The 70,585-nt window shown below is 52.6% G+C and overlaps 9 non-coding genes across 9 annotated transcripts; 3 read left to right on the plus strand and 6 right to left on the minus strand.

The window, feature by feature from the left end:
- Window positions 1-15,283: 15,283 nt before the first annotated feature.
- Window positions 15,284-15,377, minus strand: TRNAI-UAU. The gene is made up of 2 exons: window positions 15,340-15,377; window positions 15,284-15,319 (listed from the first exon to the last, which is right to left on the minus strand). It is a non-coding gene; the product is annotated as a tRNA-Ile (tRNA).
- A 2,956-nt stretch (window positions 15,378-18,333) lies between these two features.
- Window positions 18,334-18,415, minus strand: TRNAS-UGA. Its single transcript has one exon. It is a non-coding gene; the product is annotated as a tRNA-Ser (tRNA).
- Window positions 18,416-25,947: 7,532 nt separating this feature from the next.
- Window positions 25,948-26,030, plus strand: TRNAN-GUU. The gene has a single exon. It is a non-coding gene; the product is annotated as a tRNA-Asn (tRNA).
- A 12,488-nt stretch (window positions 26,031-38,518) lies between these two features.
- On the minus strand, window positions 38,519-38,590 carry TRNAK-UUU. The gene has a single exon. It is a non-coding gene; the product is annotated as a tRNA-Lys (tRNA).
- Window positions 38,591-53,270: 14,680 nt separating this feature from the next.
- TRNAK-CUU lies at window positions 53,271-53,343 on the minus strand. The gene has a single exon. It is a non-coding gene; the product is annotated as a tRNA-Lys (tRNA).
- A 2,671-nt stretch (window positions 53,344-56,014) lies between these two features.
- TRNAK-CUU lies at window positions 56,015-56,087 on the minus strand. Its single transcript has one exon. It is a non-coding gene; the product is annotated as a tRNA-Lys (tRNA).
- A 1,950-nt stretch (window positions 56,088-58,037) lies between these two features.
- On the plus strand, window positions 58,038-58,119 carry TRNAS-UGA. The gene has a single exon. It is a non-coding gene; the product is annotated as a tRNA-Ser (tRNA).
- Window positions 58,120-59,044: 925 nt separating this feature from the next.
- TRNAF-GAA lies at window positions 59,045-59,117 on the minus strand. Its single transcript has one exon. It is a non-coding gene; the product is annotated as a tRNA-Phe (tRNA).
- Window positions 59,118-60,260: 1,143 nt separating this feature from the next.
- Window positions 60,261-60,333, plus strand: TRNAR-CCU. Its single transcript has one exon. It is a non-coding gene; the product is annotated as a tRNA-Arg (tRNA).
- Window positions 60,334-70,585: the final 10,252 nt, after the last annotated feature.

Raw genomic sequence — 70,585 nt, forward strand, 5'->3', positions numbered from 1 at the left:
CAGCCAGGAATGCAGCTATAAGTCAACCCAAAGGGTGGAAGGCATCTCTAGCTGGACTCTCAGGTTCAATAGCATGGGGCCATCTGGAACAAAGATCTCCCTTGAGCGGGCATTAGTAACCCAGCAGGAGGGAAAAGAGAGACTTTTGTGCAATTGGGATGCTGAGCAGTAGGGCCTCCAGGGCTTCGTAGCAATACGACATAGCTCCAGCAGATCCTGCCAAGCTCTGAACTGGGACTGTGAGAGTCAGAGTCCCGAGGGCTGACCATCACCCCACAGGACCAGCTGGCTGTGGGCTTTCTGCAGAACACCTGTGACCACTAGTATTCACATGGCAGACTTGTCCCCTGCGCTCCTTGGTTCTCTCCAGCTGCTCCCTCCCTCGAGACCCTGTCTCCTCCCCCATCTCTAGTTCTCGTCTCTGCTCTCACCCCACCCCTTTGTTTTCTCAGGGACCTAGCCCCACATTGCTGTGTTGTCCACTATCCCGTTCAACCTTCCAAATCGTCTGGCCCAGGAGCACATTCCCAGGTGGTTCTCCCCTAGGCAGAGAGCAGTGATGTCTGGTGTGTCCTCATGGGAAACCAGCTCCCAGAAACAGAGCCAGGAGCTGGTCCCAGCGCATCCCCCATCCGCTGTGAGGAGAGAAAATCACCCCCAGCCCAAGGCCCAGCTGCAAAGCGCTTGCTGAATTACAGGCTGTCTTGGAAGCCCACTGCACTGTGCTGGGCCCACAAATCCATCTCCCCAGCCACAGGGGGACTTCAGTGCCATCGAACTCAGAGCCGTGGGGAAGGGAGCAGACGGGGTTAAACCCTGTGGTGCTTATGGCCCACCACAGGCATTGGCCTCCCCTCAGGCAGGGGACTCACAGGCCCTGGATCCCCTGCACCCTGTAGCCTGGATCTCTGACACCCCCAGACGCAGCTGGGGAGCTGCTGTTGCAGCCCCTCTGGGGAAGCAGTGGGAGCCACACTCGCCAGTGGCAATAGTTCAGAGGTGGCCACAGACTCTGTGACTCAGGCAGATGGGGGCTTGGCTCTGCATCGCCCCTGGCAGGAAGAACAGAGGCTGAGGCGGGCACAAGAAAGGGCCAAGGTGACAAACAGGAACGGGAGATTTTCTTCTTGTTGCACTTCATCAAAATCTCATCCCTGGAAAGCTCCAGCAGGGGAGAAGCTCAGCCCACCAACCCCTCAATGAGCTACATAGATACAGGCCATCCTTACCCAGACGCAAACTACGCAGCTGTGTAGGGCACCAGGAAATCTGAGGCACCAAATTGCCCCAAATTTCCTGGTGCCCTACGCAGCTGCGTACTGCTCCAGAGGCCAGCCCGATCCCCCGGCTGGCTGAGCCGGCCAGGAAAGCTGCCCCTGCCTCTGCTCCGCCTCTTCCCCACAGCCCCCATCCCTGGTCTGCCCCCACCCCCCTCTTCCCACCCCTGCTCCACCCCATCCCACCCCCACTCCGCCCCTTCCCCTGAGTTACATCCCGGTGGACGGCAGGAGGGATCAGGTGCACCCGGCACTCACCGGGCAGTGGGAAGTGGAACGACCTGGCCCCAGCCTGCTCTGCTCCACCAGCTCCCAGCCGCGCCGCTGGTGAGTGCTGGGGGGTGTTTCTCCCCCACCCCCCAACTTCCAAGGCTGGGAGCAGAGTGCAGCAGGCTGGGGCCGGATCACTCCACTTCCCGCCGCCCCGTGAGTGTGGGGTCGGGCCTGCCCTGCAATTACCAGGCGACGGGAAGTGGAGTGACCTGGCCCCAGCCTGCTCCGCTCTGCCAGCTCGGGCTGGGGGACGGGGGTGCCGTGTAGGGCACCAAAATGTCTCGGGACAACCCTGAATAGATCATTTTCCCACAGGGACCAATGGCTGTTAGAATAGAGAGATTCAGGCTGCCTGTACAGGCCTAGACTTTGTTGCCAGCACAGAATGCTTGAGGCAGCAACAGTGGTTCGTTGCCCGGTGTGCTTCGCTTCCAATAAACACACCAAGGTGGAGAATGCAGAAAAAGTTTATTTGAGCCCAAATAAGGTGCAAGGGAGACATAGCAATCTCAAATCCTGCACACAGATGCAAGCTGTGTTTTCCTTCTTATACATGATTTTAGTTAGACATTTTTGTTACCGCCCACTATTCTCCTCCCTCCTTTACTCCCCTCCTATATAGTAGACATATTGTATAGCTAGCAATTACACCAAGCAAATTAAATCATTCTTGACAGCAAACAATGTATCTGTTAGTAACTTTTCAAGGCTGTCAGCTTGGTTTACTTTCGGATTTATTACTTTGCTCCCCCCCCCCCTCTCCCTAAGCCAGATACAAACAGGCTTTCAGTGTTGCACTGATAAGGAGCAGTTACACATTCCATCCTTAATCCTGGCTCGCAAGGTCAATCAGGGTTCAACATGGAAACGTTTGGACAAGCTTAACATCAACCCTGATTCATTCAGGCCTGGTACAGAAAGGCTTTATTAACACTGTGGTTTTCCACCCTCCTGAGTTACCTAGGGTTATGCTTAATGACACCAAGAATTCCCCCCTTTGAGAATACTCAACAAACTTTTGGCTGAGTTTTCTCATACTTTGAAGACAAAAAACAATTAAGCTCTAGGGAGCTGGGGTTATTAATGAGGGGGTATTCAGTTCCACATTCATCCTCCCCATGGACCCGGTAGGATTCGGTATGTGGAAGCCCACACCCACCCTAACCGGTCCACATGCTTGGAAGGAGCACTGTGAACGTCCACACTTCCATCCAGAAAGTGTCCAAGTATGTCATCATGACCACAGATCAGATGGCTCCTGATGCGTCTGTAAGGGCAGTGGGCCAAGTCTGGTGCGCAAGATCCATCTAAATATACCAGATCCCACTGCAATACCTTCCCAGTCTCAGTGATTTTTAATACCATCTCTGTCAGCAACTTCTGGGTCATAGAACTAAGGGTGGAAATGGCATGTAACTCACCAACTCCAGCCTGTACTTGGGATAGCTGAGCTTTAAAAATAAGGCTAGTGGCCTTTTCTAGTTGGCCCAATTTCTTATCATGTTCTCAGCTTTTAAGAATATTTCAAATGGCTGCTGTATTATTGGTCCTAGTCCACAGGGATCTGGTCAATTCCCTCTTCTTGCAGAGGAAACAACCCAGGCTTTCTGTCGTACTAATCTAATGGCAGCCCCTTGTGAGCAATACATGCTGAAGGATTTATCCAAACCACAGGGCGCAACCTGTAGAAAAAAACCCCAAAATCCAATCAATACCACATTCCCAAACAGGGGTCCCACAAATTTCTTCCTGCTAGTGTATAATTCTTTGTTTCTTCACCAGGGTCAGTTCTTAATGCCCTTTTTGGTCAGGAAATCCTGGATTCTGACACTTCACAACGCTGTTGGTGGTTAGCAGGACTTAATAAGGGTCTTTCCAGCATGGAGCCAAAGCAGTCTTTCGCTGGTGGAGCTTTACATTAATCCAGTTTCCTGGTTCCAAGGAGTGGCAGGGCTTCTAGGGTCTTTGTGTAGTGCATCTTTACCTGTGAAAAAAAGAAACCTAACACATTTCATTAGTGCCTGTCAGCGATTTGCAGACTCTACAGCTGTGTGGGCACATTTAAGCCCCCCTTGTCTTGGTTATTAGCTAAGTCTTAGCTGAGAGCAGTGTCCTTGAGTGGGACTATCCTTAAACTGAGCCCTATCCTTAAACTGAGCATGTTAGCTATTTTTCCTCAGTTAACTCGTCCTTCTTCCTTTTTCTCTTTTTGGCTTCTTTTAACCTACAAAGGAAACTTAGTCTTCACTTATACATCTTTTTCTAACAATGAACACATATACATTGCCTTTATACAGTACATTAGTCTTATTATTTAAAGTTTGTCACATATATCCTTTTACTAAAATAACTTTTGTCAGAGCTTTAGGACAACAAGCTAGGACAAGCACACCCACTTTGACGAGTTTATTTCATACAACCTCTAGTCCAATAGTTTCCCACCATCCCCAGCCCTCTGACTAGAAATCTGAGATAGCCAGAAGGATTCCATGTACAATATGGGGAGTGGGTTAACTTTTCATGTCCTTGCTTACAAAAACTATTGGTATGCAAGTTTTACTAACAATTTTCAATTAAAAGATTTGGCCAATAAAGTTTCTCTTTCTCTTACTTAAGGAAATGTATTAGACTTTAGTACGTATATCATATTTTTCCCAATTTATCCAAACACTTTGTATTCCAAGTTGAACAAAACAAGTATCTGTATTCCAAACCAGACCATCCCATAAAATATTAAACAAAACAATTCTGGCCACGAGACAAACACCACAAGACAGAACATAAAACACAAAACATAATTTTTACTGTGCCATCAAAGGCATGGTATGTTGAATGCTGTTCAGCTAGCATCAGTTTTCTCTGATTATCTGAAAGACAAAAACAGGGATCTACCCTTTCTGGGCAGTCAATTATCACTGAAAATATACAAGTACCTTCATTGATTTCAGGCAAAACAGGGGAATTACCCCATATTTTCATATATATGTTTTATAGGCAGCTTAGGTCTCAGTGACTTCTACTTTATCAGTTAGCTAACTTGCATCAATACAGATGCTTCCTGACTTGCTTTTTACTTTTAACTCCTGCTTTTAAACACTGAAAGAAAACATCACCACTTATAGTGCCTTTAGAACCTAATAAGATTTCAATTACATAGCACTATATACATTCTTTAGATAATTCAACTAAATGGGTCATAACCAAATGATTGCAATCTAATAATTTCTTTGCCTGAATTTATTTACAAACATTTCGAAAACACCAAGAATTTTTCTCTTTAGCATTTTTACAAAGTTCAACTGCTGTTCCCTCCAGCAACTACGGAGTTAACTATTCACTCTGCCTTAAATCACTCGCTTGTTCTCCAACAACCACTTTTCTCAACTTAGGCCTTGTCTACACTACAAGACTATTTCGAATCAACTTAGTTCGAATTTGTGGATTCGACCTTATGAAGTCGAATTTGTGTATCCATACTAAATACACTAATTCGAATTTCTGAGTCCACATTCACGGGGCCAGCGTCGACTTTGGAAGCGGTGCACTGTGGGAAGCTATCCCACAGTTCCCGCAGTCCCCGCTGCCCATTGGAATGCTGGGTAGAGCCCCCAATGCCTGCTGGGGGGAGAAATGTGTCGAGGGTGGTTTTGGGTAAGTGTCGTCATTGAACCGTCAATCACAACCTCCCTCCCTCCCTCCTTGAAAGCGCCTGCGGGCAATCTGTTCGTGCACTTTTCTGGTCAGTGACAGCGCGGACGCCACAGCACTGCAAGCATGGAGCCCGCTGCGATCATCGCCGTTTTCTCCTCCTCGCACTTTATCGTTCACCTCTTCCACAGTCAGCTGATGAGAAATTGGGCTACTTTTCAATGGTGCTGCAAGCACTGGGGGACCATAGGGGACGTTTTGCAAACATCAACGTCGGGTGGCCGGGCAAGGTTCATGATGCGTGTGTTTTCAGGAACTGTGGGCAGCTCAGACGCCTGCAGGAAGGTAGTTTCTTCCCGGACCACGAAATAACTGTTGTGGATGTGCAGATGCCTATAGTCATCCTCGGGGACCCAGCCTGCCCGCTAATGCACTTGCTCATGAAGCCCTATACAGGCGCCTGGGACAGCGACAAGGAACTCTTCAAATACCAGCGAGCAGCGAGCAGCGTGACCTGTGACTGTTCAGTTTCTTTACAGAGAAGCTGAACCTGCCCCTGTTTCTTTACCCAGTTACTGTTGACTCTCCTCTTCGGTTACATACCCTGTTCACCCCGTTTCCCCCACTTCCAACACACGTGTAAAAATAAAATACATGTCCCATTGTTACTTAAGAAAGGTTTCTTTATTCATGACTTTGCGTTAAAGGGTTGAAACTGGGAGGCAGACTGTGCTGGGTAGGGTGTGCGGTGATGTAAAGACCGCCTCTAAACTCAAGGAATGACAGGCTCCTGCTCCTATAGCGGTCCGCAGTGCCGGAAGGCTTCTTTCAACGGAGCCTGCCATCCCTCTTTATGGAATTCTGTGTGCGGGCGGATATGTGACCTTGTGGTGGAGGAGGACGGATACAGATTCCTCAGCTGCGTGACTCAGCGGTCCAGGACAAGGACCGCTGTATAAGATCTGTAACCGCCCTCCCCCGCTGCAAAGTCACATCTCCCCCGCCCACACAGATCCTGGAAACCACCTCCCATAACGACCAGGGTGCCTACTGACTGCACCGTGTGTGTGACCCGCTGCTGATCCTGCCCCCGTGTCTGTACCCTGGGAAAGGTGACTGTCCTATGCAATTAACCACTATTAATTAAGTAGACAGTTAGGGGATGGGACTGGGATTGGGACTACTGTGAGTCTGGAAGTGAAGGACTTCGGCAAATGTAGGGTATGAGAGCTTTTGGGTACTTGAGCACTGTGCTGTGGTGCAGTGACAGTATTCACGTCCCCGGCCGCCCCGCCTCCTGATTATTTTCGGTGAGGGGGGTATGGGACTTTGTGTCGGGGGGGTGCGGTTGCAGATACACTGCAGGGGGGCTCTGTCCTCCTGCGGTCCTGCAGAACATCCACAAGGCGCCTGAGCGTGTCCGTTTGCTCCCTCACTAGTCCAAGCATTGTTTCAGTCGCCTACTTGTCTTCCTCACGCCACCTCTCCTCCCGTTCGCTGTGTGAGCGCTGGCACAGAGAGACGGTCTCCCTCCACTGGCTCTGCTGGTCCGCCTCTGCTAGGTAGCAGCCCATACGTTCCTCGAACATCTTGTCCCTTGTCTTTTTCTTTCACCGCCTAATCTTTGCCAGCCTCTGCGAGGGGGATGCTGTGGCAGGTCTGGAGACAGTGGAAGCTGTGAGATGGGAAACAGGGAGTGAATTCCTTGCAAATATTATTTTTTGCGAACAATTAACTGAGTCTAGGCTGTCTGTGTGAATTCTGGGTTGAGACCCCTGTCCCTGCTAGGGCACAAATCATTTTCGCGGTGGATTCTGGGTAAATGTCGCCAGTCATTCCTTCCTCCGGGAAAGCAACGGCAGACAATCATTTTGAGCACGTTTTCCATGAATTGCCCTGGCATACGCCATAGCGTGGCAACCATGGAGCCTGTTTTGGATTTTGTGTATGTCACCGTATGTGTACTAGATGCCGCTGACAGAGGCGGGCCAGCAGCGCTGCACAGCAGCATGCTTTTGCTTTTGCATGACAGCAGCGATGGTTACCAGGCATACTGCACCGTCTACCATACCATGAATTGGTAAGAAGACAGTAATAAGATGGTCATGGTTACCTGTCCTTTTGCACTGCACCATTTGGTGCTGTCATAAGTGCTCCTGGCCAATCAGCCAGGGGCGCAAAAGCCAAAATTGGGAATGACTCCCTGAGTCAATCCCTCCTTTTTGGTATCTAAAAATAGAATCAGTCCTGCCTAGAATATGGGCAAGTGTACTAGAGAACCACTGTATCATAGAACCAGAGAGCACAGCTGCTCTGTGTCCGATCCTGCATAAATTATGAGCTGTATGCTATTCACAGGGGGTGCTCCTGCAACAACACCACCTGTTCATTCCGTTCTTACCCCAGCCTTCCTGGGCTACCATACCATTGTCCCCCCACTTGTGTGATGAAGTAATAAAGAATGCAGGAATAAGACACAGTGACTTGTTTGTGAGAAATGAGTGGAAGGAAGCCTCCAGCTGCAATGATAGTCCAGGCAGGACATTAAGGAGTGTGGATGAAGGAGCCCATCATCCCTCTGCTAGTCCAGGGGCAATTGAATCTTTTATTTACAATGAAGGGTGGGGGCTGATGGAGCTCAGCCCCCTGTTGCAATGATGAGGACGGTTACCAGCCATATTGCACCATCTGCCATGAAAAATTAGGGACAGGTGCCCTTGATTGACCTTACTGATGCTAGTCGGCATGGTTACCAGCCCTTTTGCACTGCCCCATGTGCCAATAGGCTGACGATGATGACGGGTATCAATCGTATTGTACCGTCAGCCACCCATGGCGTGTGGGGGGGAGCAAGGATATTGGTGTTGAGTGCTGCAGCATCGCATCTATCTGCAGCATTCAGTAAAGATACGGTGACATGTAAACGAGTCAACAGAGGATTGATTTCCCTTTAACTTCTCGGGTTCGGGGGGGGGGTGCGTAAATTGCAGAGCTGTGCCCTGAACCAACGCGGACACGGTGTTTTACCATAGAAGCATTTGGAGCTCATCCAAGAATGCAAATGATTTTCGGAGACAGCAGGAACTGTGGGTGTTATATCCTAGGGGCAGCCGGTGTAGGAAGCAATCACTTGAGGCCAGAGAGCAGACAGCTAACCAAAACCTCCATTTTATTTACAGACACAGAGAGCTCACTCAGCCGGTTGAAACTGGCTGAGCTATCCCTTAATAGTCTAACTCAGTTGCCATAGTAACAAAACCCATGACAACCAAATACACAACAGTGGGATACCTTGCGTCCTCATTCCCCCCTCCCTCCATGAGCGTCCATTTGATTCTTTGGCTTTCCGTTACGCTCGTCACGCAGCTGCGTGCTGAGTCTGTGCTATGCCGTCTGTCCGTGGATTTATTAAAAATACTTTGGACCAGGCGCACCATAACAGTAATTCCACTACTTAGATGCATGAGTCTCCTAGCGAGATCACCGTGAGGACGGGCACTGAAGGAGATAGAGAGCGCATGCTCCGTGAAATCTATCACGAACCACGGACCGATGCAGCCGTGCTCGGGGAGGCAATGCTCCCTGAATACCGCATGAAAGCCTCGCGCGGAAAAGGGTGCTATCACGGAGCACCCAATAAGGCAGCTCTCCCCAGGAACCTCCTGCTGATGCTTATCGATTAACGGAAGGAGAGCTTCATGGAGATCTCCCAGGAGGATTTCTGTTCTATCACCATATATAGAGAGACCTCCTTCTCACACACTTCAGATTCCTGTTATATTAAGAATAAAAGTTAACATGGTTAAAGCACTTACCGACTGCTCCTTCCCCTGATTCAGGATCCGGGTTCATGGCCAGGGAGGGTTGGTAGGGGATCTCCGTGACGGTGATGAATAGATCCTGGCTGTCGGGGAAACCAGCGTTGTAAGCGCTCTCGCCTGCCTCGTCCCTCGTCCTCCACAAACACTTCCTCATCTTCCCCGTCCGTGAACATCGTCGAGGAACTGTCCGTCGACACTGTCCCATCATCAGAGTCCACGGTCACTGGTGGGGCAGTGGTGGCAGGCTCCGTAGCGTCCGTTTGCCGCTTTGATTTTTTGGTAGCCTTGTCTGGGGTCCTTGGTTTTCACGCGGCGATGCGTTGCATGACGGCTGTATCCTCTGTCTGGATCATGGCTTTGGAGACCTTCTCGTAGGTCTTTGCATTCCGTTTGTTGGAGCGCAGCTCCGAAAGCACAGACTCCTCGCCCCACACACCGATCAGATCCAAGAGTTCCCAGTCAGTCTATGCCGGGTCCCTCTTTCTATTCAGAGATTACATGAACTCCTCTGCTGGAGAGCTCTGCATTGCTGCCGGTGCTGCTGAGCTCGCCCCGATGTCCAACCACGAAATGAGATTCTAACTGTCCAGAAAGGAAAAGGAATTCAAATTTTCCCAGGTCGTTTCCTGTGTGGCTGCTCAGAGCATCGAAGCTCGGACTGCTGTCCAGAGCGTCAACAGAGTGGTGCACTGTGGGATAGCTCCCGGAGCTACTAAGTTCGATTTGCATCCACACCTAGCCTAATTCGAGCTAGCCATGTCGAATTTAGCGTTACTCCACCTGTCGGGGTGGAGTACCAAATTCGAACTAAAGAGCCCTCTAGTTCGAATTAAATGGCTTCCTGGTGTGGACGGTTGAGCGGTTAGTTCGAATTAACGTTGCTAAATTCGAATTAAAGTCCTAGTGTAGACCAGGCCTTAAATCACCATTCCAAGCATCCTCCTGGGTATTTGAAATCACCATGTTTATACCTATTTACTCCTTTCTTCCACTAGACCCTCAAAAGTTTCCAACCTGTTTTCCAATCTCTCCGTCTGTGGCCTGCCCGCCTGGGCCCGATCCTTCTTTTCTAGCTGAACCGTTCCTTCCATAGACACACCATTTGCTCCACTACCAGTTTTAACTAGGAAGGTTGGCTTTTCAACTAGCCCCCACCCTTCTGGTCTTTTCCCTAAAACATTTTAACTCACAAGACTACCCGAGTCCTCCCTTGTGAGGCTTGCCACCTGGGCAAAACGCATGGCCCACTGGTGTTTAATTATTTAATTTCCTCTTGTAGCAAACACACTGCTGTTAGGCGTATGCTGAGCACAAATAGTTAAATTTTGGCAAGTCCCTGAAGGACTGGTACTTGCTTAGCCAGGGCTTCCTTTTCTAACTGGAAATCCTGTCTCAAGGCCTGCAACTTGCCCTGGGCGTAGATTTGAGTTGCTGTCTGGGTCATGATCTATGCTCTTAATTACTCAATTCTAGTTATCAAGTACATATTTGTTCCTTTTCTCCAACTACTCTATTGCCCAGTCCTGCTGCAACTGGAGGTAGAACCCCTTTCTAGTTCTCAGACTTACTGCAGCTGAGAGTAGGCTCACCTTTAATCATGTTCCTCAACATATAACACCAACAGTACCAAACAAAAGAAACACAAAATAAGAAAGGTAAAACAGATAGATGGTGTAAATTCTATAGGGCTCCCCCATTCTCAATTACTCACCAAACTGTGACAAATCTGTTACCAATTTATCTACTGCAGGACGTTAGGGGAAGGATAAAACACACCATAGAACCAAATTTTAAAGCTTCATTAAAAACAATAAAACAACAATGGAGAGTATTGGGAACGCTCCCACATCTCTCAAAAAATATAAATGCCCCAAGCCTTAAGCCACTTTAATACTCACACATATCCAGACTGGCCACGTCTGTATATAACATTCAGAGAAGGGAATAGGTGGACGGGAGATTATCCTGTATACAGCTTGTCCAGAATTTCCAACATGCTTCCACTCTTGGGAGGGCTGTTCTTTTACACCCTGGAATCTCCTGCAATTTCTCTTTCAGAGATTCCAGTTCAGGTCACCAAGCCATATCAGCTCTGGGATTGCAAAGACTGTTAAATCTCACAGAACAGTTAAGCTTTGCAAATGCAATCTCAGTTCTATAACTTATATTACCTTCAGTTTACCTCTGTCTATATTTTCCCACGGCCAGCTGGGGCCAAAAGCAGTTTTTCTTTATACTTAGCATAGTCTGCGTTGATTCTTGACCTTATACGCAGAGCAGCTTTCTCTTTATCTCTGGGCTTAGCCGAGTTTCAAATTAACCCATTCCTAGACAAATTGCTCACACCATGTCAGAGGCTTTTCTTTGGTGATTAAAAGCTCCTCTGAGATATATGATCTTATCTAGATTGAAGGTACCTTCTAATGGGCATTGTTTAGATGGATTTTCACACATGTAAAGATTCCAATTCTCTAAATACCTGCAGGTTTTAGGACCATAATGTACGTTCATATAATATGCTGGGGTACCCTTAGGGGGTGAGGTGGAATGTTTAGACTGTCCCTTACCCATTTTCCACTTACACACACACAAAGGGCACCCTGTCTGTGCTAGCAGCTCATAAACTAAGGATCTCTCCCTACAGGGCACTCACACAGGAGAGACTAACAAGAATGACCATGACTCTCCTACACCTCCCTTCAGCAAAGAGCGTCGGCTAGTCTCTGGGAGACAGCGCCGCTTACTCTGATTGCATCCAGTGAGATGATCAGACTATCAGTAGCTCACACAGAAACGAAGGGGGGAGGGAAGATGGGTTCACACACTCCTAGACCCAGGTAGCTTCCTCGCCGGACGATGCCAGGCAGAGTCAGCCCACCGTGGGTCGGATCTCCTAAAGATCCACTAGTTACCGGGCTTGCGTTAGAATAGTCCTGATCATGAGTTTTCACTTCACAGGGTATTCTGGGCGTCTTCCGGTAACAATCAATCACACTGGTATACACGCACACCAAGGCCATTATTCCCTATTACCACGATGCATCTTATCTTGCTGCACAATCAATAAATTCAAATGGCGTGAGCCCAACAGAGACAGACATCCCCACGGGCAGTTCTCCTCCCAGTGCAGCTCTGGGGCATATGATGGGGGATTTTTACAAGAGCTCTCTATACAAACAGCTTTAGAAGCTACCTGTTCGCTGACAAAACAGAAGTAATTGAAGGATCATGTTATAATTAAGTGATCCATCCGGTGGCCACCTTTCCTGGCTCTCTAGTTGATATTGAGGCCAGTCAACTGTACAGAACCTCTTTAGTTTACTCTTAGTCATTGGATCCAAACCAAACACTTTCCAATTTGCTAGAATGCATTCTGGGGCATACACCGTGCCCTGCCTGTACTCTATCCCTGTCCCATACCTATGGGAAGACACTGGGCGTCCCCAGGTCTTAACAGGCAAACAAAAGGTTAACAGCACTAGACTGTTCCTACCTTATCCACAGGACCGGTTCCTCACCGTCGCCCGCAGCTGCTTCTCCACTATCTGAGTGCGTTGCACCGTTGTGCCTTCCAAGGTCGGTCTGACGCGTCTCTGCCGAGGCCCCCGGTAAAAGCACCAGTGCGCGCTGGGTGTTGGCTGTGACTGTCGTCCACCAGCCATTGGAGGAGTCCGGGCAAGGCACAATTTTGCCTCGAGCCCACTCAGGGACGCCAAAACTGTTGCCAGCACAGAATGCTTGAGGCAGCAACAGTGGTTCATTGCCCGGTGTGCTTCGTTCCAATAAACACACCAAGGTGGAGAATGCAGAAAAAGTTTATTTGAGCCCAAATAAGGTGCAAGGGAGACATAGCAATCTCAAATCCTGCACACAGATGCAAGCTGTGTTTTCCTTCTTATACATGATTTTAGTTAGACATTTTTGTTACCGCCCACTATTCTCCTCCCTCCTTTACTCCCCTCCTATATAGTAGACATATTGTATAGCTAGCAATTACACCAAGCAAATTAAATCATTCTTGACAGCAAACAATGTATCTGTTAGTAACTTTTCAAGGCTGTCAGCTTGGTTTACTTTCGGATTTATTACTTTGCTCCCCCCCCCCCTCTCCCTAAGCCAGATACAAACAGGCTTTCAGTGTTGCACTGATAAGGAGCAGTTCCATCCTTAATCCTGGCTCGCAAGGTCAATCAGGGTTCAACATGGAAACGTTTGGACAAGCTTAACATCAACCCTGATTCATTCAGGCCTGGTACAGAAAGGCTTTATTAACACTGTGGTTTTCCACCCTCCTGAGTTACCTAGGGTTATGCTTAATGACACCAACAACTTTAAGAACGTAGGTGTATTTTTATCACTTAGCTAGTGACAGGGGTATAAAACAAAGACCCAAAATCCCAGTCTGCCTGTGTCTGGGCCTTCTCTCCCTCGGAGAGTCTGAGGCCTGGTTCCTAGGTGAAGGCCTTTGGCTAAGCAGCAGGGGCAGCCATGAGCTGGGAAGCGAAGGGTCCCACCCTCACCTCCCAAACCCGTCACACTGAACTAAGGTGGGGTTGGGCTGTTGGGAAGACGATCCTGTCCCCATAGTGCCCATCACCAGCAGATAAAGAAACAGATCTTAAGGGAGCATCTGGTCTGGCACGAAATCCCTTCTCAATGGTTGTGGTTGTGAAACCCTCATTTCTGTAGGGTTTATCTTTCTGGCCCCCACTTTTCTATTGTCAATCTGTCTGGTTCTCTAATTGTTTCTGGCTGCTGCCGAGTTAATTTTGCTGGGTGTAAGTTAATTAGGGGAGTGGGATGTAATTGATTAGAGAATTCTGTTACAATAGGTTAGAATTGGTTAGTTACAATGATTGGTTAAGGTCTAGCTGAGACTATTACTGTGTAAACTGGGGTCAGACAGGAAGTGGAAGAGGAAATTGGAATCATGCTAACGGGGGGGGCGGATGGGACTAGGGAACGGGGAACAGGGACACAGCCAAAGCTCTGCAGTGTCAGAGCTGGGAAGGGGGACATGGGGTGAACACTCTGCAGTGTCAGAGTTCATAGACTCATACACTTTAAGGACAGAAGGGACCATTATAATCGTCTAGTCTGACCTCCTATACAACGCAGGCCACAGACTGTCACCCACCCACTCCTGTAACAAACCCCTGACCTATGTCTGAGCTATTGAAGTCCTCAACTCGACGTTTAAAGACTTCAGGGTGCAGAAAATCCTCGAGCAAGTGACCCGTGCCCCACGCTGCAGAGGAAGGCGAAAACCCCCCAGGGTCTCTGCCAATCTGCCCTGGAGGAAAAATCCTTCCTGACCCCAAATGTGGTGATCAGCTAAACCCTGAGCATGTGGGCAAGACTCACCAGCCAGCACCCAGGGAAGAATTGTCTGTAGGGACGTGGGGTAAACACTCTGCAGTGTCAGAGCTCATAGACTCATCGACTTTAAGGTCAGAAGGGACCATTATGATCGTCCAGTCCGACCTCCTGCACAACGCAGGCCACAGACTCTCACCCACCCACTCCTGTAACAAACCCCTGGCCTATGTCTGAGCTAGCGAAGTCCTCAACTCGTTGTTTAAAGACTGCAAGGTGCAGAGAATCCTCCAGCAAGTGACCCGTGCCCCACGCTGCAGAGGAAGGTGAAACCCCCCCAGGGTCTCTGGCAACCTGCCCTGGAGGAAAATTCCTTCCCGGCCCCAAATATGGCGACCAGCTAAACCCTGAGCATGTGGGCAGGACTCACCCGCCAGCACCCAGGACAGAATTGTCTGTAGGGATGTGGGGTAAACGCTCTGCGGTGTCAGAGCTGGGAAGGGGGACACTGGGGAACAGACTCTGTCATTCTATAGAGATAAGCCCGACTGGTGTGAAGGGCTTCGGAATCTGCTTGCTTGGAAACTAACCCCAGTAAACATCCCTTTGTCTGCGCTTCTGACTTCTGGTCTTTTGCTGCTTGCTGTCTGCGTGACAAGAGCCAGGGAAGCGGGCGGGGGAAGGGAAAGCCCTCTGACAATGGCTCCTTGCTCCTCTCCCTCCAGGCTCAGGGGCCAAGGATGGGCAGGACTCCAGGCTCTGCTTGAGGGGTCCTGGCACAGGGGCTGGGGGAGAAAGGATGGTAGATTCTCACCTGCGCTCTGGAGAGGAGGTAATAATTGAAGGGGGCATTTTTGACTCCTCCCCTCCTCAGTGGCCCAGGGCTGGAATTCTACCTTCCACAGGGCCAAACAAGTGGGTGAAAGCCACTTGGTTAATGAAAACCAGTGCTGCAGGTGAGGTTTGAACTCACAACCTCAGCATAGCTCCTCTCAGCACTGCCCTATAAGTACTGTGCGCTAACCAATTGCACCACTGGAGCACCTGTTAACTGTGATTCTCCCGGACCCCTAGGTTGATACAGGCGAGGAGTGACCTCAAAACATTCTCCATGGAGTTGAGAGCAGGTAGCGATAAGTGTTGGTACTTGGTGGGGTGGATTCTTCTTAAGGGTTCCAGGCCCCATTTGACCCTTTTGTTCTTCCCTGTGTAATAACAGAGCCAGTTAAGACTCAATGGAGAGTCTTGCTGCAGACCAACAGGTCTGAAATCACTGATAACCAGCTCTAAGCATTAGTCCTGCTTTGGGACAGTGTATCTCATGCAAGAAACTGCCCAGTCTGCGCTAGCAGTGAGGCTCCCTCACTAACAGCTGAAATCAGGGAGAGCTGTGTGAAGTGCAGGGCCCCAGGGGGGCCTGAACAGGAGGGAACAACACCCCAGGGCTTTTAAACATGGGAGGGCTCTGCCTTGCCACTTTGTAATGACCGTAAGGGCGACTGAGGAGGGGAGGGGACGGAGAGCAGTGAGCGGGAGGCGGGGTCTTGGGGAAAGAGGCAGTGTTGGAGCGGGGCCTTGGGGAGAGGGGTGGTACAGGGGCGTGGCCTTGAGTGGAAGGGGTGGAGCTACTGTCTGGGCTCTGGTGGCCGCTACCTTTAGGCAGGGCCACCCTGGGGGGGCAAGTGGGGCAATTTGCCCCAGGCCCTGGGTCCCACAGGGGCCGCGCAAGCCCTGGCTGAGAATCCCTTCCCTGGCTAGAGGCGCCTTTTTAATTTTTACTCACCCGGCAGCAGTCCAGGTCTTCGGATGCACTTCAGCGGCGGGTCCTTCAGTGCTGCCGAAGACGCGGAGCGAGTGAAGGACCCGCCGCCACTGAAGACTCGGACGCCGCCCAGTGAGTACAAGAGCTGCAGCAGATGGCGCCTTTTTTATGTCCGCTCCCCCGCTTTGCCCCAGGCCCCCGAATCCTCTGGGCGGCCCTGCTTTTAGGGAGCCTGTTCCGCTCCTGGTGGGACCACAAGACGTCCCAGAGCACAGAGGGTGGCCAGCAGAGCGGTGACAGGGGGAACGGCAAGTGGCTGGCAATGTGGCCAGCCAGCGGAGGGAGAAAGGGGCTTTCCCCCCAGGAGGTGAGAGGTGAACTCTGGGTTTTCACTGACCCAGGACAGCAGCTGGGGATGAGGTGCAGTGAAGGGAGGGGCACATCCACAGAGCTTCTGGTGTCTGGATTTAAGAGCCCGAGGCAAAAGGCCACGGCTCAGCACAGAAGCCCATGCTATCTTTGCCTACTGCGGAGCTGAAGATAAGGGATTCACCTTGGGTGCAGACACCATTGTGCTCCCAGAAAACAAGCCACCCCTGCGCAAAGAGGGATGAAAGGACCTGCCAAAGCCTGGGATTGAACCAGGAACATTACATTTTCAGGCTAACACTCTCCTAACTGAGCTACTTTGGAAGCTGTTTAGCAGTCTTGTGGCCTGCTGCTTCTCTGTCTGGATGGTTTTGTCAGCTATGGCACACAAAAAGGACGTCATTGTGAGCGGCCCATGAAGACAAGACTCGCTTTTGCCTGCCTTGCTCAGCTTGACTTGCTGCCTCACCCTGTTCCTGCCTTAGTGCCCGGGTTGACCTGGTGGCGGAAGGGGACTGGGGGCCAGTGGCGCGGGGAGGAGGTTGAGCTGGACCCTGAGCTAGACTAGACCCTGGCGGTGAGAGTCTGGCCACCACTTGCCGCCCCACCCTGTTGTCCTGGCTTCCCCCACTGGGCGTCATGTCGGGAGGTTCGTGGGGCTTCTGCCTCCCCTCCCCGATTTTCACACCGCAGAGGAGTGCGAACAGGAAAACGAACGGCTGCTCCACACCCCCACCGGAGGAACCCGACGCCCTTAGCTGTGGGGAGTAAGAAGTGGCTGTTGGCTGACAAGGCCTGTCCCCGAGGAGCTGGAACAGCAGCTGCCGCCTCCCCCTCGGCTCCAGGCCCTGGGAAATGCTCATTGCCTGGCTGCATGGGCGGCTGCTGCTCCGTGCTCTGGAGAGCGTCTGTATTGCTCTGTCAACCCCCCGTCTTCACTGAGCCAGTCTGGTAAGGTCCCAAGTGCCCCCTCCGGCCTGGCAGCTGAGAGTCTGTGCAGACATCAGCCCCCCTGCCAGCCCCACAGGCAGCAGCAGTGCCAGCCCCCCAGCACCACAGGGGCACTCAATGCACTTCCTATGGGGAAATGGCTCCATGGCGTCCAGCTGCTAGAGTGAGAGCCAGGAGAGAGCAGTGTCTGGCTCACCGTGGGGGAGAGAAGAGACCTGGTGAGTGCGGATCTCCCTCAGCCTCCCCCGCAAGGCTGGTCAGTTGTATTGTCACTGTGACAGCGTTTCCCTGCAGAGCCGGCCCTAAAGGGGTGCAGGGCCCAGGACAAATCCCCTCCTTTCCACCCCAGGCCCTGCCCCCACTCCCCACCTTCCATCAAGCCCCCACCCCTGTCCCATCTCTTCCCGGCTTGCACCTTCCTGCCCCATTCCTCTCCCTCCCCCACCTCCTGCTGTCCCTGCTCCTCCCCCTCCCACCCCCCACTGAACAGCTGATCACTGGCAGGTGGGAGGTGCTGAAGGGGAAGAGGAGGAGCTTGTCAGCAAGGCCTGTAGTTGAAGGCCGGGGCGGGGGGGAGATCTGGCTGCCAGTGGGTGCTGAGCACCTATTTTTCCTCTGTTGGTTCTGCAGCCCCCCCCTAGCTCCCATGGAGTCGCTGACTCGGCTCCTTTCACACCCTAGAGAGAGGAGCAGAACCAGGGCTATGGCTGATCTATGGGGCACCAGGTGAGTGGCAGAGGCTTCAGGTGCTGAGAGTTTGCCTGACCCCTCAGGGACACAGTGTGAGGGGGTGTCCCAGGGATCTCTATGAAAGGAGCAGAACAGGATTTCCTTGGGGTGGGGAGAGAATTGAGAGTGTCTCAGGGGGTTGTACAGAGGTGTTGCCCAGGTGAGGGACTGGCTAAAACACAGGCCTCGTTGTGAGCAGGATTCAAACCTGCGCTGGGGAACCCTATTGGATTTCAACTCCAACACCTTAACCACTCGGCCATCACAGCTGTGAGCACAAAACTGCCCCAGCGCCAGAGAAACTGGTAAAGAATCCCAATGTCCAGGCGTGAAGTCATCTAAGCTACAGAATTCCCACCGCAAACCTGGCTCCCAAAGCACAGGGGGGATTGGGGGTTTGTTCTCTTTGCTTACTCATGTGCAGTAGCTCATGCTCCAATACGTCTGTTAGTCTATAAGGTGCCACAGGACTCTTTGCTGCTTTTACAGATCCAGACTAACACGGCTACGCCTCTGATACTCCTAGTGACACTCTCCGATGGATCCCCATCCTCCACTCACCGTGAGGTAGGTAGGAGCAGATCACTATTATCCCTACTTGAAAGAGGGAGAAGCTAAGGCTGAGAAAGGAGAATTGACTTGTCTTAGGTCACACAGCCAGCCAGTGGCAGAGTTGGGAATAGGACCCAAGAGCCCTGATTTTCAAACTGACCATCGGATCTTGAATTTCAGACGTTGAATGACCTGAGTAAAGTGTTCTCAGATGAGCTCCAGACCAACAACAGTGCACAGGAATTATTCAGCAAGTATTTGAGGAGAACTGCAATGTTAGAGAGAATCATGAACTGCTCAGAGACCATTAATGCAGCGAAACACCAAAATTTGTCAAACATATCACAGGTTCTGACTTATTTACTTGGGCTTAAAAGAGAACAACAAGCACCTGAGTCTCCTCCCTGTCAATAACCCCCTGCTCAGCCAATGAGGGTAGAGACTGAGGATGGGAGGCTGAGGGTTCTCACCAGAGAGCCCAAAGGATGGCCCAGGTCACCGGTGGGATCACTGCCCGAGCACTATTTCAGCCCCACATTTTTGGGTGGACCTCCCACAGTGGGAGCTGCAGAGCACTCCCCCGCAACACACACACACACACACACATACACTGCTCCTGGTGTTGGGAGGGGAACAGGTGAAAGGACAAAAGAAGCAAGAGACAAAGAGAAAGGAGGAAGGGATGGATGGAGGAAAAGGTGAAACAAAAAGGACAAACCCTAATGACCCCAGTGGTTCTAAGGGACAAAATCCCAGGTGCGGAATAAAATTCTGCCTCTTAAGCTAGTGTTTTCCATGCCTAAAATTCAACTGTCACCAGATGGATCAGACTGAACAGGTTTCAAACCTTGAGGAGGCTCTTACCTTCTAAACAGGGACGGTTGTTTTCTAGTAAAATCAGGAAAAGAGAAGGAGAAAACTCAAAAGAGGTTCCTCCTGGTGCTACGTATGTGAACCCGAATACTCTCTCAGGCCTTGTCTACACTACAAGACTATTTCGAATCAACTTAGTTCGAATTTGTGGATTCGACCTTATGAAGTCGAATTTGTGTATCCATACTAAATACACTAATTCGAATTTCTGAGTCCACATTCACGGGGCCAGCGTCGACTTTGGAAGCGGTGCACTGTGGGAAGCTATCCCACAGTTCCCGCAGTCCCCGCTGCCCATTGGAATGCTGGGTAGAGCCCCCAATGCCTGCTGGGGGGAGAAATGTGTCGAGGGTGGTTTTGGGTAAGTGTCGTCATTGAACCGTCAATCACAACCTCCCTCCCTCCCTCCTTGAAAGCGCCTGCGGGCAATCTGTTCGTGCACTTTTCTGGTCAGTGACAGCGCGGACGCCACAGCACTGCAAGCATGGAGCCCGCTGCGATCATCGCCGTTTTCTCCTCCTCGCACTTTATCGTTCACCTCTTCCACAGTCAGCTGATGAGAAATTGGGCTACTTTTCAATGGTGCTGCAAGCACTGGGGGACCATAGGGGACGTTTTACAAACATCAACGTCGGGTGGCCGGGCAAGGTTCATGATGCGTGTGTTTTCAGGAACTGTGGGCTGCTCAGACGCCTGCAGGAAGGTAGTTTCTTCCCGGACCACGAAATAACTGTTGTGGATGTGCAGATGCTTATAGTCATCCTCGGGGACCCAGCCTGCCCGCTAATGCACTTGCTCATGAAGCCCTATACAGGCGCCTGGGACAGCGACAAGGAACTCTTCAAATACCAGCGAGCAGCGAGCAGCGTGACCTGTGACTGTTCAGTTTCTTTACAGAGAAGCTGAACCTGCCCCTGTTTCTTTACCCAGTTACTGTTGACTCTCCTATTCGGTTACATACCCCGTTCACCCCGTTACCCCCACTTCCAGCACACGTGTAAAAATAAAATACATGTCCCATTATTACTTAACAAAGGTTTCTTTATTCATGACTTTTCATGAAAGGGTTGAAACTGGGACGCAGACTGTGCTGGGTAGGGTGTGCGGTGATGTAAAGACCGCCTCTAAACTCAAGAAATGACAGGCTCCTGCTCCTAGAGCGGTCCGCAGTGCCGGAATGCTTCTTTCAACGGAGCCTGCCATCCCTCTTTATGGAATTCTGTGTGCGGGCGGATATGTGACCTTGTGGTGGAGGAGGACGGATACAGATTCCTCAGCTGCGTGACTCAGCGGTCCAGGACAAGGACCGCTGTATAAGATCTGTAACCGCCCTCCCCGCTGCAAAGTCACATCTCCCCCGCCCACACAGATCCTGGAAACCACCTCCCATAACGACCAGGGTGCCTACTGACTGCACCGTGTGTGTGACCCGCTGCTGATCCTGCCCCCGTGTCTGTACCCTGGGAAAGGTGACTGTCCTATGCAATTAACCACCCCCTTCCCCACGCCCCCCATTCAAACACAGTCTTCTTTGAAAAAACATAACGGAAACAGTAATTAACAGCAAAGCATTTTTATTAATTAAGTAGACAGTTAGGGGATGGGACTGGGATTGGGACTACTGTGAGTCTGGAAGTGAAGGACTTCGGCAAATGCAGGGTATGAGAGCTTTTGGGTACTTGAGCACTGTGCTGTGGTGCAGTGACAGTATTCACGTCCCCGGCCGCCCCTCCTCCTGATTATTTTCGGTGAGGGGGGTATGGGACTTTGTGGCAGGGGAGTGCGGTTGCAAACACACTGCAGGGTGTCTCTGTCCTCCTGCAGTCCTGCAGAACATCCACAAGGCGCCTGAGCGTGTCCGTTTGCTCCCTCACTAGTCCAAGCAGCGTTTCAGTCGCCTGCTTGTCTTCCTCACGCCACCTCTCCTCCCGTTCGCTGTGTGAGCGCTGGCACAGAGAGACGGTCTCCCTCCACTGGCTCTGCTGGTCCGCCTCTGCTAGGTAGCAGCCCATACGTTCCTCGAACATCTTGTCCCTTGTCTTTTTCTTTCGCCGCCTAATCTTTGCCAGCCTCTGCGAGGGGGATGCTGTGGCAGGTCTGGAGACAGTGGAAGCTGTGAGATGGGAAACAGGGAGTGAATTCCTTGCAAAGATACATTTTTGCGAACAATTAACTGAGTCTAGGCTGTCTCTGTGAATTCTGGGTTGAGACCCCTGTGCCTGCTGGGGCAGAAATCATTTTCGTGGTGGATTCTGGGTAAATGTCGCCAGTCATTCCTTCCTCCGGGAAAGCAACGGCAGACAATCATTTCAAGCCCGTTTTCCCAGAATTGCCCTGGCATACGCCATAGCATGGCAACCATGGACACTGTTTTGCCTTTTGTGTATGTCACCGTATGTGTACTAGATGCCGCTGACAGAGGCGGGCCAGCAGCGCTACACAGCAGCATGCTTTTGCTTTTGCATGACAGCAAAGATGGTTACCAGCCATATTGTACCATCTACCATACCATAAATTGGTAATAAGATGGGCATGGTTACCTGTCCTTTTGCACTGCCCCATTTGGTGCTGTCATAAATGCCCCTGGCCGAGCAGCCAGGGGCGCAAAAGCAAAAATTGGGAATGACTCCCTGAATCAATCCCTCCTTTTTGGTATCTAAAAATAGAATCAGTCCTGCCTAGGTTATGGGCAAGTGTACTAGAGAACCACTGTATCATAGAACCAGAGAGCACAGCTGCTGTGTGTCCGATCCTGCATAAATTATGAGCTGTATGCTATTCACAGGGGGTGCTCCTGCAACAACACCACCTGTTCATTCCGTTCTTACCCCAGCCTTCCTGGGCTACCATATCATTGTCCCAACACTTGTGTGATGAAGTAATAAAGAATGCAGGAATAAGACACAGTGACTTGTTTGTGAGAAATGAGTAGAAGGAAGCCTCCAGCTGCAATGATAGCCCAGGCAGGACATTAAGGACTGTGGATGAAGGAGCCCATCATCCCTCTGTTAGTCCAGGGGCAATTGAATCTTTTATTTACAATGAAGGGTGGGGGCTGATGGAGCTCAGCCCCCTGTTGCAATGATGAGGACGGTTACCAGCCATATTGCACCATCTGCCATGAAAAATTAGGGACAGGTGCCCTTGATTGACCTTACTGATACTAGTCAGCATGGTTACCAGCCCTTTTGCACTGCCCCATGTGCTAATAGGCTGATGAAGAGGACGGATACCCATCTTTTTGTACCATCAGGCATCCATAGCGTGGGGGGAGCAAGGATGTTGGTGTTGAGTGTTGCACCATCGCGTCTATCTGCAGCATTCAGTAAAGATAGGGTGACATGTAAAAGAGTCAACAGAGGATTGCTTTCACTTCTGGTGGTGGGTGGGGTGTGTGCGCAAATTGCCGAACTATGCCCTGAACCACCGCAGACACTGTGTTTGACCCTAGAAGCATTTGGAGCTCATCCAAGAATGCAAATGATTTTCGGAGACAGCAGGAACTGTGGGATACCTTGCGTCCTCATTCCCCCCTCCCTCCATGAGCGTCCATTTGATTCTTTGGCTTTCCGTTATGCTCGTCACGCAGCTGCGTGCTGAGTCTCTGCTATGCCGTCTGTCCGTGGATTTATTAAAAATACTTTGGACCAGGCGCACCATAACAGTAATTCCACTACTTAGATGCATGAGTCTCCTAGCGAGATCACCGTGAGGACGGGCACTGAAGGAGATAGAGAGCGCATGCTGCGTGAAATCTATCACGAACCACGGACCGATGCAGCCGTGCTCGGGGAGGCAATGCTCCCTGAATACCGCATGAAAGCCTCGCGCGGAAAAGGGTGCTATCACGGAGCACCCAATAAGGCAGCTCTCCCCAGGAACCTCCTGCTGATGCTTATCGATTAACGGAAGGAGAGCTTCGTGGAGATCTCCCAGGAGGATTTCTGTTCTATCACCATATATAGAGAGACCTCCTTCTCACACACTTCAGATTCCTGTTATATTAAGAATAAAAGTTAACATGGTTAAAGCACTTACCGACTGCTCCTTCCCCTGATTCAGGATCCGGGTTCATGGCCGGGGAGGGTTGGTAGGGGATCTCCGTGACGGTGATGAATAGATCCTGGCTGTCGGGGAAACCAGCGTTGTAAGCGCTCTCGCCTGCCTCATCCTCCACAAACACTTCCTCATCTTCCCCGTCCGTGAACATCGTCGAGGAACTGTCCGTCGACACTGTCCCATCATCAGAGTCCACGGTCACTGGTGGGGCAGTGGTGGCAGGCTCCATAGCGTCCGTTTGCCGCTTTGATTTTTTGGTAGCCTTGTCTGGGGTCCTTGATTTTCACGCGGCGCTGCGTTGCATCCCGCCTGTATCCTCTGTCTCTCATGGCTTTGGAGACCTTCTCGTAGGTCTTCGCATTCTGTGTTTTGGAGCGCAGCTCCGAAAGCACAGACTCCTCGCCCCACACACCGATCAGATCGAAGAGTTCCCAGTCAGTCTATGCTGGGTCCCTCTTTCTATTCACAGATAACATGAACTCCTCTGCTGGAGAGCTCTGCATCGTTGCAGGTGCTGCGGAGCTCGCCCCGATGTCCAGCCAGGACGTCAGATTCAAAGTGCCCAGACAGGAAAATGAATTCAAATTTTCCCGGGTCGTTTCCTGTGTGGCTGCTCAGAGCATCGAAGCTCGGACTGCTGCCCAGAGCGTCAACAGAGTGGTGCACTGTGGGATAGCTCCCAGAGCTACTAAGTTCGATTTGCATCCACACCTAGCCTAATTCGAGCTAGCCATGTCGAATTTAGCGTTACTCCACCTGTCGGGGTGGAGTACCGAATTCGAACTAAAGAGCCCTCTAGTTCGAATTAAATGGCTTCCTGGTGTGGACGGTTGAGCAGTTAGTTCGAATTAACGCTGCTAAATTCGAATTAAAGTCCTAGTGTAGACCAGGCCTCAGTCCTCAAAGAGAGACCTGGAGAAGGAGACTCGCTGAAGCAAAGCCACAGGGGTCTCTCAGGTTTCCCTGTCCCCTCGCCCCTGTCCTGCCTGCCTGATGTCAGCATCTCTCTGTGAGGTCACCACCTCCCCCCCACCTTTGACCAATAGTCTGAGGTCCTGCAAAAGGCCTTTGTGATGTCACTGCTACACCCCTCCCTTGCTGTGCTAATGTCCTGCCCCTGGCCAGGCACTTTGGAGATTTGAGCTACTCCCTGTGGATCACCCCACTCAAGGAGCGTTCGTTCTAGGCAGCAAGCCGGCTAGACAGGAAAACATCAGATGCTGCTCCCAATGCTACACTCCGTTTTTCAGAAATTAGTCTCCTTTATGCATTTGGACAGCAAAATGTTGAGTGTTTACATCCATATCAAGCACCCCCGTATAGTGGAGCTCCTGAACATAATGGAGAATCGAAATGAAAATGTTTTCCTTTTTTTTAAAAAAAGAAAGAAGGTTATAAGAGGGTACGGGGCTTTGAACTAAGAATCACTTGAATTACAGTTAACTACTCTACCATTGAGCTCTACCCCCATCACAACAGTATAATGGAATCGTGATCTCCAGGACTTTGCAGGACAGACCCTGCTTCATCGAGCTCCTTTGCCATTCCCACACCACAGGTGGTTTTAAAAATGGGGTTTGATTAAACTTCATAAATGTGGTAACCACCACAGCTTGAACACCCAGTACTATAGCTTCTCCCACTGATATAGCTTCTCCCACTGATATAGCTGCCACCTCTTGGGGAAGTGGATTAACTACACGCACACGAAAACTCTCCCTTTAGCACAGAGCAGTGGTTCTCAAACTGTGAGTCAGGACCCCAAAGTGGGTCATAACCCTGTTTTAATGGGATTGCCAGGGCTGGCATTAGACTTATTGGGGCCTGGGGCTGAAGCCAAAATTCTGAGCCCCACCACCCAGGGCTGAATCCCTGAAGCTCTGGTTTTGCCCTCCCTCAACTGGATAAGAGGGCACAGTGTGAAATGTTTGGGGACCACTGTTTTAGGATGACGTTCTTAATCACTTCTATGCAGTCCAATAAAAGCTATTCCTCACCCACCTACCCCTCCATCAGGACCGACTAGGTATGTTCTGCTGCCCTTCACTCATGCAGGAAGGATAATAACATTTCATTCCACTCAATCCTAAAGTGATTTGTAAGCCGCCACCAGCGGCCCCATCATGCTGCATAGCTAGGCAGACTAGGTGTGTCTGTGCAAACACGGTCTGTTCCTGAAGTCTTTCCCCCAGCTCCTCACTAGATGTGAGGGGGGAGCTCATTCAGCCCCTGCTTCCGCTTAGTATTTAAAAACTCTTTGTTGTCCCTAGCTCTGCTGGCCTTAGATTTCTCCTCCTGTCTTTTTCTTGACATTTCTCATGAGGTGGCCGAGTGGTTAAGGTGATGGGCTGTTAATTCATTGTGCTCTGCACACATGGGTTCAAATCCCATCCTCATTGGGTGCATTTAGTCTTCACCCCTCCTTTATAGACAACCATCTCCCCCTTTGGTACAATGACAGATCAAACAAAAAGCTTCTCAGAAACTCAGATCCCCCCTTGCTTTAAATAAAATGTCTAAATCCCAGATTTCTAAAAAAAAAGAAATTCTCTAGTGCTGTATTTCTTAGTTTTTATCTCAAAAGGGAACATCCTCGTCATCTCCCCCAAACACCCTGGGACCTGCCCAAAGTATTAAAATACCCTCAACCCGAGCAAGGCCAGAACAGTGAACCAGAGCTAGTGTCTAGGCCAAGCTGTTCTGAAGGAGGCAACTCCAACATTTTCTCCCTGCTTCCCTTGGCAAGGTCTGACTGAGAAAACAAAATTCCTCAAACTGAAATTTTTCTGCTGAAAAACCAATACTAGTCTGGTTGGGGACCAGGGCCGTCCTTAGCCACAGGCAGCTGCCTAGGGCACCACCACTAGGTCTGGGGGCACTGCTCTGCCCGGAGCCCGGACAGAGGGGAGGCAGTGGAGCATGTAAGAGCAGGGCTGCTGGGTCCTAGAGAGAGCCGAATGCAGCACAGTCTGAGGGAGGGGATTGGCTGCTGGGGTCTCTGGGAAGGGGAGGGGGAGGGGTTGGGGAAGGAGCTCACCTGTGAGTGTGACTCTCTCCCCCCCCGGCTGAGGTGAGGTGAGGCAGGCTCGGCGGCTCTGGAACCAGTATCCTTTGTTGTCCCCCATAACATCCATTCTTCTCCCCCCCTGCCCCATGGAGCACCTCCTCCTTTCTCCCTCCCCCCACAGAGCACCCCTCTCTCCCCCCTCCCCTCCCTGGCTGCCTGCTGAGGAATGAAAGGGAAAGTAACTCACTTTCTCGGCAGGCAGCCAGGATTGGAATGTCACACGGGGCTGGGCTGGGGTTAGCCAGATGTGTGAAAAATCAGGACAGGGGGTTGGGGTAGGGTGAGCAGATATCCCTATTTTATAGGGCCAGGCCCAATTTTGGGGTCTTTTTCTTATATAGGTTCCTGGTGCCTATATAAGGCAAAGCCCCAAATATCAGGACTGGCCCTATAAAATCAGGACATCTGGATCTGGTCACCCTAGCTGGGGAGCGCCTCTCCCCCGGGCTGGCAGCTGCCAGCGATCCACCTCATCCGGGGGGAGCTGCACAGGGCAGGATGAGCTGCTGTGGCTCCATGGGTGACCTGTCCCTGAGATCAGATGCTGGGCTAACTTCACCATGGTCCGTTGGGCTGGCGGTTGTGCCTATTGGCGTGTGATCGGACCTGAGGGTTCGCTGCTGCTGTTACCACTCTGCACCCCAAGAGGTGGATTTTGGGGTCCTGCAGTTTTCCACCTATCTCCTCCTCTACTGCAGCTGTTGGACCAGCAGGCTGGGGGTGAGCCAAGCATGAAAGCAGTACTGTGTTGCCATTTAGATTGTCATTTAACAACTTTGTTTGCCAAAAATTCTTGCTAACAATCCTGAATCCAATTTCAATTAAAAAAAAATCAATATCTTAGCCAAAAACAGAAAATTAAGTTGTTGACAATTATTAGTGACAAGTTTGGTATGGGGAAGGGAGTGGGCCAGTTTTCATCAGAGAAACAAAAAATGTCGACTGACTTTCCTACAGCCTGTTACTCCTGATAAGAGCCCTCCAACAACTGTAATATGCTCATATCCTTACTAGTGTATAGTGCAGTGGTTCCCAAACTTTAACAGCCCGTGAAACCCTTTCACTAAATTGTGAAATGTCATGAACCCCCTCCTAAAAATGAATATTTTCAGGGATTTAAGTTTAAATTTCCTCAGTGTGTCGAATGCCCCAACTGCCTGCACCGCTCTTCCTGGGGCTCAGGCTGGGGTTTGGGCTGCCAGCTCCCCCGCTGATGGGGGCAGGGCTCAGGCTGCCAGCCCCACTCTTCCTGTTACTCGGGCTGCCAGCCCCGCACAGAGCACTGGGTTTCAGGCTGCTGGCTCTCTTGCTGACCGCCAGGACTCGGGTTGCCAGCCCCAACTGCCCGGCCCCGCTCTCCCTGGGGATCGGGGTGTCTGCCCTGCAACCGGGTCCCACCTGCTGTCTCCACTGCCCGTGGTCCTCTGGCGAACCCCCTGTAATGTTCTGCAAACCCCCAGGGGTTCGCGAACCCCAGTTTGGGAACCACTGGTATAGAGCAGGGGTCAGCAACCTATGACACACGTGCCAAAGGTGGCATGCCAGCTGATTTTTGATGCTCTGGGGTTCCGGCTGCTGCCCCATTGCCAGCCGGGGTCCTGGCCGCCGGCCCCACTCAGCACCCACTGCTGGCCTGGGGACCCCTAAGGAACCCCAGGCTGGCAGCGGGCTAAGCAGGCCGCTGGCTGAGACCCTGGCTGAGCCACTCAACCCACTGCATCCAATGAAGTGGGTATTCACCCATGAAAGTTCATGCTCCAATACATCTGTTAGTCTATAAGTTGCCACAGGACTCTTTGCTGCTTTTACAGATCCAGACTAACATGGCTACCCCTCTGATACTCAACCCACTGTCGGCCTGGGGTCCCATTCACTCAGCTGGCAGCAGGCTGAGTGGGACTAAATTCAACGAAATAGGAAAACAAGAGCAACTAATGACAAAATGCAAGAACCTAGAGAGCCTCCTGAAGCACGTTGATAGTTTTGATTTAAATGGACTTGAACTGTATGAAGAACTGAGTACACTGACATCAATATTGCCACATGCAAAATCAATGATGGACATTGTACAGTTTATTCATACCAGCAAACTTGTTGAGATATATATATATATATATATCCTAATGTGTACATTGCCACTCGTATTCTACTGACAATTTCTGTAACAGTAGCATCAGGAGAACAGAGTTTCTCAAAACTAAAGCTCATTAAAAACTATCTCCGCTCTACAATGAGTCAGGAACACTTGATTGGTCTTGCTATTCTTGCAATCGAACAAGACATCACTTTGTCTTTGTCATATGATGACATTACTGATTTTGCAGCCAAAAAAGCCAGAAAGATTGCTTTTAATTAAAAACAAATCCTTGTTTCAATACCTCTTCATGTAAATTTCCAATAAAAAGTTGACAAATTTAAAAAAATATATTATTTGCATCATTCTGTCAAATCAGAATTTTTTCTCTAGTGCTACTTCTTTAGTGCTAGTCCATCAGCACTACAGTGTGCTTCATTAAGTTAAACCAGTTTTAATAACATGCATGTGGCAAGTTTTCCAATACGGTAAGCTTATGTTTGTGTTGCTCAGAGCAAGTCAGGCACAGGGGCACCAGTTTAATAATCCTGCCTAGGGCACCATAAATCCTAAGGACAGCCCAACACACCAAGCGCGTGGTTGGGGGGCAAGCTGCAGGGGGGGGGGCTCTGCTGGTCACCGCGAGGGCAGCAGGCACCCCAACCCCTCCCCCACCCTCCCAGAGCTGGGGGAGAACCCAGGAGTCCTGGCTCCCAGCCCCTCCCCCACTCTACCCCCCTCACCCCACTCCCCTCCCAGAGCTGAGGGAGAACCCAGGAGTCCTGGCTCCCAGACCTGCCCCTCCCCCACTCCCCTCCCAGAGCTGAGGGAGAACCCAGGAATCCTGGCTCCCAGCTCTGCCCCTCCCCCGTATTTCCATATGGCTCCATCCAACAGCCCCGCCCCCGAGTGGGGAGAGACGAGGCCAAGGGAGAAGCAGGCGGGAGGGGGCGGGGCCGGGGCTCTCTGGGGGCGGGGCGGGGGTGAGGAGTTGCGCTGGGGGGGAGGTGTCTGGTTGACCCAGGGACCCGCCCTCACCTGGGCTGGAGAGGATGGAGGCGCCCCGGGGCAGGCTGGGAGTTGTAGTTCCTGGCTCGTCTGTAGTTCTCTCTCTCTCTCACACGCGGCCTCTATTGGAGGAGGGGCCGTAACTCGTCACTTCGCCGCACCCCTCCCCGCTCCCTGACTGGCGGAGAGAGCGCGGGACAGAGACTCGGCGCGTGGGCCCTGCGGCCGTTGGGATTCGAATCCCACGTGCGATCCGGGCTGGGGGGGACACAGGGCAGAGGCAGCGCGGAGTGAAAGGGCTTCACTCCTGGGGGGCAGCAGCGGGGGGGGGGCTGAGCTGCCTGGGAGCAGCCCCACAAGCGGCAGCCTGGGGCCGCGGGGCCCCTCAGCCCCCCCCCAACCTGCCCTGGCAGTGTCCCCCCCCCCGCTGTGACCCTCCCGCCAGCCCCGCCCCCGGCATCCCCTCCCCCACCCTGTCCGCTCTGCCCGGCCTTTGCCTTCGCCCCCCCCGTCCTCAGCGCCCCGACCCCCCCTGCTCCCCCTCAGCGCCCTGACCCCCCCTGCTCCTCCTCCTCCCTGTCCTCAGCACCCCACCCTCCTTCTCCTCCCCCTCAGCGCCCTGCCCCTAATTGATTCCAGCCCATGTCTCCATTGCTGGGCCCCACTTTCCCATCCCCCCCCTGCCCCAGTCCATCCCCAGGGTGTGAGGTTCCTCATCTCCCATCTCTGCTGCCCCCCAATCTGCCGGGTTCCCCTTTTCAGCCACTGGGGGGTCCTCCAACCCGCCCCCACCCATCCACTCTGGGCTCTAAATCCCACATTCCCACAATGCACCTCGGTAACCCCACCCTCCTCTGTCCCTATTCCCCCTAGTCCCTTCCCTGGGGTCCTCCTGGACACCCCAACCCACAGTCCAGCCCCCACATACATCCCAGTCACTCATTCACATGCTGAGCTAGTTCTTCAGGGACCCTCACTGCCCACCAAACTCCTCCATCCAGGAGCCCCGTGGGCCTGTGGCTGGGAAGTGGGGGAAGCTCCCCCTTTGGCTGGGCTGGCGGTGGGTGTTAATCTTTTCCTGGCTTGTGTGTGCTGAGCTCACAAAGGGTTTTTGCTCCCTTGGGGTGGGGGGTGGTTTTGGCCGAAGGTGACGTGGTTTGGTAGCCCTGTGGATGCTGCGTGGTGTCTGGAATGGGGCGTGTGTGTTCCCATCGTGCCCCTTCCCCTCTGCCTGCAGAGCTGAGCATAGACAGGTCTGAGGAGCAGAGCAGGAGCTCTGGGAAGGAGAAGAGCAATATGAAGATGGAGTCTAAGACGAGGCCAGGTGACTTCTGTGGAGGGAGACATGCTGGACAGCGCCAAGGATTGGGGAGACAACCAGGTGTGAGCCCAGGCTGCAGATTTCTAATAGTAGCTGTGATGGCAGAATGGGAGGAGGGTTGAAGCCGGAGCCCTGGGGTGCGGGAGTAGCGAGAAGAGGAGTCTCGCCACCATTGCTTTTTCTTTTCCTCTTGTGTTGTGTTTCATACCAAGGGAAAAGAAGTCGCGGGGACGGAGTCCAGCCCCGAGGTGCGATGGAAAGTGAGCAAGAGCAGTGACAGCGTGAATCCTGTTGATGCCAGGCAAGACCTGCCCAGCTGGGATGAGAGTAGCTGTCTCTGTCGGTGAGAGAAGTATCTGGTTTGGGAAGGACTCTGGTCACAGCCCTCCTGGCTCCAGGCAGGGACTTCCCGTTACCTGGGTGTGGGTTTCCAAACTAGCTGGCTTCAAGGGATATGATGTTGCCATTTGCGAGGGCTGATCATCTCTCTGGCCAGGAGTGGTGTGTGCTCCCTAGCAGAAAGTTGGATCCATGAGGGTGACTCCCTGTTCTGAGTTTCTTTCTTCCTCCGAGGTTTCTCTCTCTGTGTTGGCCAACTTACACTCAAACTCTCTCTCTCTTAGTGTCCGCACTAAGTTCGGCATCAATATGGTGATCCCGGGGAACCTTGGGGTTCCCAGGTTGCCTAAGGAGGGGTGAACCGCCCCAGGTCAGGAACGGAGCCGGTCACAACTCCTGTGCTGATCAGTAGAGGGGTTGCACCTGTGAATAACCCCTGCAGCGTAGCCTCAGTGAGACATGATGCCGAATTTAGTGCGGACACCCGATCGGCACAGCCCCCAACTCCTGAGCTCAAGCGATTTGCTGGCCTCAGCCTCCCCCGGAGCTGGGATCACAGGCACCAGCCACGGGGCCTGACTGGTTACAGGGTCTCCCGCTTCCAACTTCAGGCTTCAGCCTGGGAGCTCTGTGCTCAGAGCTGGTGGAAGTGGAGCCTGGAACTGAGCTGATGCGCTGAGGGTTATTTGCACTGTGCGCTTCACATGGAGGTGAAAACATGGGGCACAGATCTTTGAGCACAACCCTCGTCCTGAGGAATGGGGGGGGGGCTGCATAAAGAGAGACTGGCTCTCCCTGGCGGGGCTGCAGCGGCTCTTCACAGGGGCAGTCCCATGGCCAGTCGGTACCAGAGTTTTGAAAGCCTCCTTTCCTGGGCTGACCTGGTTCCCCTCTCTCTAGGGGGACTGGCAACCCCAAACTTCCCAGAAACCATCATAGCGAGGCCAACCTAAGCACAGACACCTGCTCAGCACCCCGGGGTGCAGCCCTGAACTCCGGCAATCAGCTACGCCCAGCTGCCCACCCAACAAGCGTTACACGCAGGAGCCTTCCTGCCCCGCGTGTTCAGGTTCCTCCCAGCGCCAGCTTTAAACTCCGCTGCTCAGTTCTAAGCTTTGGCCACACGGGGGCAGCCTGGAGCTCAGCCAACGCCTCCCGGTGCTGGTTGCGTTTCCCGCTCCTCGTGGCAGGTTCACACCCCGCAGGCAGATCTCTGAACCGGAGCCGAACCGTTCCCCAAATCCAGCGCTTTAGCAGCCGCTTTGCTAGGAAAGCGCTGACGTCCCCAAGTAAAGTAAGAGCCAGAGCGTGGTGTCCAGGAGCTTCTCTTGGGCCCCTCACCGTGGTGTCTGTCAGGCGCAAGGAGAAACCAGGGAAATGTTTTTATGGCGTTTCAGGGCAGAAGGGGCCATTAGCTCAGCTACTCTGACCCCCAAATAACACAGGACAATGAATTACACCAAGGCACATATTGATCCCAAAGACCTGGCATTAGACTTGTTGGTGCCTGGGGCTGAAACCAAAAGTCTGAGCCCCACCACCCAGCGACCCCCGTGGCTTTGCTTCAGCAAGTCTCCTTCTCCAGGTCTCTCTTTGAGGACAGAGAGAGTATTCGGGTTCATGTACGTGAGTGCCAGGAGGAACCTCTTTCGAGTTTTCTCCTTCCCTTTTCCTGATTTTACTAGAAAACAGCCATCCCTGTTTAGAAGGTAAGAGCCTCCTCGAGGTTTGAAACCTGTGCAGTCTGATCCATCTGGTGACTGTTGAATTCTAGGCATGGAAAACACGATCTTAAGGAGGCAGAATTTTATTGCGCACCTTGGATTTTGTCCATTAGAATCACTGGGGTCATTAGGGTTTGTCCTTTTGGTTTCACCTTTTCCTCCATCCATCCCTTCCACCTTTCTCTTTGTCTCTTGCTTCTTTTGTCCTTTCTCCTGTTCCCCTCCCAACACCAGGAGGGGTGTGCATATGTGTCTCAGGGGAATGCTCTGCAGCTCCCACTGTGGGAGGTCCACCCGAAAGTGTGGGGCTGAAATAGTGCTCAGGCAGTGATCCCCACCGGTGACCTGGGCCGTCCTTTGGGCGAGAACCCTCAGCCTCCCATCCTCAGTCTCTACCCTTATTGGCTGAGCAGGGGGTTATTGACAGGGAGGAGACTCAGGTCCTTGTTGTTCTCTTTTAAGCCCAAGGAAATAAGTCAGAACCTGTTATATGTTTGATGAATTTTGCTGCTTCTCTGCATTAATGGTCTCTGAGCAGTTCATGATTCTCTCTAACATTGCAGTTCTCCTCAAATACTTGCTGAATATTTATTGTGCACTGTTGTTGGTCTGGAGCTCATCTGAGAGCACTTTATTCAGGTCATTCAGTGTCTGAAATTCAAGATCCGATGGTTAGTTTGAAAATCAGGGCTCTTGGGTCCTATTCCCAACTCTGCCACTGGCTGGCTGTGTGACCTAAGACAAGTCAATTCTCCTTTCTCAGCCTTAGCTTCTTCCTCTTTCAAGTAGGGATAATAATGATCCGCTCCTACCTACCTCACGGTGGGTGGGGATCCATTGGAGAGTGTCACTAGGAGTAGTGTGTAATATGCGGTGTCCTATCACATTTACTCCGAGCAGATTATGACATAATAGAATAGCTGAAATAGTCTATTTGATTTGTATTTTTTTATTTTGAAATTGTTAAGAGCAGCAATTACTTAGCTCAGACTGAAGCATCTTATCTAATGTTTGAGATCTAAGTGTCTCCTCTTTGTGTGCGACGAGACAATTTAACACACTCTGACAAACAGGAGATGCTTTTGTTTTGCAACAAAATATTTGTGCAAAGAACTTTCATCCCACTTGTTTTGATTTCGAGAAACAAACTGGTTTAGTCTGAAGGGGATTTTCTGACAGAAATGGTTTCAATGAAATTTCCCCACCATCTCGATTCCTGGGCTCTAGCCCTTTCTCTGGGTTTTTTTTGTCCATTAGAACAGGAGTCAGGACTGTTGGCTTCTCTTTCTGGCTCTGCCACCACCTTGCTGTGTAGGCCCTTGGGAAGGTCACTTCCCTTCTTTGTACTTCAGGCTTCTCCCCAACTGTCCAATGAGAACAGGGACAGTTCTCGAACTCTGGGCAGTCATTTTCAGCCGGGCCCCGGCAGGGATAACTTAAAATTTATATAGATATATATATATGTATATATAAAAAAGACTTTCATTCCTTAGGAACCGGTTCCCTATAAAAAGTTCTGATTTAAGGGATGTGCCACAGTATGTATTTTTTGTACCAATAGCGTTACCATGCGTCCGTATTTTCCCAGGAGGAATTTTTAAATTTTAAAAATTCCTCCTAGACAGTGATTTAAGAACCAAAAAGCCTGACATGTCCAGGAAAATACGGGTGTATGTTAACCCTACCTAAAGTTCTTTTTTAAAAAGATGGGCCTGAACTAGAAACGAGCTCCGTTTCACATGTGTGGGTCCCTGCCACTCCCTGGGGGTGTGCTAGGGTGACCAGATGTCCTGATTTTATAGGGACAGTCCCAATTTTTGGGACTTTTTCTTACATAGGATCCTTATAACCCCCACTCCCATCCCGATTTTTCACACTTGCTGTCTGGTCACCCTACGGTGTGCACATGTGTGGGTCCCAGCTGATCCCTGCCCCCCTCATTGAAGCAGGTGTGCAGGGTTACTGCCCTGGGAACTGCAGGGCAGCAGTGGATATGGGGCTGGCTGGAGGTAGGGTCTGGCTGCAGGCAGGGCAAGGGGTGCGGGGCTGGCTGGAGACGGGGTGTGTGGGACTGGCAGGCTTCAGGCAGGGTCACAGGGGGGTGCGGCAGGGGTTGGCAGGGCTGGAGACAGAGGAGTGTGGGACTGGCTGGCTTCAGGCAGGGGGGTGCAGCAGGGGTTGGCTGGAGACAGGGCAGGAGGTGCAGGTCTGGCTGCAGGCAGGGCAGGAGGTGCAGGGCCGGTGGTGTAGGGCTGGTGCGGGCAGGGGGGTGTGGGGAGCTGGCTGGCTTCAGGCAGGGCTGCAGGGGGTACGACAGGGGTTGGCTGCAGACAGGGCACAGGGTGCAGGGCTGGCTGCAGGGGGTGCGGGGCTGGTGCAGGCAGGGTGTGCAGCAGGGGCTGGCTGTGGGCAGGGGGTGCAGGGCTGGCTGGAGGCAGGGGCTGGTGCAGGCAGGGCAGGGGTGCGGGGCTGGGGGCAGGGCAGGGGGTGCGGGTACAGAGGGTACAGCCCACCCTGTACGGTAAGTGCCCCCTCCTCCCTCCGTCAGCACCGGGGTAGCAGCAGCAGCCTGGGGCTTGGGGGCTATTTAAATGGCCCGGGTCTCCCCTGCTTCCACCGCCCCAGCCCTGTAAATAGCTGAGGGAGCCCTGGGGAAGCGGCGGGGCTCTGGGGGCTATTTAAAGGGCCAGGGCGGTAGAAGCAATGGGAGCCCTGGACTTTTTAAATAGCCCCCAGAGCCCCACAGCCCTACGCCAGCCCTATCCCAGCCCCTGCTGGGAACCCCAGGCCCTTTAAATTGCCCCCTGGGGAAGCCGGGCCACCCCGGTACAGCTCTTGCCAGTACGCAGTACCAGGGCTTGGGCACGGGGCCCTCTTAGGGGTGGGGCCTGATTCAGGGGAATCAGGAGAATCGGCCTAAAGCTGGGGTGGGGTGGGGGTGGGGCAGGACTTGGTCCCATTCTGGGCACTACCAAAAATTATACAAACCTGCCGCCCCTGTCCAGCCCAACCTTCTGCTGACGCACCTCAGCCCACACCCGTGCAGGGTTTGAAGCTTCCGTTGCTTAAACTCCAGGACACTGAGGGATTTCAGCTCCCCTTTGCCCACAGGGAGCTTTCACCCCACTCCCAGCCAGGTTCTTGTCCATGGGATCACTGTAGGGGGCTGGGTCCCACTGGGTCTTTTCTCTCTCTGTGACAGGCCAGGGCGCAATAACTGGGGCATCTGAGCACCCAGGACCTTCTGTGGGGCTGCCATTCCCCTTCCCCTTCTGTGGTCTCATCTGTCATTGACTCCAGCCTTTTTTCTAACCATCGTCAGCACCATCCCAAGCCAGCTGCACTCGCCTCAGAAAGACAGTGTCCCCTGCTGGGCGTACATCACTGACCTCCCCCCTCTCTGAGCACTGACTGCCCCTGTGTTTCCTGGCCTCTCAGTCTGTGCAGATGGGACCTTTCCCTCCAGTGCTGGAGGATTCACCCTTCTCATCTACCCTTGTCCCAAGCAGCACAGCTGGTGGGAATCTTAAATGTACAGAGGAGACATAGGAGCAGAAACGCCCACCGACCTTCCATGCAATTGGCACTTGCCCCTCACTGAGCAGGATTGAAACTCCTGCAGGGAGACTGCTGGGCCACATCCCCTCTGGGCATGAGCAAAGCAGCAGGGTGAAAAAGAAACCTGGAGATGCAACCCAGGACCTCATACATGCAAAGCATGTGCTCTACCACTGAGCTACATCCCCAGATAGTCTTTGTTTGCTATGGGTTACACCAGGGGTAGGCAACCTATGGCACGTGTGCCGAAGGTGGCACATGAGCTGATTTTCAGTGGCACTAACACTGCCCAGGTCCTGGTCACCAGTCTTGGGGGCTCTGCATTTTAATTTAATTTTAAATGAAGCTTCTTAAACATTTTAAAAAACCTTATTTACTTTACATACAACAATAGTTAGTTATATATTATAGACTTATAGAAAGAAACCTTCTAAAAACATTAAAATGTATTACTGGCATGCGGAACCTTGAATTAGAGTGAATAAATGAAGACTCGGCACAGCACTTCTGAAAGGTTGCTGACCCCTGGGTTACACTCAGAGCCCTCTTGTTTCCAGAGCATCCAGTGGCCTAAAAGCAGCATGGGGGACACATTCCCTGCTCTGAGGGCCAAACCTGCTGTCCTGGAGGCTGCTGGTTCTTAGGGGTCACTTTGCAGCAGGGCCAGATTCGATGTGTGGGGCAGAGAGAGTGGGTGCCCTGGGCTCAGGGTGCAGCGATGCACTCAGCCCTCTCCCCTGCATTGGGTGGGGGGTGCTGCCACCCCCTGCTGGAAGGTAATGGGAGGGGAGGGGCGCTGTGAGTCGCTCAACACCTGACCCTGGTGGCAGAAGTGGTGTGGGAAGCTCCAGGTGTTTCTAGGATCTGCTATTGCCACCTGCCTGTGAAGTCCAGCTTTCCCCAGCACATTCACTGCGGTGCAATTGGGTCACTGTTTCCATGGCTGAACAGCAAAGATTCACTCCCAGTTTCCCTTCTATCTGCAGCAGGATTAGCCTGTGTCAGTGGTTAATGAGGTGGATCTAGTTGTAGATTGTTATTCATTCCCCACCTTGACAATTCACACAGTCCCTTTCCTACTCAAATCCCCAGCACCTCAGTGATCCTGGTAGCAGGGGTTGGGTCCTGAGATTTTCAGGGTTCTTTCCCCCTCCACCTGGAGTGAACTCAGCTTTTCCCCCATCCCAGACAATCCATGAAATAACAACAGGGGCATAAAGAAAGAGGGGAGGGAACATCTCACGGCCAGGGCTGGATGTGCCCAGGGCCCCCGGCTTGTCCATTGTTTCCATGGAATTTGGCCCCCTGCTTTGCACAAGGGACAGAGAAAGATCTTGCTGTTCCTGTGTCTGCAAAGAAAATTGTGCTTCCCTAGGAAAGAGAGGTGGGAAATGGCCCCGTGGTGGGACAATAGCCTCAGGATTAAGACCTAAGGACTCAGGCTGAGAACTGATAGAACTGCACTTATCTGGGATTTAACAAATTGTCTTTCATGGAGCAGGGCCACTTCCAGTGTTTTCGCCACCTCAAGCAGAAAAATAAAATAAGAAAGCTGCAATCAATGGCAGCTCTACCTCTGCTGGCAAGTCCTTCCCTCCAAGAGGGACTGAGAGGGCCGAATTGCCGCTGAAGCCTCCTCTTTCCATTGGCCGCCCCAGGGACCTGCTTGCTGCGCTGGTGCCTGGAGCCGGCCCTGCCATGGAGACACTGGGAAGATGGGGGAATCAGGAAAATACCATGGATTTATTTACATTGCAAGTGAAGAATAACTGAAGCTTTTTTGGTTTAAAGTCATTTTTCCCTGACTGGGAATTGAACCCAGGCCTTGGCAGTAAAAGTGCCAAATCCTAACCACTAGACCACCAGGGAGATAAATAGGGTGTTTTTCTTCTCACTTATACTACACTTTCTTAGGCTACTTTCTATCCAATTTCTGAAGCTGCTCCATTGTCCACTCCCTGAGGGGCTAAGAGCAGAGAGTGCAGGAACCCCTGTGCTCAGGGTCACAACCTGAGCCCAACCCAAGTCACTGAAACAAACTCAAATGATGCTTCCTCCAGCAGGACCACAGAGACACACAAAAAAACCCCCATGAGGAACAATCCTCCTCTGCCTTCATTTACCCCATCGCAACCCTCTCAGCAGCCCGCTCTTGCGGGAAGGACACTGAGCTGATAGGAGCTCTGGCACAGAGACCAAGGGAGGGGTGTTGCTCCCCCTGGGTGTGAGCTGATCACAATCTGACTCCATGTAACGGGGCTCTGAGCTTTGCCATCTTGTGAGTTCTGAGTGCTGACCACCCCCCCAGACCCTTCTGCTGGGAGCATGGGGATTGCACAACAGCTGCAAGCCCTTTTCCCGTCTCCTTGTCCTCCTCGGCTTCCCCAGCCCTTCCCCACAAATGGTTCTATCAGGCGCTGGAGGGATCTAAGGACCTGCAGGTTTCCCGAACCCACCTCTTAAGGCAAACAGTGATTCCCTTCTCTGACACTCCTGGGCCCGGGGTTCTTTTGAGTTTTTCCACAGGGGACCTGATTCCCTGTGAAAATGTGTGTGGGGCGTGTGGGGGACTCAGACTCAGACTCTCTCCCACTAGATGAGTCCAACAGCACCTCCCCTTGGTGGGAGAATCCTAAATTCCACCCTCCCACCCTGGTTACTCTGACCAGCTGATGGCGGCAGCATGTTAAATCAACCCCAGCTCTCTGGGCTAGAAAGCAGCATCTAACCAGCCTTGTGACAGCTCTGGTTTGCTCGCTGGAGACATAACAAACCAGGAAAGAAGGCAAATGTCAGACAGGGAACCTCAGCTCACAAATAAACACCCTCAGGCTCCTTCTACACTGTGACTGGGCAGTTGACTGACTTTAAATCTAGCTAGCTCAGTCGGTAGAGCATCATGGTCTTTCAGGGTGTGAAAAACCCCAAAACCAGTATAATTAAGCTGACCTAAGCCATGGTTAGATAGTGCTAAATGAAAGGAAAAATTGTTCTGTCAACGTAGCTATTACAGGGATGGAAAACCCCTCCAGTCACTGTAGCAGCTGTCTACTCCACAGTGCTAGAGCAGTGTCATAGCAGCATTTTAAGTGTAGCCAGCCTCACAGTGAGACCAGATCTGGCTCCAGTTTGGCTTTGTGGACACTCAGGTACTAGCAACATACTAATGCCTCCATAGTTGGCAGGATTCAAACCTGTGTGGGGAGACCCCAATGGATTTCTAATCTAGCACCTTAGCCACTCAGCCACAAGTACTTAATGTACAGTTATGTCACTCCACCATGATTCTGTTCTCACAGAATTGTCACTTCAAATGGCTCAGACCAGCTTCCCCAGCACACTCACGGCTGTGCATTAGTGTAAGTGTGTCCTTGGCTGAACAGCAAGAGTTCCTGCCCATTTCCCTTCCAGCTGGAGCAGGATGAGAGTGTGTTTGTGGTTAATGACATTGCTATAGGTTGTTGTTCATTCCCCACACTGACAATTCAGACCGTCCCTTTCCTATTCGAATCTCCACCATATCATTCCAACAGCCGGGGTCAGGATTTCTCTGGGCACTGAAATGTTTCAGGGGGTTGAACTCAGCCTTGCATTCCATCCCTGATGTTTCATGGACTAACAGCAGCAGCATAAAGAAAGAGCTGAGCCAATATCTCACTGTCAGAGGTGAAGGTGGCCACGTCCCCTCTGTCTGACCATCACCATTGCAGGAGAGAAGGTTTCAATGGAATCGAATGCCCTGGCTCAGACAAGAGACACAGGGAGGTTTTGCTGTTCATGGATCTGTGCAAAGGAAATTGTGTCTCTGTGTGAAATTGAGGAGGGAAATGAAATGTTCACATGGTGGCCCAGGGCCCTAACAAATGTGGGTGAAGGAGTCGGGCTGGAAAATGATTTTACAGGAGTTCGTATCAATTTATTGCCCTGATTAAAATCTATTGCTAAAAGGAAGCCACTGTTGTTAGTACTTGAACCTGTGTAGGGACACCCCAGTGGGTATCAAGTCCATCGCCTTAACCAGGGATAGTCGATTATTTTATCAAGATCTAAATTTCTTGGTCAAGGTCTAGTCAATGTCTAGACTCCAGAGAAAATAATACACTGATGATAATAAAAAGAATTTAGAAATAATTTGCAGTCACTATGGGCATAACTATGATGATTGTTTCGTGTTTCACTCTTTATATCTGGCACCACTGCCTTTCTCTTTAGTCTTGTAGTTTACGAAGGGTAAAACTAAACATCTCTTCAGATACAAGGGAGTGTTTGTGTTCATTCCTCTTAGCTACACAGGGGTTTCATGTAGCTGCTTTCAATCCTCCGGCTCTGCCCTGATAAGTAACATTTCAGGGTGTCACTGAACTGAAGGAGGGAGATCATTTTTTGACAGATTACGCCACCTCTTAAAGGTGTTTGTCTGGCTGGCAGCCCTGGTTCCCAGGACTCTCCTGAGGGAAGAAAGATTCTGTGCAAAATACTAAAACTTTTAACAGAGAGGAGGGAAAGGCCATGGCCACATGATGGGGCCAGTATGTACGACAACATGGTTCTTTTATATGGGATGACTCTGAACATTGACTGATCTCCACTCCCTTGGATTTGAGGAGATGTTTAGTTGTGCACTTAGGAACCTATAAGGCTGAAGCAATGTTATGGATGGTGACACTTTGATTGAAGGGTTATTTAATGTTGTAGAAATTGTTAAAAACACTTAGCTTCAACTGGAACTGCCTGTTATTAAAGGCTGGTTTCACCACGTCAGTTCCATAAGCTCTGCTAGAAATGCCCTGGGTTCTCTCCTGCCTCGGTGGGAACTGCAGGGAATCGTCCCCTGCTGCCCTTGGCTCCAGGCTGGTTTTTCTGGGGAGGAGACGTGGAATTGATTTGTTTGTTGTTGAGAAGGGAGCCAGGCCAGTTCTCAGGGAACGAGAACTCCCAGCATCTTCCCAGCCCAGCACAGGCTGCTGCCCTGTCCCAGCCTCTGTTCCCCTGGGGGCCCTGCGTGTTTGACTCTAGAGCAGGCCGGGAGCAGCAGCTGAGGCAGAGGACAGCCTGGGCCGGGCAGATAAGAAGGAGTTTAGCAAGCAAAAAAGGTAAAATGGCAGTGGAGTGTTACCTTGGACTCAATGGCATTTCTCCATTGGTCTGTCTGCTTTGGGGCAGGGACAATAACACGTCCTGCTGCTTTCGTTATTTCAAAGGGCGGTTCAGGATTTTCATTCTCACACACGGTGCACAAAGCAGGACTCAACCCTCGGTGCAAACTAAACGAGCTGCTCACAGATTCTGGCAGCCACAATGAGCATTTGGGTGAGAGCTCAGATCTGCCCCTGTCCCAGAGGGAGGGGGTCATCTGTGTGGGGACTGGACCACTGACCTACCCGCTCCTAACTCCCAAACGTTCAGTAACTCTGTTATCAGTGCCTTAAAGCATAAGAAAAATGACACTGGGCTAGACCAAAGGCCCATCTAGCTCTGAACCTTGTCTTCTGACAGTAGCCAATACCAGGTGCCCCAACAACCAATCAACAAGGTACCACTGGAAGTTGAACCCAGGATCTCCTGTTTACAAAACAGATGCTTTAGCCAGCTAAGCCATGGTGCCTGTGGGTGGGTAAAACACACTGTCTGCCCACACCTGACTCCCTGCCATCGCCACCAGGGCCTGACAAGCTTTGCTTGTGTTTGGATTCTGCAAAGCAGAGGAGCAGGTGAGGTTTTCCTTGCAAGCTGTGTGTGAATGAATCTTTGGCCAGGTCTGCACTACAAAGTTGTTTCAGCAGAATTATATTGCTCAGGTGTGTGAAAAACACACAACGCTCTCTCAGTCGGTAGCTTGTGGCTGGTGTACACACTGCAATGCCATGTCTGGCGACAAAACTGCCCTGTTTTGCTGACAAAATAAAACGACTTCAATGAGGGGGCTAGAGCTTTTTGCAGTAAACTTAAAGTGACAGAGTAGATGCTGCTGTTCATTATATCACCATAACTGGCCTTCCCCAGTGTTAGAAAAATAAGCCAAATACAAGCCTGTGAGCAAGACTAGGCCCTTAGCATAAGTAGAATCAAGGCCTTAAAATGCAAGTAGAGAGAAAAAGCCTGTGTCAGCTATTATCAGTTTATGCTTGGTTTGTCCTAGTTCATGCTTATCAGTCAGGCCCACGCTTGGCGTAACATATGTGCAGCTGTCTTCTCATGCTTATGGCCAAAAGTAGTTCGCCTAATGGGTCACCTTCTCATGCGTGAAGCCAAAAGTAGTTAGTATGTTAGTATAGTAGGTCAAAGGAGATATCTTATGTCTTCCTTACAATGATAAATGTATCCGCACAGCTGCACCCTTATCATGATGGATGTATCCGTGACAGTTATGCATATCTTGTTCCTTTTTGATTGATATATGTATTCTATGTACTCCAATATTCCCTATAGATACATTTACAGGGTCCATAAGGTTAGCCAAATAACGTAAATAAGACGTCAACAAAGTTGTTTATTTCGGGGTATAAAGGTAAGCCCATCTGGCCATGTCAGGTGTGTCTCTTTCTCTGGCACTAGCCGAGACGAGGACACCCGCTCAGCTGACCGATCAATAAAGGGTGTGGTACTCGTCTTCCTGATCCTCCGTGCTTCCTTGGTGTAATTAGGTAAGCTCCGGGGGGAAACGAGCCCTTTTGGCTAACAAATGGCGACTCCACGCCGGGACTTCTCTCCCTGTAGGGGGCGCGACCGGCGGCCGAGGACGGCTCAGGAGAGTGGCCACCTTGAGCTATTGGTTCGCTCAAGCTCTGGGTCGCCGCAATCGGCCGGGACGGCTACGCCCCCTCCATAGAGAACTCCAGCCAACACGGAAGCAAGACAGTACCAGAAGAGGGGAGTCCACCTGCCGGACGCGGCCACTCCGGGCGCGGTAAGTGCGTTTACCTCCTGGGTTTGAGGATTAACACCCCCGAAGAGTGAGGGTTGGGACCTTGGGCCCCTAATGGTAAAGGAACCCACAAATAGGAAGGTGTGTGTGGGTAAAAATTTTCTGACTAAGGTACCTAGGTTCAGGCACGGCAAATGAATAACTCCACTAACTCTACTGGTTCATGGACCGTGCTGAACGAGTATTGGAATGTAAATACTACCCTCTTGTGTTTGTTTTTGATAGCAATACTTGTGTTTTACATTGTATTAACAACTTGGAAACCGCGGTTGCGCTAACCTCGTCTAGGACTTAAGCCAACTCTAGCCGCCCCAAGACTTTCGCGAGGGGAATTTCCCCTGGGACCGGAATATCTTGAAAGCAAGGGGAGTTGGCCGAACCCGTGACCAGGCTAATTAGACATCTAGGTGTAATGGGGTCCGGACAAAGTATGTCTACCCGGACACCCCTAGGATGTATGTTAGAAAACTGGCCGGCGTTTAGACGCCAGGCCGATTATGGAATTGTACTGTGCAAAGATAACCTGGAAAAATTCTGTACTTTAGAGTGGCCAACATTTGGGGTGGGGTGGCCCGCAGGGGGAACACTCAAACTGGAAACAGTGCAGGCTACACATAACGTTGTTACTCGGGATGGGCATTGGGATCAATACCCCTATATAGATATCTGGCAGGATCTCGTGGCCAATCCCCCCCCCATGGCTACGGGAATGCAGGGCACAAGCTATCAGAGCCTTATTAGCCCGCGCCCCTGTTAAAAAGCCCTGCCCCCCCATGATACTCCCCGTCCGCCCGCTGTAATTCCTTCTGCCCCTGACCTGATGCCTCCCCCTCCTTTATACCCTGGTCTCCCGGTTTTGGCAGCCCCAGCAGCCCCAGCAGCCCCGGCAGCCCCAGCCGCTCTAGCAGCTCCAGCTCCTGCCCCTCCTCCCTCGAAGGAGGAAGCCCCGGCCGCAGTGGTAGAACCCTTGCCTGACACGCAGAAGGCTGCAAGGATAGGCCCGGCCACAGAGATGGGGGGTGAGCTGTCTGTCTTGGAGCACTCTGATGAGGATGATTCAGTGGCAGGCCGAGTTAAACAGAATCCTAGGGCAAGCCTCAAGGCACAGGGGACAGGGAGCTCCACGTTTGTTGTCTCTTTCAAGAATACCCCAGACAAGGCTACCCCAGTATTTGAGGGCCCCTTACGGGAGACTGTACTTCCGGGTGGTGATGAGGGCGCTGGTGTCCTGACTATGGTATATGTCCCCTTTACCACCAGTGATCTGTATAACTGGAAACACCAGAATCCCTCGTTTTCGGAGAACCCTGCCCCGCTGACAGCCGTATTTGAGACCCTGGTCACAGCCCATAGGCCCACCTGGGGGGATATGGGGGTCGCCCTAGATACCCTTCTCACGGCAGAGGAGAGACGTTTAGTTCTCTCCCAGGCCCGTAAGTGGTTATTAGAGACGGGGGTGCGGGTAGATGAGCTAGCTGCACGGCTCCCTACTGCACCACCCGATTGGGGACATGCAAAGCCTGAAGAGCGGACACTGCACCATAACTATGCTACGGCAGTGGTACAGGGAATGAAATGCTGTATTCGGAAAACCACAAATTGGGCCAAATTGTATAATGTTAGACAAGAAAAGAACGAGAATCCAGCCGCTTTTTATGAGCGCTTGTGCGACATCTGTAGGAGGTATACTGACCTCAATCCAGAGGATGCCAATGGAAAGCAGGTATTAATCCCCCTTTTCATCGGACAGTCCTATGAGGATATCAGAAGGAAATTGCAAAAGTTAGATGGAGCCGCAGGCAAAAACATAGAGGAACTTCTGGGAATTGCGATGAAAGTGTATGACCGCAGGGACGACAGGGAGCAGAGGAAAGGGGCTCGCGTACTGGCTATGGCCCTGAGAGAAGGAAGAGAGGAAAAGGGGGGCAAGGGAAAAGGACGCTCAGGCTCAATAGGCAGGGGAAAGGGCTCCCGGTTGGGTCGGAATCAGTGTGCCTACTGTAAAGAAGAGGGACACTGGAGAAATGAATGTCCCCACCGACAGGTTAGGGGAGAGGGACACAAGGATAGAACTTCACCCGTGCCTGTTTTCTATGGTAGCACGGGGGAAGGGGCCACCCTATAGGGAGGCCGGGGGACCCAACGGCCCCTCCTGGCAGCACAACCCGCCAGTCTGGATCCCACGGTAAAAATTAAGGTAGAGGGCCACCCAATTACAGCCCTTATTGATACAGGGGCTATTCTTAGTTTATTACCCCTCGACACGGCACCACGAGCCAGAGCCCAAGGGTGTGTCACGGTCCAAGGAATAGAGGGGCAGCACATCAAACTAAAGAAAACCCTCCCCCTCTTAGTGAAAGTAGGGGACCGCCAAATATCCCATCAATTCGTTTGCAGCCCTTCCTGTCCCATTGCGCTGCTAGGACAAGATCTCCTCACCAAATTACAGGCGGAGATCTCGTTCAATGATGGGACTATGGAGGTTAGGCTCCCAAAACAACAAGTTTCCAACTATCAGATGGCCCTACTTAATGCTGCTGTGAAACCTGCCCTAGCACACCAAGGGGTTAACGAGGCTTGCCTGCCGGGCATCAATGCCAGAGTTTGGGCCGAGGAGGGAGGTCATGCCCGTGCCAGAAACGCCTCACCGGTGCACATCACCCTTAAGGAAGGGAGCTGCCCCGTCCGCATCCAACAGTATCCCCTTAAGTTGTCCACTCGAATCGGGTTAAAACCTCTGATTCAAAAGTTTGTACAATGTGGGTGGCTAAGGGAGGGCACGTCCCCGTATAACACCCCGATAATGGGAGTGCCTAAGCCCAATGGACAATACCGGCTCGTGCAGGATTTAAGGCAGGTCAATAAGCTGATAGAGGCGCCTTATCCTGTGGTCCCAAACCCCCATACGATTCTAGGACAGATACCAAAAAGCCATGGTTGGTTCTCAGTAATAGATTTAAAGGACGCTTTCTTTTCTATCCCCCTTGATCAGGAATCTCAAAAGCTGTTTGCCTTTGAGTGGGAAGATCCCAACACCCATTACAAAGCCCAATACCTCTGGACTGTTGTTCCGCAGGTCCTTACCTGTGCACCGGAAATTTTTGGTAGTCAGCTACGGAGGGACCTTGCTCCCTTCCTAGCTCGACACCCTGCGTGCAACATTGTCCAGTACTGCGATGATTTACTTTTAAGTACTGAAACAGAGCGGACTTGTAAAGAACAGACCGTAGAACTTCTTAACTTCCTGGGGGCACAGGGATACAAAGCCTCTAAGGAAAAAGCACAATTGGTTAGACAGCAGGTCACTTTTCTGGGATACCACCTTAGTCAGGGAAGTCGAAGTTTGAGTAATGATAGAATCCAAGCTATACTCGACAGCCCTCAGCCCCAGAATCCCAGAGAATTGAGAGCTTTCCTGGGACTGACCGGTTTTTGCCGACTCTGGATCCCTGACTATGGGGGAAAGGCCAGACCCCTATATGAGGCCCTTACTAAAGAAGGTCTGCTACATTGGAAATGGACTAAGGAGAAAGAGAAAGCATTTCAAGAGCTTAAAAGGGCTTTAATTCAGCCTCCTGCTCTGGCTCTCCCAGATCCACGGAAACCATTTACCCTGTATGTTCACGAAAGAGCCGGGGTAGCGTCTGGGGTCCTCTGTCAAAAGTCAGGACCGACCTGGAGACCCATCGGCTATTATTCTAGAGTCTTAGATCCTGTTGCCAGGGGATGGCCAGCCTGCTTGTGAGCTGTTGCAGCGACTGCTCTCCTTGTACAGGAAGCCGAAAAATTAACCCTGGGAGGAGACACTGAGGTGGTGGTACCTCACGGAGTACCCCAGATACTAGGGACAGGGGCGGGGGATAGACACCTGAACCCTAGTCAGCATACTAAATATGAGGTGGGACTCTTACTAGCCCCGAACCTAACCTTTAAAACAGTTAGTTCTCTCAACCCAGCTACTTTACTGCCTGACCCTCAGGCTCCCAGTGTTGCTGGCCCGACTCATGACTGTATCGAAGTCCTGCAGCAAGAGACTAAACCCCGTCCCGATCTTTCAGATTTGCCCTGGCCCAACCCTGATCTCGAGGCGTACGTCGATGGTTCTAGTTATGTATTAGATGGGAAGCGGTATACGGGGGCTGCTGTGATAATTAAAAGCACAGAGATGGTGCATCCATTTAAACTCAGCCCCTCTCTATCCGCCCAAGCAGCAGAATTAGTAGCTCTCATTGAGGCTCTCCGGTTGGGAGCAGGGAGAACCATCAATTTATATACTGACAGTTGTTATGCGTACATGGTAGTGCATGCTCATGGGACCTTATGGAAGGAAAGGGGTTTCATTACAGCTTCGGGCCAAAGAATTGCTCATGGGACCCTTATCAAATTGTTACTCAAAGCCTTGATGCTTCCCCTGTGGTTCGCCGTAATTCATGTCCGTGCACACGGAAAGGCTCCTGAAGCGGAGCAGCGCAAGTATAATCGATTGGCTGATTTGGCTGCGAAAGAGGCAGCGCGCAGGGGAGCTCCATGGCTTCTTTTAGTTCAAGACACTGAGGCTACACCCCCTATTCCCCACTACACGACAGAAGAGGTATCCCACGCCCAGGCTGCAGGGGCCCAGCAGACCGCCTCTGGGTGGTGGAAGTTACCTGGGGGAGAAATATTTGTACCCCGTCCTGTGCTTCAGGAGATTCTTCAGTCCCTCCATAAAGAGGGACACTTAGGCTCGGGAGCAATGGTTGACTTGGCTGCCCGATCCCTTAGAGCAGTGGGTATGCATACGGAAGCCCAGAGAATTGTCAATAACTGCTCTGTTTGTCAGCGCACAAACCAAAAAGGATCTGGCCCCCCCATTCCAATGGGAGGCCGACCCTGGGCTACCTACCCCTTCCAAAGGTGGCAAGTGGATTTCGCTGAAGTACCCCCTTGCCGAGGCTACAAATACTTGCTTGTTTTTGTAGACCAGCTTACCGGGTGGGTAGAGTGTTTCCCCACCCGACACTGTCAGGCTCGGGCGGTTACTAAGGCCCTGCTACATGAGATACTTCCCAGATTCCACCTCCCCGAGGTAATTGAATCAGATCGGGGAAGTCATTTCATCTCCCAAGTGGTCCAACAGGTAGCGCAGGCCCTCGGTATCCAGTGGAAATTGCATACGCCCTGGAGGCCGCAAAGCTCAGGCCAGGTAGAAAGAATGAACAGAACTCTCAAAGACACTCTTACAAAGCTTTGTATGGAGTCTGGTTTGAAGTGGCCTGATGCCTTGCCGCTTGCGCTTACTCGCATTCGAAGGGCCCCCCGTAAGGGTCTGAGACTTTCACCCTTTGAATTGGTTTTCGGGTTCCCTCCCCGAGTACTCATCCCTGGGTTTCGGGAGAATGTAAACTGGGAGGTAGGGAACGACTCCTTGTGGAAACAGGTCTCTGCGCTGCAATCTGTCTTGTTTCAGCTACACCGGTACGCAGCACCCTTCCAGGCCCTTCCCCTGGATCGACCTGTGCATTCGTTCCAGATCAGTGACCGGGTCTTTATCAAGAAGTGGAAGCGTGATCCTCTCACAGCACGGTGGGAAGGTCCACATACTGTTTCGCTCATCAGCCAAGCTGCCGTCAAGGTTCTTGGAAGCGACAAGTGGACACACTGCACACGAGTTAAACGATTTGTTAGCTCGGATCCAGAGGACGCCTCAACTGAAGAGGACAACGGCCCTCTGCTCACCCCGGCTCCGGACGCCCGGGGTGACACAGGTGAAGACTCCAACTGGGAGTATCGCGGACTGGAGGGCTTAAAGGGACTTTTTAAAAGGAGGAAACAATGAAGTTGTTCCTCCTGCCTCTGTTTTGTATATTCGCTTGCTCTTATGGTTGGGAAAACAGATTTTTACAGTTAGGGGAGATAATCGCACATTCCTTTAACCTCACTAACTGCTGGGTGTGCGGCGGCCCAGGGGAATTAGATGAATGGCCCTGGGTAGCCCAACCAGTGCAGCCCAAATACTTGCTGAGTAACCTCAGCATCGTGCATAATGGCACGGAGCAATGGTCCACGGATAGTAGCCCCTGGCGACTCTATTCAGCTGGCATGGGTATCTTTTGCCTTAATCGGACACGGCGCGGGGGCCGGTACCTAGGAGAAAGTAAATGTAGTTGGACCCTATCCCGGGGATATGATTGCTACCATCATCCTGGCTGTCACACCTATGATTGCTCTAAATATCGAGGGCGATGGAACCATACCCATGTAAAATTAACCAATAATAGCTGGGTAAGATGTTCCTATCAACACCATACCGGTGATGGTTGTAAGGCAGTGGGATTAGATGGGTTCTTTGATTCCCTCTTTCTAGCCTGTCAACGCGATAATACCACTAGTAAAAAGCATGTAATACGGTGGTATCAATGGGCATGGCAGCACTCTAATAAAACTCGGGTAACTCACTTCAAACACTTTTGGTCTAACACCAACAAACCCAAATCAGGTTGTAAGTGTGCGTAAAAAGCAGGAGCTGGAGCATGAAAATGTAAATATTGTGCTCCTGATGGGGTACCGTCCTCCGTGATGGGTGGGCCATTCGGAGGACCCCTAGAAACGGGCAACCACATATACTATAAACGACCCTTGAACCCCGATACCTGGGATGGCCCTTTTGCCAAGGGGACTTGGGCCCTGAAGGGCCATTATTGAATCTGTGGCTCTTATGCCTATCGCAGATTGCCGCCAAATTGGTCGGGAATATGTTATGTGGAATATATTCGGCCCTTATTCTTTCTCCTGCCTCAGCACCAGGGAAACACATTAGGCATTAGAGTGTATGATGATCTCGTTAGGGAAAAGCGGTTTGTGGACTCCACTCTAACTGCCGGGAGTTCCCAAGCCTGGGGAGCTCAGGAGTGGCCCCCAGAGCGGATCATCAAACATTACGGGCCTGCCACCTGGAATCCTACCGAACTCGTAACGGGGGCCAGAGAACCAATTTACAATCTGAACCGCATTATTAGGCTGCAAGCTATCTTGGAAATATTAACCAACCAGACGGCTGCAGCATTAGATCTGCTGGCAGATCAGTCAACCCAAATGCGAAATGCTATCCTCCAACATCATATAGCCCTTGATTATTTACTGGCGGAGGAAGGCGGCCTCTGTGCTAAGCTTAATGAATCTAACTGCTGCCTGCAAATAGACGACAATGGGCAAACGGTTAAACAGTTGACTAAAGAAATGAGAAAACTCGCACACGTCCCAGTTCAAACCTGGGGTGGGTGGGATACAGACTGGTTCACATCTTGGTTACCACAAATGGGATGTCTCTGTAAGGGCTTTTTGCTTATTATAATTACCCTTGTAACCTTCGCTTGCTTCACCCCCTGCTTGGTTGCCATAGTCCGACGGCTGGCTACTCATGTTACGTATCAACAAATAATGACTTTGTACCGGCCTGAGGATCGACCAAAGGAAACGGAGGAGTGGGGTAGTTTAAGCTCTTAAAATGCTTTAAGGGGGGAAAGCTGTTAGAAAAATAAGCCAAATACAAGCCTGTGAGCAAGACTAGGCCCTTAGCATAAGTAGAATCAAGGCCTTAAAATGCAAGTAGAGAGAAAAAGCCTGTGTCAGCTATTATCAGTTTATGCTTGGTTTGTCCTAGTTCATGCTTATCAGTCAGGCCCACGCTTGGCGTAACATATGTGCAGCTGTCTTCTCATGCTTATGGCCAAAAGTAGTTCGCCTAATGGGTCACCTTCTCATGCGTGAAGCCAAAAGTAGTTAGTATGTTAGTATAGTAGGTCAAAGGAGATATCTTATGTCTTCCTTACAATGATAAATGTATCCGCACAGCTGCACCCTTATCATGATGGATGTATCCGTGACAGTTATGCATATCTTGTTCCTTTTTGATTGATATATGTATTCTATGTACTCCAATATTCCCTATAGATACATTTACAGGGTCCATAAGGTTAGCCAAATAACGTAAATAAGACGTCAACAAAGTTGTTTATTTCGGGGTATAAAGGTAAGCCCATCTGGCCATGTCAGGTGTGTCTCTTTCTCTGGCACTAGCCGAGACGAGGACACCCGCTCAGCTGACCGATCAATAAAGGGTGTGGTACTCGTCTTCCTGTTCTTCCGTGCCTCCTTGGTGTAATTAGGTAAGCTCCGGGGGGAAACGAGCCCTTTTGGCTAACACCAGTATCCCACAATGCCCGCCGTGAACTCGCCTGCCCTGCATTCCTGCTACAGAGCCATGGGCCACCCCCCCACTGGGAAGTTCTGACAGCTGAGCCTGCTGCTCTGCTCCGGCAGCCAGGAGCAAATCACTGCCGTGGATGCTGCTCTCTCCCACATTGTGAACACAGAGCAGGGTGGCGGGAACTTCCTTACGGGGGGGGGGGGGGCACCGGCATCCGAACTGTGACACCCCCATGACACCCCTTCCCTCCAGGAGGCTCTTACCTTCTAAACAGGGACTCCTGTTTTCTAGTAAAATCAGGAAAAGGGAAGGAGAAAACTCGAAAGAGGTTCCTCCTGGCGCTCACGTACCTGAACCCGAATACTCTCTCAGTCCTCAAAGAGAGACCCGGAGAAGGAGACTTGCTGAAGCAAAGCCACAGGGGTCTCTGAGGTTTCCCTGGCCCCTCGCCCCTGTCCTGCCTGGCTGATGTCAGCATCTCTCTGTGAGGTCACCACCTCCCCACCACCTTTGACCAATAGTCTGAGGTCCTGCAAAAGGCCTTTGTGATGTCACTGCCACACCCCTCCCTTGCTGTGCTAATGTCCTGCCCCTGGCCAGGCACTTTGGAGGTTTGAGCTACTCCCTGTGGATCACCCCACTCGAGGAGCGTTCGTTCTAGGCAGCAAGCCGGCTAGACAGGAAAACATCAGACGCTGCTCCCAATGCTACACTCAGTTTTTCAGAAATTAGTCGCCTTTATGGCCAGAAGAGACCACTAGAGCATCTTATTTGACCCCCTGCATATCACAGGCCTCCTGTATGACACCAGAGCTACTTTTGGGGCAAACACATTCCAGAAAGGCGTCTAGTCTTCATTAAATGATATCAAGAGATGGAGAATCCACCACTTTCCCTAGAAGACATTTTTCTCCAGCCCTCAGAACATTTGGTGGCTCTTTGCTATTGAACGAGCTCAACCTGTTTAGCTTATCAAAAGAAGATTGAAAGGTGACTTCATTGAAGTGTTGAAGGGCCTTAATGGAGAGAAAAGATTGGGTATGAAAGGGCTCTTTAATTGAGCAGAGAAAGGCATAACAAGACCCAGTGGCTGGAAGGTGAAAAGAGACAAATTCATATTACTACTAAGGCACAAATATTCAACAACGAGGATGATTCACGACAGGAACAAGCTGCCAAGGAAAGTGGTGGATTCTAATTCTAATTCCTTATGAATATTCTGTGTGTGTTTGTGTCTGCAGGGGAAGAACATGCTCTATGCCCAGAGGACTTTATTCCTCCAGCCTGCAAGGACAGAGGGGATGTCAAGGAGTTTCTCCTTCAATCCCCCCCACAGAAAGGCCCTTCTTAGGAAAGGCAAAATCCTATAGAGAAAGAGTAACACTGAACAAGACTCCAGAAAAGACAGATTTTTATAGTCACAGTGAGAAGTTTTTCACCTGACCAGGGACTTGAACCCTGGACCCTCAGATTAAGAGCCTGATGCTCTGGCAACTGAGCTAGCCAGGCTCACATAGGAAAAGTACAAGTTGGTGCAGAGGTGAAGCTAGTCAAGAAAAAGCCAGACGGCCACAATAGGGGAAACCTGCTGCCCTCTCTCTCTTCCCAACCCTGGCCTGGCTGGGTATTAGTGCTGGTTAAAAAGATGGGAAAATATCGGCATCTACCAGCCATTCATAGCTGTACAAGACTCAGGCACAATACAGAGGTGCCCATCTGTAAGTGCCAAATGGTTGGATTGGCTAATGCAGCCTGTAGACGTCCAGGGCACTCTGGGATATACAGCCAAGTGTCCATCACCGTCATTATTTCAAAGGGATAATGATAATGGTAGCAAGGTTCACAACTGACTCAGCAGTTGCATACAAAGGTGCATGTTTGGCAGTTACGTTGGCTCAGGTTGGCCACCCTGGTCTAGATGTAGAAGTTACAACATTTAAACTTGAAAGAGGGGCCAATTTCCCCATCATTTCCCACCTTTACATCCAAACACGATGAAGGTAGCAGATAGAGCCAGAGCAGGTTGTCTATGGGACCAAGTATATGCAGAGTATCCTCGACAGAGGTTTGTTCAACTTGTTCTTAAAAGCCTCCGAGGACAGAGACACCACAGACGCCCTTGGGAGCCGATTCCAGAGCTTAACTACACTCAGAGTCTGACATTGGTGACTTAGGAGGCTGAGAAAAACAACACTGGCTGTCAGGAAAAAACAGCCCTCCCTGGTGCGTTAAGCAGTAGGTTCCTGTGTTTTAAACAGCCATTGCCTGGGTTCAATTCCCCCTAAAAACCAGAAGTTTTTCAATGAAAATCTCCATTCGTTTTGCATTTGAAATGGAAAGGAAAAGAGGGCTTCTTGTCCTTATCAACAAGGCAAAGAATGGCTTTTTTCTCAGTAAATATTTTTAAAAGGCGCTGACTCGACCTGAAGATCTCATTTCATTTGTATTTACAATGGAATGATTCTCTGTAGGACAGACAGAAATTCTTCAGCTAGACTCGGATTCCACAGGAATACGAGAAGTGATTGTGTCTAACACCTGCCTTTTTTTGGACAACAGTGATGTCCAAGTTTTCCATGGACATTTCCTTTTCAGCACCTCAGGCCCCATCCAACAATACAAGAAACTGAAATGCACAGAAAATTTCTCACCATAGGATTCACTGACCAGGCCGGGGGAAAAGTTTTGCCATTTGAAGATGTTTGAATTCCCTCCAACTTCTCTCCTACAAATGCTAAATAGTTGGTGGTGTAATGTTACAGGAGAGGTTGAAATTAGGCTATTTCGTCAGATAGAAAACAGTGATTGTGTCAGGAGTGGGATGTGAATGGAGCCTAGAGCAACAAATGACAGTGTTAGAGGGCTTATTCCTTCACCCTCTCACTTCCCTGGTCCTTCTCGCATGACCAGAGAGCAGCAATACCCGAAGTCCAAAGGCGCAAACAATTCAATGTTTATTGGGGTGAACGTCCAGCAAGCATGATTCCAGTTTCCTTCCTTAGTGTCCCCCTTCTCAGCTCTGACACCACAGAGCCTTGTCTGTGTCCCTGTTTCTGTTCCCATCCCCTGTTCCCATTTCCCCCTGTAGCAAAACATGATCCCAATTCCCCCATCCCCAGTCCCTAGTCCCATTTCCCCCCTCCCCCCACCTTCCTGACTAACTGCAGACTATATAGTAAAACCTGAGCTCTGCTTAGCTATTCCTTAACCAATCATTTTACTGAAATGTAACTAACCAATCCTAACATATTGTAACATGGTTATTTAACCAATTATATTCCACCACCTTCATTGGTTTACACCCAACAAAATGAATTATACAGCAGACAGAAACAATCACAGAACCAGACAGAGACCATGCAAATAAACATACAAAACAATACATAAGGGAGGATTTCACAACTACATCTATACAGACATAAGGGTTTTCCAGCTGTGTCTATTGATAAGTGAGTTCTTGCCAGACAGGATGCTGCCAAACTAAGTTTCCCTTTCTCTGGAGGTGACAGGAATATCAGGGCAGGATTGTATTCCTAACAGCCCAATAGCACCTTATTTCAATGTGACTAGTTGGGAATGTGAGGATGTGACCATACACTTCCCAGCTTATGGCTGCCTTTGCTGCTTAGCCGAAGAACCAGGCCTCAGACTGTCACAGTGAGAGAAGGCCATTACACAGACAGACAGTGATTTTTTATTCTTTCTTTTATATCTTTATAACTAAGTGATAAAAATACACCTAAATTCTTAAAGTACAGGCCTTTGCAGACAGGCCCGAATCTCTGTATCCTAACAATCCTCGAGGTCAGGCAGCCTCTGGGTAAGGGGGTGGGGACTCAGATCCTTTCTACAGTCAATTCCACCAGGGTCGTGTATAAACCAGGGAAGTTTGCCACAATTGCCAGACCAGATGCCCCCTTTACACTTGCCCTCTGTTGTCATTGCTTCTCTCTCTCCCTTCCCCCCATCTCTGCTGCTCCCCCTCTGGGCTTTCTCAGCACCTGGCCCCACAGCACTTCCTGGCAGCCAGAGACTGCGCTATCTGCACCTGCAGATGTAGCCTCTCTCCTGATTGCTAAGGAAAGGAACCATTCCAGGAAATGGCCACAGCTTCTGGGAATCCCTGTGTGGCTGTGAACAGAACTTGGCTCCTGGCACACAAGGCAACTTAAAAGCTGAGCATCCAGACAGGGGCTTGAACTCTGGACCCTCAGATTAAGAGCCTGATGCTCTACCCACTGAGCTACCTGGGCTTGCTAGGAAATATCTTCACCATTCACCACAAGAGTGATTATCCCAGTGTGCAGACAAGAGTGAGCAGGCAGGCAAAAGAGAGGCAAAAAAAGTCCCAGGAACCCCTCCTCTTTTTCTGCACAGCCACTGCCTGTCAGCAGGATTCCTCCTCAGGGAGACTAAATCTCTGTACCTAGACAGCCGGTCCATCCGCTGCACCTCAATCCCCCATGCCCGAGCCTCCCTGCCAAAGCCCTGCACCTGCCCCCATACAATTAAGTCTCACGTGTCGCTGGGAACTTAACTTCTTGTGCCCAGAGCGTCTCGGCCCCCTCAGCAGATGAGCTGAGAAACACAGTGTCCGGCTTTTCCAAAGAAGTGTTTAGACCCCCTCATCATGTGGCCTAAAGGATAAGGCATCTCCCTGTGGATCGGATGATTCAGGATTTGAGTCCCCTCGTGGTTGTGCTCACTTTGTCCTGAAAGTCCTGCTCCCTTCAGGGCTGGAACCTCTTCTTGGTCACTCAGGCCAATGCTCTGGCTTCAGCTAGAGCCCCGGGAAGGAGTTGGGTGGTGGGCGTCACAAAGTCTGGGACCTGAGTCCCAGGTGCTTCCAGTCTCGCCTTTGCCCTTCCTGACTTGCCAAAGAAAATGGGCGGCTCCACTTCCAAAGTGAGCACCTGGAGTGGGAACGGTAAGAGGCCCCACCAGGGCTGGCCCTGCTTTCCTACCTTCTTCTGATGTTGGCCACAGAGCATCATCAGCCGCCCTGCATGCTGGCCTGTGGGTGGCCTTCAGTGGGGTTCAGCACAGCAGGGAGCAGGCTGGCCCTGTGGCTGTCTGCTGGCCACACATAGGCATGGTCCTCTCCTCCTCTTGCCCTGACCTCCGCTGCTTTTAAGCCTTCCCTTGGAGCTGTCAGCACCAGCCGCCTCTGCTCTAGGTGCCGGGCTTCCGCCTGCCCAGCCCTGCTTCCTTCAAGCACAGTGGCAAGTGCCAGACTTGTGGGCACCAGGTGAAGCCGTGAGAATCCCAACCCTCAGATGTCAGTTCTAGAGCCCTGACCCATCCAGCAGGAGGGGAAAAAACTGCTCTTGCAGAGCTCGAGACAGGGAAGTGGAGCAGCATGAGCTCCAGGGCTTTACCACAAGGTCCTACTGAGATTTGAACTCAGATTGCAGGATTCAGAGTCCTGAGTGCTGCCCATTACACCATGGGACCAGCTCATGCTGCCTTCTCTGGCCATCAGTGACCCTCATGGGGCCTGCTCATGTAAGGGACTGTTGGCCCCTTACTAAAACTTAGTGGGGGTTTTGATTGGCTAGTTCCCAGTCCCAGTAGAAGGGGGAAGGGCCAATGGGAAATCAGGACCCTGAGACTGACAGTCCCCAGGGGCAAGGGGGAGAGGCCAAAGCTCCAAGTTAGCCGCACTGACAGGCCAGGCAGTGTAATGAGGGAGTCACCAGGCCAGGGGGTCCCAGCCTCCATGGGAGCTGGAACTGCCTGGGCCAGAGTGGGGCAGAGCTAAGGAGAGAGCAGGAGCCCGAGAAGAGCCAGGGAGCAGAGCTGGGCAGGTGTAGTGCCAGAAACTGCTCCCTGTAGGACTTTGCTACCAGCAGCAGTTACTGAGACCTGAGGTTGTTCTTATTTGCTGACTTGTCCTAATTGGCTCAAACTTGACAGTGGTTTCTCTAGCAAAGGTCAGTCCCTGGCCCCTTGGTCCAGACATCCTCACTCACATCAGGCTTCAAGTTGAGAATCATTTCCCATTCCCGCTCTGTGGGAGGGGAGACTTTTAAACGCGCTCTCTGTGCGACTGCACATGGCTAAGCAAAGAGAACAAACCCATATCCCGCCTGTGCTTTGGGAGCCAGGTTTGTGGTGGGAATTCTGTAGTTCAGATGAATTCACGCCTGGGAATTGCGATTCTTTACCAGTTTCTCTGGCATTGGGGCAATTTTGTGTGCACAGCTGTGATGGCCGAGTGGTTACGGTGTTGGAGTTGAAATCCAATAGGGTTCCCCTGCACAGGTTTGAATCCTGCTCACAACGAGGCCTGTGTTTTAGCCAGTCCCTCACCCGGGCAACACCTCTGTACAACCCCCTGAGACACTCTCAATTCTCTCCCCACCCCAAGGAAATCCTGTTCTGCTCCTTTCCTAGAGATCCCTGGGACACCCCCTCACACTGTGTCCCTGAGGGGTCAGGCAAACTCTCAGCACCTGAAGCCTCTGCCACTCACCTAGTACCCCATAGATCAGCCATGTCGACGTGCTCTCCTTCACGTAAATCTGGTCAGTGCGACTCCTGGCCTGTCCCTGCAGGAAGGTGTACCCCCTCTGTGGCTGCTGTGAGCTCGGGTCAGAGGAATAGGAGGCTACCGCCCACCCCCCACTGGTACCATTACGGAGAAACACGTCCTCTAAGCCGACCTCGCTACGAGACTTGCGCCAGATAGTGCTCATTGTAAAAACGTTTCCTCTCACGGTCGAGAAAACGGGACCAGTGGTTCTCAGGCCGGCTGACACAATTAAAATCCCCCCCAACACCAAGTGGTCCAGAGGAAGGGAGCCAGTTCCCACCATAGATCTTTCCTTTCACACCTTAACATCAAGTGCCTCCTCTTGGGCCTCTGAATCCCTGCCACATTCCACATGCCAGATGCCCCTTCTCCAGCACTGTCGTCACTCAGCCTTGCAGAGGAGCTTTCCTCCCAAGTCCCTGCCCCCTCTGGCACCATCTCCAAGGGCCGTCCTGCCTCACTCTGTTCCTGCCATTTTGGGTGGACAAATAAGTCATGTGGGAAAGACAGCTCCCATCTCTCATTGTTATAGGTCAGGTGGGCCAAGTAGGGGGAGAAGCCCATGCTCTCTGTTATCCTGCTGGGGAGCTCAAAATCAGGTACTTGCCTCAGATAAAGGTGCTGCTGCCCTCCCAGAGAACAAGCCACCCCTGCCCAAGGAAGGATCAAAGGGCCTGCCAAAGCCTGGGATTGAACCAGGGACCTTTAGATTTTCAGTCTAACGCTCTCCCAACTGAGCTACTTTGGCAGCTGTATACCACTATTTTGGCCTGTTGCTTCTCTGCCCGGGAGGTTTTTGCAGCAGTTGCACACAAAAAGGACGTCATTGTGAGCGGCCCATGAAGACAAGACTCGCTTTTGCCTGCCTTGCTCAGCTTGACTTGCTGCCTCACCCCGTTCCTGCCCTAGTGCCCGGGTTGACCTGGTGGTGGAAGGGGACTGGGGGCCAGTGGCGCGGGGAGGAGGTTGAGCTGGACCCTGAGCTAGACTAGACCCTGGCGGTGAGAGTCTGGCCACCACTTGCTGCCTCACCCCGTTGTCCTGGCTTCCCGCACTGGGCGTCGTTTCGGGAGGGAAGTGGGGCTTCTGCCTCCCCTCCCCGATTTTCACCCCGCAGAGGAGTGCGAACAGGAAAACGAACGGCTGCTCCACACCCCCACCGGAGGAACCCGGCACCCTTAGCTGCTCCCCCTGCTCCCCCCCAGCTGTGCTACTGAGTGGAAGCGTCCTGTGCCCAGGACACAGAGGTCGATTCATCAAAATCCTCTTCTGCCAGCACCGGGCCTCCTTCTTCTTACACTGGGCCTGCAAGCGAGGGGGTGGCTGGCACAGCGCCAAGAGTCTAACCTGTGAGGCAGGAGGCGGCTGATGACCGCAGCCTGCTGGGGAGCTCCCAGAAGTTATTAAGGGACAGAGACTCCTCAATGCCCTTAGTAACAAGGGTTTGGGGTCACCGAGGCCAGTAAGGGGGTCACTATGTCGGCCTTATAACCCTGGGGTCAGGTCACTGTGCAGCTTTGATCTAGAGCTCGGATCCCAACAACCGACCAGCAGCCCACAGCCTCCCCCTGGGTCTGCCCCACCTAGTTACTCCTTACAGGCCGACCTTACCCCCTTTCCAGCCCCAGATTCGCCCCCTAATCATCCTACTGCCACTCAGAGCCACAGCCGTGGAGGTGCTGAAGGAGGGAGGGGTGACTCTAGGGTGGGATTCTTCTCTAAAGATGGCTGGCAGAAAGGTGGTGCTCAGCTCTATCAGCAACCTGCCCACCTGCCTCGCTGCCAGGGGATGCAGACGTTTCTGTAAGGCCATTATTTGGCTTCTGAGTGAATGTGAGGAATGTGCAATCCTGAGAGGGAATTTCTATCCCTCATTCTACTGCTCTTTTGGGCCCCAGTGGCCTAATGGACAAGGCAATGGCTTCCTAAGCCAGAGATTGTAGGTTCAAGTCCCATCTGGGGTAAAAAATTCCTTTCTTCTTGTATATTGCAAAGAAACATGGTGTTATTTTCACCAAGGAACCTTGGAGACATTTGAACACAAAGTACTGGATCTTGGGAACAATCCCCCAGAAACGGCAACTTCCACTTGACAAATGCTTTCTAGACCCATCAGTAGCAAACACTTAATACTAGTGTTTGTCTGAGAATAGCATGAAGGGGAGTGTTTACTCCGACACCTCAATTAGAGAAACAGACAGAAAAAGCAAGACTGTTCTGAAAGAGAATGGATCTGTCTGGAGACAAATCAGACCCTGAGAATGAGCAACAGTGTGAAAAGAACAACTTCAAATGTGTGTTAGGTGTTAGTTAGGTTGGTCTGACAAATTTCAAGAAAATACCAATGCTCATAGACTGATGCAGACACTGGCTGTTTCTAATCTTTTACTGAGAGTTCATTGAGAAATATTTTCCTTAACTATGTTATGGAATATTGGGTGGGCTATGAAGGCACCATTCCTCCTGCTTTCGCCCTTGGAGACAACACGGCTACATGGCGTGTGGCCAGTGCTCACCTTCCAGTCAACTGCTAGAGAAGACAACACAGACAGGGACGGCAGCAGGGCAGACTGGAGCTCCATGGAGATGGTGGGACCAGGTCTCACCAACGGGAGGTGGCCACCCCAGCATGCACCAGGCTGAGCCAGCAAGTGCGGCGTGTGCTCCACGGTGCCCCTACTCCCTGCATGTGGTGGTGGAGGGCAGTTACTGAGTTCGGTTGGTCTGGCAAATTTAGGGCTTGGCTACACTTGCAGATGTAGAGCGCTGGGAGTTAAACCACAGCAGGGAAACCGCTGCCGTGTGTTCACACTGACAGCTGCAAGCGCACTGGAGTGGCCACATTAGCAGCTCTGGCAATGCCACAGAGAGCAGTGCACTGTGGTAACTATCCCAGTGTGCAAGTGGCTGCAAAGTGCTTTTCAAATGGGGGACGGAGGTGGAGTGTGACAGGGAGTGTGTTGTGTGTACATGGGGGGAGCGACGGTGTGTTTGGGGGTCTGAGAGTGTGTCAGCAGGCTGTCTTGTGTGTTTGGACAGCAGCAGACCCCCCCCCCATACACACTCACAACAGCAGCAGCATTCCACACTGATGGTTGCTTTGTCCCAGAGCAGATAAGCAGCCGGCTGTCAGAAACGGAGCTTTGAAAGGGGATATCCGCATGCCTGCAGCCGATTTCAGAACAATGACCAGAGTGGGCACTTGACTTCAGGGGATTATGGCATGTTTCCTGAGGCCAATCATAGTGCAGTGATGCAACACGTCATCCACCCTGACCCCCGGGCATTTCAGCCAAGGCACAGTGAGCTTTATGCATCTCATGGAGGTGGATTACCAGGAGAGCTCCAGAGCCCAGGTGCTCCATGTGCCTTGTGAGTGTGGACACCTCAGGAGTTAGGGCACCCGGGGCTGCTTTAATGAGCTCTAACTTCCGATGTAGCCAAGCCCCTAGACCAGGGGAAGGCAATCTATGGCACACGTGCCGAAGGTGGCATGTGAGCTGATTTTCAGTGGCACTCACACTGCCCAGGTCCTGTCGACCAGTCTGGGGGACTCTGCATTTTACTTTAATTTTAAATTAAGCTTCTTAAACATTTTAAAAACCTTATTTACTTTACATACAACAATAGTTTAGTTATATATTAGAGACTTATAGAAAGAGACCTTCTAAAAATGTTAAAATGTATGACTGGCACGCAAAACCTTAGATTAGAGTGAATAAATGAAGACTCGGCACCCCATTTCTGAAAGGTTGCCGACTCCTGCCCTAGACTATATCACTTGTGTGACTTACTTGTGCTATTGTAATAAATACAATAGACGTGCAATGGTCAGAAATCACACCAGCATAGAAATATATTGAAGGGAAACCCTAAGGAAATTAAGAGTTTAAATTATCCTCCACATGTTCTGCATCCCACTAAAATGAATCCAACCCACAGGTCGCATGGGCAGAAGTATCAGTGTCAGGATGCTACATTGTTAGCACAGTAAATGAAGCTGCAAAATAAATGATGTTTAAATGACCTCACTCTATTGTTTACAATCCTGTGTTAAGAGGTAACAGTCCCTTACACAAGCCAGTCCTGTGAGGGTCACTGATGTGCAGAGAAGGCAGCACAAGCTGGTCCCATGGTGTAACGAGCAGCACTCAGGACTCTGAATCCTGCCATCTGAGGGCTTGGCTACACTTACAAATTTGCAGCGCTGCAGCAGGGTGTGAAAACACACCCTCTCCAGCGCTGCAAATTGCGGCGCTGCAAAGCGCCAGTGTGGTCAATGCCCCAGCGCTGGGAGCACGGCTCCCAGCGCTGTCCGTTATTCCCCACAGGGAGGTGGAGTACGGACAGCGCTGGGAGAGCTTTCTCCCAGCGCTGGTGCTTTGACTACACTTAGCGCTTCAAAGCGCTGCCGCGGCAGCGCTTTGAAGCGCTGCGTGTAGCCACAGCCCTAGTTCAAATCTCAGTGGGACCTTGTGGTAAAGCGCTGGAGCTCACAGTGCTCAACTTCCCTGTCTCCAGCTGTGCAAGACTAAGTCTTTTCCCCTCCTGCTGGGTGACTCACACCCACTGGAGTCAGGCCTCTGGGTGGGAGGCTGCAGTGGGTCAGGGCTCTAGAACTGGCTACTGACACCTGAGGGTTGGGATTCTCACTGCTTCACCTGATGCCCACAAGTTTGGCAGTTGCCACTGCGCTGTTCCTCTTGCTCACCTGGCGCTTGAAGAAAGCAGGGCCAGGGCCAGGCTTCATAGTCAGGAGGGAGGCAGAGTCCCAGGCTGGAGCCCAGCACCTCTCCTCCTCTGGGCACCTGGAGCAGAGGTGGCTGGTGCTGACAGCTCCAAGGGAAGGCTTAAAAGCCACAGAGCAACCAAGGGTAGGGCAAGAGGAGGGGAGAACCATGCCTATGTGTGGCCAGCAGACAGCCACAGAGACACCCAGCCAGCCTGCTCCCTGCTCCCTGATGTGTCAAACACCCACTGAAGGCCAACAGCCACCCAGAATGTGGGGCAGCTGCTGTCACTCTGTGGCCAGCATCAAAAGACAGTAGGAAAGCAGGGCCAGCCCCCATGGTGGGGCCTCTGACTGGTCGCACTCATGGTGCTCACTTTTGCAGTGGGGCAGGAGATTTTACCCCAAGAGGCTTTTCCCCAGCGGGCGAGAAGCAGAGAAACACCCAGGCGCCCAAGGCGCTATGTAGCAAGTACCCTCCAGCACAGGGACAGGCGCACACTTGGAAGAGGGAAACTGCTCCACACGCTAGCCCGGGCAGCCGCCCATTTTCTTTGGCAAGTCAGGAAGGGCAAAGGCGAGACTGGAAGCACCTGGGGCTCATGCCCCAGCCTTTGTGACACCCATCCCCCAACTCCTTCCCGGGGCTCTAGCCGAAGCCAGAGCATTGGCCTGAGCCGCCAAGAAGAGGTTCCAGCCCTGAAGGGAGCAGGACTTTCAGCACAACAGTAAAACTGCACAAGCACAACCACGAAGGGACTCAAGCCCTCAAACACCTGCGCCAAAGTCAGATGCCTTATCCATTAGGCCACCTGGTCACACAAAGAAAATTTCTCCAAGTACTTCTTTAGAGAAGATGGACACTGCATTTCTCAGACTCAGGTCATCTACTGAGGGGGGCTGAGACTGTCTGGGCACAAGAAGTTGAGTTCCCAGCGAGATGTGAGACTTGATTCTCTGGAGCCATGGTACCTGCTGTTATTTAAAGCATCCTGTCTGCCCACACCTGACTGTCTGCCAACCCCCACAGGGGCCTGACAAGTGTTGTTCGTGTTTGGATTCTGTAAAGCAGAGGAGCAGGTGAAGTTTTGCTCCCAAGGTGTGTGAGTGATTCTTTGGACAGATCTATGCTATAAAATTAGGTCAGTGTAACTACATTACTAGGGGTGTAAAAAATTTACACTCCCCCAAGCAATGCAGTTCTATCAACCCAGCCCTGGTGCAGATAGTGCTGTGTCAACAGGAGGGCTTCTCCCATCAACAGAGCTTGGGGAGGGGCTTGGTTAGCGAAGACCCAGAGAACAGGTGGCCCATGACTCTTGCATGTGGGGAGGCTGGGCATGAGCTCTGGAAGCTCCCTAAGAGCTAATCCGCCTCTTGCTCGCTCCTCTCCTCCCCTGAGGCCTCCTTGCCTGCTGCTTGTGCCTCTGCACCCTCTACCCCAAGGTCTGCCCACCACCCACACCTCTCTGCCCCTCCCCTGAGACCTGCCCTGCCCACCACCCACACCTCTCTGCCCCTCCCCTGAGACCTGCCCTGCCCACCACCCCCACCTCTCTGCCCCTCCCCTGAGACCTGCCCTGCCCACCACCCACACCTCTCTGCCCCTCCCCTGAGACCTGCCCTGCCCACCACCCCCACCTCTCTGCCCCTCCCCTGAGACCCGCCCTGCCCACCACCCCCACCTCTCTGCCCCTCCCCTGAGACCCGCCCTGCCCATCACCCCCACCTCTCTGCCCCTCCCCTGAGACCTGCCCTGCCCACCACCCCCACCTCTCTGCCCCTCCCCTGAGACCTGCCCTGCCCACCACCCACACCTCTCTGCCCCTCCCCTGAGACCCGCCCTGCCCACCACCCACACCTCTGCCCCAGCCCTGAGACCTGCCCTGCCCACCACCCACACCTCTCTGCCCCTCCCCTGAGACCTGCCCTGCCCACCACCCACACCTCTCTGCCCCTCCCCTGAGACCCGCCCTGCCCACCACCCCCACCTCTCTGCCCCTCCCCTGAGACCCGCCCTGCCCACCACCCCCACCTCTCTGCCCCTCCCCTGAGACCTGCTCTGCCCACCACCCCCACCTCTCTGCCCCAGCCCTGAGACCTGCCCTGCCCACCACCCACACCTCTCTGCCCCTCCCCTGAGACCTGCCCTGCCCACCACCCCCACCTCTCTGCCCCTCCCCTGAGACCTGCCCTGCCCACCACCCCCACCTCTCTGCCCCCTCCCCTGAGACCTGCCCTGCCCACCACCCACACCTCTCTGCCCCTCCCCTGAGACCTGCCCTGCCCACCACCCACACCTCTCTGCCCCTCCCCTGAGACCTGCCCTGCCCACCACCCACACCTCTCTGCCCCCTCCCCCGAGACCTGCCCTGCCCACCACCCACACCTCTCTGCCCCTCCCCTGAGACCCGCCCTGCCCACCGCCCACACCTCTCTGCCTCTCCCCTGAGACCTGCCTTGCCCACCGCCCCCACCTCTCTGCCCCTCCCCCGAGACCCGCCCTGCCCATCGCCCACCCCTCTCTGCCCCTGCCCTGAGACCCGCCCTGCCCACCACCCCCCCCTCTCTGCCCCTCCCCTGAGACCTGCCCTGCCCACCACCCCCACCTCTCTGCCCCTCCCCTAAGACCTGCCCTGCCCACCACCCACACCTCTCTGCCCCTCCCCTAAGACCTGCCCTGCCCACCACCCACACCTCTCTGCCCCTCCCCTGAGACCCGCCCTGCCCACCGCCCCCACCTCTCTGCCCCTCCACTGAGACCCGCCCTGCCCACCACCCCCACCTCTCTGCCCCTGCCCTGAGACCCGCCCTGCCCACCACCCCCACCTCTCTGCCCCTCCCCTGAGACCTGCCCTGCCCACCACCCCCACCTCTCTGCCCCCTCCCCCGAGACCTGCCCTGCCCACCACCCACACCTCTCTGCCCCTCCCCTGAGACCCGCCCTGCCCACCACCCCCACCTCTCTGCCCCTCCCCTGAGACCTGCCCTGCCCACCACCCCCCCCTCTCGGCCCCTCCCCTGAGACCTGCCCTGCCCACCACCCACACCTCTAAGCCCCTCCCCTGAGACCCGCCCTGCCCACCCCCCACCTCTCTGCCCCTCCCCTGAGACCCGCCCTGCCCATTGCCCCCACCTCTCTGCCCCTCCCCTGAGACCCGCCCTGCCCATCCCCCACACCTCTCTGCCCCTCCCCTGAGACCCACCCTGCCCATCGCCCCCACCTCTCTGCCCCCTCCCCTGAGACCTGCCCTGACCATCGCCCCCACCTCTCTGCCCCTCCCCTGAGACCCGCCCTGCCCATCGCCCCCACCTCTCTGCCCCAGCCCTGAGACCTGCTCTGCCCACCGCCCCCACCTCTCTGCCCCTCCCCTGAGACCCGCCCTGCCCACCACCCCCACCTCTCTGCCCCTCCCCTGAGACCTGCTCTGCCCACCGCCCCCACCTCTCTGCCCCTCCCCTGAGACCCGCCCTGCCCACCACCCACACCTCTCTGCCCCTCCCCTGAGACCTGCTCTGCCCACCACCCCCACCTCTCTGCCCCTCCCCTGAGACCTGCCCTGCCCACCACCCCCACCTCTCTGCCCCTCCCCTGAGACCTGCCTTGCCCACCACCCACACCTCTCTGCCCCTCCCCTGAGACCCGCCCCGCCCACGACCCACACCTCTCTGCCCCTACCCCTAGACCCGCCCGGCCCACCCCCCCCACCTCTCTGCCCCTCCCCTGAGACCCGCCCTGCCCACCACCCACACCTCTCTGCCCCTCCCCTGAGACCTGCCCTGCCCACCACCCCCACCTCTCTGCCCCTCCCCTGAGACCTGCCTTGCCCACCACCCCCACCTCTCTGCCCCTCCCCTGAGACCTGCCTTGCCCACCACCCCCACCTCTCTGCCCCTCCCCTGAGACCTGCCCTGCCCACCACCCACACCTCTCTGCCCCTCCCCTGAGACCCGCCCTGCCCACCGCCCCCACCTCTCTGCCCCTCCCCTGAGACCTGCTCTGCCCACCACCCCCCCCTCTCTGCCCCTGCCCTGAGACCCGCCCTGCCCACCACCCACACCTCTCTGCCCCTCCCCTGAGACCCGCCCTGCCCACCACCCACACCTCTCTGCCCCTGCCCTGAGACCCGCCCTGCCCACCGCTCACACCTCTCTGCCCCTGCCCTGAGACCTGCCTTGCCCACCACCCACACCTCTCTGCCCCTCCCCTGCCCAGCCCAGCCCACCGCTTGCACCTCTCTGCTCCCCCCCTGAGACCCGCTGTGCCCACCTCTTTCTTCATGCTGCATTGTTATTCCATGACACATCAGGGATGGAATAAAAAGTTGAGTTTACTCCAGGGTGAGGAAAGAAAGGAGCCACCAACCCCCTGGCAAAGCTCAGTGCCCCAGAGAAAACCTGCCCCCTGCTATCGCAATCACTGATGTGCTGGGGATATGGCGGGAAAGAGACTGTCTGAATTAAGGCAGGATTAATCAAGACAGGAAAGGGTCAACAATCCTCAGCAACGTCATTAACCACAAACATATTCTCATCATACTCCAGCCAGAAGGGAAATGGGCAGGAATTCTTGCTGTTCAGCCATGGACACACACACAGCAGTGAGTGTGGTGTGGAAGCTGGTCTGGTTAAACAATTGGAAATGATCACTCAGTGAGATCAGAACTAGAGTGTAGTGAGAAAACTGCATAAAGCAAGTAGTTGTGGCTGAGTGATTAAGGTGATAGACTAGAAATCCAGGTGGCTCCCTGCTCAGGGTTGAGTCCTGTCAACTATGGAGGAACTTGTGGTTCTTTAAATTTAACAATTTAGTTTCAGTGGCTGAGCATCCTTGGTGTCAACAGGAGCTAGGTCTTGCCTCACTCTCAGGCTGTGTCTACACAACAGAGTTATGCGGCTTTACTTACAGCATTTTAATTAAACTGCTGTTGCGTATCCACACTATGCGGCTTGTGTCACCAGAGCACATCCACGCTAGCAACTCTTGGATCGCACAGAGAGCAGTGCATTGTGGGTAGCCATCCCACTGTGCAGCTGGCTGCAGGGTGCTTTGGGAGGGGTTTGCAATGTCTCATCGGCTGGTACAGCATCACATCCTACTACATTGACAGCTGCTTTTCACCTGAAGTGTGTGTGGCGGGGCAGAGACTGTGTGTGTGGGGGGAGAGGGAGTGTGTGTGTTAGAGAAGAGTGAGCGTGTCGGCGCTGTCTCTACGTTCAGACAGCTGCTGGAAGCAACCAGTCCTGAGGCAGGGGGAGGGGGACAGCACCGATATCAGCCCCCGCTTCCCTCACTGGCTCGACACAGCACAGCAGTCTCTGTCACACACACACATGCTGCTACCTGCCTGGCTCGGTGGCAGAGGTGCTGGCTCACGGGTGTTTAGAGAGCCATGGCCCCACCACTTTTTACAAGCCGTAAGGATGAATGACAGAAGGGTGGACAGAGTGGAGTCTTGGGGGGAAGAGGGGTTCTGTGGGGGTGGCCTTGGGGGAGGGGTAGGATGAGGCGTCAGGGAGAAGGGGTGGAGTGAGGGTGGGGCCTTAGGGAAGGGGTGTCATGGTGGCACCACAGTTCGGATGCCAGTGGCCCCCCTCCCCCCCACTGTAAGGAAGCTTCCGCCACCTGCTCTGTGTTCGCAGTGCGGGAGAGAGCAGCATCCACGGCAGTGATTTGCAGCAGGCTCAGCTGTCAGAACTTCCCGGAGCGATGAAAGGGGAGAGGCCGATGTCTCTGTAGCAGGAATGCAGGGCAGGCGAGTTCACGGCAGACATTGTGGGATACTGGAGGAGGCCAGTTATGGTGATATAATGAACAGCAGCGTCTACACTGACACTCTGTCACTTTAAGTTTGCTGCAAAAAGCTCTAGGCTTCTCGTCGAGGTGATTTTATTTTGTCACCAAAACAGAGCAGTTTTGTCGCCAGACGTGGCATTGCAGTGTGTGCACCAGCCACAAGCTGCCGACCGAGGGAGCGTTGTGTGTTTTTCACACACCTGAGCAATATAATTCTGCTGAAATAACTTTGTAGTGCAGACCTGGACAAAGATTCACACACACACACACACACACAGCTTGCAAGGAAAACCTCACCTGCTCCTCTGCTTTGAAGAATCCAAACACAAGCAAAGCTTGTCAGGCCCCGGTGGGGATGGCAGGGAGTCAGGTTTGGGCAGACATGACACCTTAATCATAGGCAGGCACCAGGGCCGGCTTTAGGAAGTGCGGGGCCCAATTCGAACATTTTTGGCGGGGCCCTGGCAGGGATGACTAAAAAAAAAAAGCCTTTCATTTCTTCCTTCTATTATTTACTTTCCATAACTATATAAATAATAAAATTATATATTATGTACATTGATTCATATATGCTGTTGATTGGTTATTAATGACGGCCGTTTCACATGTGTGGGTCACCGCCAATCCCTGGGGGTGTGCACATGTGTGGGTCCCAGCTGCTCCCTGCCCTCCCTCATTGAAGCAGGTGTGCAGGGTTACTGCCCTGGGAACTGCAGGGCAGCAGTGGACATGGGGCTGGTTGGAGGCAGGGCAGGGGCTGACTGGAGGTAGGGTCTGGCTGTAGGCAAGGCAAGGAGTGTGGGGCTGGCTGGAGACGGGGATGTGGGGTGGGCTGGCTGGCTTCAGGCAGGGCCGCAGGGGAGTGCAGCAGGGGTTGTCAGGGCTGGAGACAGAGGATTGTGGGACTGGCTGGCTTCAGGCAGGGGGGTGCAGCAGGGGTTGGCTGGAGACAGAGCAGGGGGTGCAGGGCTGGGTGCGGGCAGGGGTGTGTGTAGGGCTGGCTGGCTTTGGGCAGGACCACAGGGGTGTGTGGCAGGGGTTGGCTGGAGACAGGGCAGGGGGTTTGGCAGGGGCTGGCTGTGGGCACAGGGTGCAGAGCTGGCTGCAGGCATTGGGGGGCAGAGCTGGTGCAGGCAGGGCAAGGCAAGGGCTGCAGCAGAGGCAGCTGGAGCCCTGGCCCTTTAAATAGCCCCCAAGACCCCCTCTATCCCAGGGCTCTGGGGGCTATTTAAAGGGCCCGGGGCTCCCCTGCTTCTACCCCACCTCAGACCTTTTAAATAGCCGCGGGAGCCCTGATGAATGCATAGGGGCAATGGGGCTCTGGCGGCTATTTAAAGGACCGGGGTGGCAGAGATAGCTGGAGCCCCAGCCCTTTAAATAATCCCCGGAGCCCCCCACTACCCCAGGGCACCAACTGGGAGAGCGGGGCTGTAGGGTAGGGCTTGCCGCACTGCGGCTGAAGCTCCAGCCGGGGCCGCGGGGCTTGCCGCACTCCGGCTGGAGCTCCAGCTGGGGCCGCAGGGCTTGCCACGCTCCGGCCGGAGCTGCAGCCGGGGCCGCGGGGCTTGCCGCGCTCCGGCCGGAGCTGCAGCTGGGAGAGCGAGGCTGTGGGGCAGCCGCTCTCCCGCCTGCGCTTTGGTCAGGGGAGCGGGGCCACAGAAAACCCCGGAGCAGAGAGACGGCAGCTGGA

This window comes from Mauremys mutica, chromosome 24 (genome assembly GCF_020497125.1).
Source record: "Mauremys mutica isolate MM-2020 ecotype Southern chromosome 24, ASM2049712v1, whole genome shotgun sequence".
Classification (NCBI taxonomy): Eukaryota; Metazoa; Chordata; order Testudines; family Geoemydidae; genus Mauremys; species Mauremys mutica.